Here is a 72,089-nt window from a genome sequence, read left to right on the forward strand (position 1 = left end):
ACCCTGCCTTCAAATTTACCTGGTCCATTTCCGACACCTCCCTCCCCTTTCTTGATCTTTCTGTCTCCATCTCTGGAGATGGCTTATCTACTGATATCTACTATAAGCCTACAGACTCTCACAGTTACCTGGACTATACCTCTTCCCACCCTGTCTCTTGCAAAAATGCTATCCCCTTCTCACAATTCCTCCGTCTCCGCGGCATCTGCTCTCAGGATGAGGCTTTTCATTCCAGGACAAAGGAGATGTCTTCCTCTTTTAAATAAAGGGGCTTCCCTTCTTCCACCATCAACTCTGCTCTCAAACGCATCTCTCCCATTTCCCACACATCTGCCCTCACCCCAGCCACCCGCCATCCCACTCGGGATAGGGTTCCCCTTGTCCTCACCTACCACCCCACCAGCCTCCAGGTCCAACGTATATTTCTCTGTAACTTCTGCCACCTCCAACGGGATCCCACTACCAAGCACATCTTTCTGCTTTCCGTAGGGATTGCTCCCTATGCAATTCCCTTTTCCATTCATCCCTCCCATCCCTTCCCACTGATCTCCCTCCTGGCACTTATCCTTGTAAGCAGAACAAGTGCTACACCTGCCCTTACGCTTCCTCCCTCACCACCATTCAGGGCCCCAGACAGTCCTTCCAGGTGAGGCAACACTTCACCTGTGAGTCGGCTGGTGTGGTATACTGCGTCCGGTGCTCCCAGTGTGGCCTTTTATATATTAGTGAGACCCGACGCAGACTGGGAGACCGTTTTGCTAAACACCTATGCTCGGTCCGCCAGAGAAAGCAGGATCTCCTAGTGGCCACACATTTTAATTCCACGTCCCATTCCCATTCTGATATGTCTATCCATGGCCTCCTCTACTGTCAAAATGAATCCAAACTCAGGTTGGAGGAACAACACCTTATATACCAGCTGGGTAGCCTCCAACCTGATGGCATGAACATTGACTTCTCTAACTTCTGTTAATGCCCCTCCTCCCCTTCTTACCCCATCCCTGACATATTTAGTTGTTTGTTTCTTTTCTCTCTCTCTGCCCATCACAATGCCTGTTCTCCATCTCCCTCTGGTGCTCCCCCCTCCCCCTTTCTTTCTCCTGAGGCCTCCCGTCCCATGATCCTTTCCCTTCTCCAGCTGTCTCACTTTCGCCAATCACCTTTCCAGCTCTTAGCTTCATCCCACCCCCTCCGATCTTCTCCTATCATTTCACATTTCCCCCTCCCTCCACTACTTTCAAATCTCTTACTATCTTTCCTTTCAGTTAGTCCTGATGAAGGGTCTCGGCCCGAAACGTCAACAGTGCTTCTCCTTGTAGATGCTGCCTAGCCTGCTGTGTTCCACCAGCACTTTGTGTGTGTTGTTTGAATTTCCAGCATCGCAGATTTCCTCGTGTTTGCTGATGACATGAACATCGATTTCTTGAACTTCTGGTAATGGCCTCCCTCATTACAATTGCCCATCCCCTTTTCCCTCATCTCATCACCTTCCTCCTCCAGCCCTGTATCTCTTTCACCAATCTACTTCCCAGCTCTTTACTTAATCCTTTCCCCTCCCAGTTTCACCTATTAATGTGTTTCTCTCTCCTCTCCACCCTTTAAATCTACTCCTCAACATTTTTCTACAGCCCAGCCAAAGGGTCTCGACTAGAAACATCGACTGCACTCTTTTCCATAGATGCTGTCTGGCCCCCTGAGTTCCTCCAGCGTTTTGTGAATGTTGCTTGGATTTCCAGCATCTGCAGATTTTCTCTTGTTTGTGACTAAGGCAAAGGTGATTGGTGTGAAAAGGGCCAAGGTAACCTTAAAGTGTAGGACAGATACAGTGAGATCCAGCATATTAGTAACCTGATATAATGCCTTAATGATGTATTCAGTTTTTTCCTCATCATTGATATGTTGCTAATAATTTACTTATATCAACCACCAACTTACAGAAATTAGTAATTTCAGAATTAATTTAGTCAATTATTTTATTAAAGCCTGTGATTTTGATAAATCAATGTCTTTGGGATGAAATCAAGTTTAAAGGACAATCAAACAAGATAATACAGTAAGTTTTGTATTTCTTCCTCAAAGAACGGTGTTTCCATACCTACATTATTGATGCTGCTCTCACCTACATCTCCTCCATTTCCAGAACACCCACATTCGCCCCATCTTTCTGCCGCCTTAACAGTGGAAGTTCCTTTTGTCCTTACCTAAAACCCTTAAGCCTCTGCATCCAACACATCACCTTCCACAACTTCTACCATCTCCAAAGGGATCCTACCACTTTATGTCCACTTCATTCCACTTTCCCCACGGATTGATCACTCCATGATTCCTTTGACAATTTATCCCTCCCCACTAATCTCCCCCCTGACATTTATCTCTGCAAGCGGCCTAAGTGCTACACCTGCCCATTCATCTGCCCCTCACACCTCCATTCAGGGTCCAAACAGTCCTTTTGAGTGAGGCAGCACTTCATCTGAGAATCTGCTAGGATCATCTATTGCGTCCCATGCTCCCAATGAGGTGTCCTCTACATTGCTGAGACTGTCATAAACTGGGGGACTGCTTCGCCAAAAACTGCACTTTGCCAGTGACCAAGCATTTTAATTCCAATTCCCATTCCCACTTCAATATGTCAATCCATGGACTCTCTTCTCACCTGCCTATCACTTCCCCCTGGGTCCCGTTCTCCTTCCTTTTCTCCTACGGTCCACTCTCCTCTCCTATCAGATTCCTCCTTTTGCAGCCTTTGAACCTTCCCATCCACCTGGCTTCACCTATCGCCTTCTAACTATCCTCCTTACCCTCCTCCCACCTTTTTATTCTGGCATCTTCCCTTTTCTTTTTCAGTCCTGAAGAAGGGTCTTGGCCCAAAATGTCAACTTATTATTCACTGCCATAGACATTGCCAGGTCTGCTAAGTTCCTCCAGCATTCTGTATGTGTTGTTTTGGATTTCTAGCATCTGCAGATCTTCTCATGTTTATGATTACTGTAAACATAATGTGTTGTGATCTGATAGATGTGAAGAACTTAACTATTTTCTGCACACCTGGTATCATCTTTAAAATAACCTCAACCATAACTGAAAACTATGCTAAAATAAAATGCTATAACACAAAATACCAGATACTTCTATGATTTACAATAAAGGCTATTAAGCTGAAGAGGCAATATTTCTGCGATTCACAATGGATGACTGCAGTTGCTGCTGGTTTTAAACTGTTTTGACAGAGACCTCAAACAATTTTGGCAAACTAATGACTTTAGATATACACCAGCTTGTTTTCGCACAAATTGTTTGGTTTTGACAAGAAAACATTTGATTCGGTGCATGCCTGTCCTGTTTAAAAACTTCTAGCTCTGAAAAGTATTGTCAACTTAAACCAAGGCTGTCTGAAACACTAATGCATCTGTACTAGATACTATCATGTTCAGGAGCAATTGACTGAACTTCAGAAAATCAAAGCATTTGAGATATTACCTCAAACAAAACAGAGTGAACATCTGTTTCCCATTTTCTTGTGGTGGAGATAAAAACTGAAGATGTGTTTCACTGACAATTTACAGGGGAACATCTTTACTGATTCTGAAACTTGGCATAATTTCCATGTTCTAATCACTGGTGAGCTGCAGTGTTCATGCTAGGTAAATTACCGGAAAATCAAAGTTCAAAGTAAATTTATTATCAAAGTACATATATATCACCAAATACAACCCTGAGATTCATTTTCTTATAAATAAATCCAACACCCATTGTAGAATCAATGAAAGACTGCATCCAACAGGGCGGACACCCAGTGTGCAAAAGTTAACAAACTATGCAAATACAAAAAAAATTATAATAAATACGCAATAAATATCAAGAACATGACATAAGAGTCCTTGAAAGTGAGTCCATAGGTTGTAGGAAAATTTCAGTGATGGGGCAAGTGAAGTTGAGTGAAGTTATCCTCTTTGGTTCAAGACCCTGATAGATGAGGAGTAAAAACTGTTCCTGAAGCTGGTGGTTTGTGTCCAGAGGCTCCTAAACCTTCTTCCTGATGGCAGTTGTGAGAAGAGAGCATGATCTGGGTGGTGGGGGTCCCTGATAATGGATGCTGCTTTCCTGCAACATTGCTCTTTGTGAATGTGCTTAGTAGTGTGGAGGGCTTTACAGTGATGGACTGGGCTGTATCTATGACTCTTTGTAGGATTTTCCATTCAAGGGCTGGTCAGTACTCTCTCCACCACACATCTATAGAAGTTTGTCAAAATTTTAAATGTCATGCTGAATTTTCAATAATTTCTAAGGAATTGCACTTATGTGCTGGGTCCAGGACAGGTCCTCAGAAATGATAACACTGAGGAATTTAAAGTTGCTAACCATCTCCACTTCTGATTCTCTGTTGAGCATTGGCTCGTGGACCTCTGGTTTCCTCCTCCTGAAGTCAATAATCATCTCCTTGGTCTTACTGACACTGAGTGAGAGATTGTTGTTGTGGCACCACTCCGCCAGATTTTCAGTCTTCTTCCTATACGCTGATTCGTCATCACCTTTGATTCGGCCAATGACAGTGGTGTTTTCAGCAAACCTAAGTATGGCATTGGAGCTGTGCTTAGCCACACAGCCGTAAGTGTATACATACTTCTGTCAGTCTTCAGTGAACCGAAACCCACTAAACAAACATATTGAAATTGCGGTGAAACTCTAGAACCTTGATTTTCTTAAACCACTCCATTATCTCAAAGTTCATGCCGTTAAAATTGAAGATGCAGCTTGAATAGGGAAACTCATCTATTGATACCAGCAGGTCTATATTTTTAAATACGTCATGGACATCTAAATGCTAGTACAATTAAACTGTTTTATAAACTTCAATAATTAATGCCATGCTTTTGTGTAATCCAGTACACAGGAGATGGGGGATGGAGGAACAGGCAATAGTAGAAAATGAGCTGGGAGATTTGTCAGAAAGCACAAGTTTGGGAACATATGAAGTGTTGAAAGAGATGTCAAGGTTATTTAGGAAAAAATTCTGTAGTGACGTAGTGGCTGCAGACTTCGTTAGGAGCAATTGTTTATCAACCAGAATCATATACCTATTGGATAAAGTATTAAAGGGACACTGCTGTGTATGTGTGTGGGTGAGAGGGAGGAATGGGGCTTGTCTGTCGCTGTTGTTTGGTTCCTTGTTGTTGCTGTTTTATTGTGTCCTGTGTTGCTCTGCCAACCATTATGGGTGTGCTTTGTTGGTGTGTGTTGGTTGGTAACACAAATTGCGTATTTCACTATGTTTCAATGTACATGTGATAAATAAACATGAATCTTGTGATCTTGTGAATCTTACCGAAAGAAGCAACTAAAGCCAAATCAAGAACTTCGAAGCTGATGCCTCCACAGAAAAAGCATCAATGAAACTCCACAACAATAGAGATAGTTACTATGTATGTAGGGAGTCTTGGAAGGAGACTGGATGTGAGATTTGGAGCACTGTCCAGACAAGATTAAGATTGTGCACTTGAGTTCAGTTTAGCGTAATGAACATAGAACATAGAAACCTACAGCACATTACAGGCTCTTCGGCCCACATTGTTGTGGCGATCATGTAACCTACTCTAGAAACTGCCTAGAATTTTCCTACTGCATATCCCTCTATCTTTCTAAGCTGCACACAGAGCTCACATACAATCTGGATCAATGTTACCTAGCATATGTCGAGGAACCACAAGACATTGCCTGGTAATACAGTATTTCCATCATTTACGCATTGAATGATTAAATAATGATTGAAATGTTTGTTCTCTCTGTGGAAAAAGAATATACACAAAGAAGCAATATACTAAATGATTAGCGTGCAAGGTATTGCTGTATAATATTTGCTTATTTTGGAAATGTCTGCACAGTGAGCAACTTCCAAAATCTTACTTCCAATCTTTTTCTGCACATATTTTTAGCATTAATCTTTTCTAATTTTGATCAAATGTTAATCAATGCTGCACTTTCTGTGCTTATTTATTGTCTAAAACCATGTGAGAAAATAAACCTGAAGAGACCATACACTGTAAAAGAAATCATCAGGAAATTAAAATGGAGAATTCAAAGGTGGATGGAAAGCTCCCTCCATCATCTGTGCTAAAAATGGAAAATTAAGATTATCTAATCTACTCTAAGGATTAGATCTTGTGTGGAAGTGAGTTAACTTTAATCTGAGTGAGATCTCAGCTGTTATGTAGCTTTACTCTTCTTGAAGGAAGGTATATTGGATAATTAGGGCTAAATGTATCAATAGAGTAAGAAGGAATGAAGCAAGGAGATACCTGAGGTTAAAGAAAAATATCAATGACCAAGATTTGGTGTGGAAATATTAATAGATCTCTTTTTATCTGCCAAGGTTTCCTCATTAATTATCAACTTGACAATAAATGTTGTGGGCAGTTGTTTGAGGTAGTTCTTCCATTTTCACTTCTGTGTTATGCATGTGTGAAATTGCTGCAATTTTCACCCTCATTCCCTGCTTAAAATGGGGCATTAGCTTGAATAACTTGGACAAGTTTACATTTGACATAACAATAGCATCTCCGTTTATTTTAATGGATCTAACTGCCAAGAGGGACTAAGGTAAGTTATCCAGTTTAATAACAACTGACGTGGAGGTTTACATTCAATTTCAATAATACCACTTGCAGCATAGGACTGTTTGAAGATAATTTAGTAAGTTTGAATTCTTGTCCAAATAGATTAGGTTAGATGATTTTATAGATTGGTCTTTGTAAGATTACTACCTTACCTAATTGTTTGATGATTGTTTCTATTTTGTTTCTTCTATTCAGCTCTAGTGTGTTATTTCTTTCCCTTCTTTAGCTTTGAGGTAGCGTTACTACCTCTGGGTCAAAAAGAAGTCAGAGTCCTGATGTGGAATTTTCTGTTATCCAAGATCAGTAACCTTATTGGCAGGCATATAAGAATATGGAAGCAGTCACGAATGGAGTACTCTTACAATGGATTGTCAAGTTGTTAATCAGTCTGTTAACTATCCTACCACTTTTAATTGTTCTGGAAGAGAAACCCACAAGTACTGCTTTTCCTTGTGTATTTGCATGGAGCATTTTTAGCCCAGCATTTCCAGCATCTGCATTTCAAGGAAAAAAAAACATTAGTCCCAACTAAATGGCAGTTCTCATTTGCAATTGACAAACTAATCCAAACTAAGCGTTTCATAACCACATTAAAATGGCCACCTGTTTTAATTCTACTTCCCATTTTCATTCCAACATGTCAGTCCGTGGTCTCCTCTACTGCCACAAAGAGGCCACTCTCAGGTTGGAGGAACGACACCTCATATTTCATCTGAAAAGCCTCCAACCTGTCAGACTGAACATTGATTTCTCTTACGGTAATTTCTACCCATTTCCCCTTCTCTCTTTTACTAGTCCCCATTCTATCTCCCTCTATCCCTTCTGTTCTCCTCAACTACCCATCATGTCTTTCTGGTGACCCTTGTCCTGTCTTTTCTCCCATCGTGCACTCCCATCTCCTTCCACCTATCACCTCCCAGCTACTTACTTATCTCCCCTCCGCAATCCACCCACCTTGCCCCTCACATGTTTCACTTATCCCCTGCCAGCTTATACACCTTACCCTCCCGCCAGCTTTCTGGTTTCTGCTCCCTTCCTTTTCCAGTTCTGATGAAGGGTCTCTGCCTGAAACATTGACAGTTTATTCCCCCTCATGGATGCCTGGCCTGCTGAGTTTCTCCAGCATTTTGAGTGTTTTGCTTAAGTGCTTCATTAAAACTACAAAACAGGTTAGGCCAGAAAGCCCAACCATACTTAGCAGTGATTTTTTTTCCTGGATTGTTTACTGAGCAAATCAAGCCAATAATGAAAATTTAGTGATGTAGACTGGAACTGATTTTGGTCAGAGGTTTGTGCCTTGGGATGGTCCCACAGCAGTAGATGACTACAGAAGAGATCACTAAAGAGCAGAGTCTGAGACACAGAATCCCAGAGAACACCTGGGAATAACGAGCATCCTGAACATGGGAGCTGTGGGAAGTTCCAAACACACTGGAACTGTTGGGAATGAGAAAATTTGTGGTACTGTATATTTAAACCTGTTATTTATGTATTCTCATATGTAAACATATTCACATATTGTACAATGAGTTTGTTTTTTTTAAAGCAATACAGTATATAAATAATACCTAAACATTATGTTCAACTGAAGTAACATAATATGTGCCATGCTTCAATCAGTTGGCAACTATAATGAAAAACATATTTCTTTCAAATTTCTTGATTAATTGAATTCTACGTGCTCCACAGAATGAGAACCCACAGTATGCAACAATGATGTTAAACTTGTGTATTTTGGAAAAATATGTTGTTTAATATTTTGGTTTTATTGAGAAAGATAAACATAGATGTTGGCAAGGAAATATCAAACTTCAGAATATTATAAATTAATCTATAAGCAAATGTAATGAACTTTGATAAAACAAAAATCCCTTACCGGAAAACATATATAAATATCAGCTAGTATTAAATACCCTCTCAGATCTAAAGTTGCAACATGAAAATTTGTTATATTTATTTTTCAGATTTTGATCAACCCTTTCAGAAAAGTAGGAATAAGCTTAAGAGCCAATTTATTGTACCAATGTTATATTTAGACTAAACACATTTTAAGGATGTCCAAGATTCAAGATTGCTTAATGTCATTTCCAGTACACAAGTGTAAAGGAGAACAAAATAATTGTTATTCCGAAACCGATGCAGCACATAAAACACACAAGATAAAGAACACTATAATAATAAAAACAGAATCAATATAAATATATAAGATAGCTTATATACATAGATTGATTGTATGTCCGTAAAGTGATGCTAGGCACAGGCGTGTCTGCACATAAGGTGAATGTCAGGAAATGATAAAGTAGCAGTGGTTAGGGCTGTGGAGGAGTGGGTTAATGGGTGGAGGTGTTGATCAGTCTTACTGCATGTGGAATGTAACAGTTTTTGAGTCTGGTGGTTCTGACATGGATGCTACGGAGCCTCCTCCCTGATGAGAGTGTGACACACATGAGCAGGGTGGGTGGGATTCTTCACTCTGTTACTGGCCCTTTTCTGGCACCTTTCTGCACATATGTCCTTGATGGAAGGTAGGCTGATGCTGGAGATGTGTTGGGCAGTTTTGACTGCCTGTTGTAGAGTTCTCCTGTCCACCACAGTACAGCTTCCATACCGTGCAGTGGTGCAGCTTGTTGGGGTGCTCTCTACTGCGCATCTATAGAGTACCATGAGTGTAGATGTGCAAAGTTCAGCCTCCTCAAATCAGAGTTTTCCTGATGGTGTAGAATGTGCCCTGGCAACTTGAGAGATCGGGAGATGCAACAGCTCTCAGGGAAGCAAGAACTGGGCTTTCCTGCTCCATCAGGAAGACGGAATGGGAGCATTCTCGGAGAATTTACAGCCACCTGCGATACCAGAGACACAAGATGCATGTGGCAGGGAATCCAGAGGGTTACAGACTGTAAGTCTACCTTGTGCATCAGTGACCAGGACGCTTCACCCTCTGAGAGGCTGAATGTTTTCTATGCCCGGTTTGTTGTGTAGAACAAAGTGCTGGTGAGGAAGGCACCCCTACCCCCTGGGGAAAAGACTCTCTGGCTGAAGCTGAGGTGAGTAAAACACTGGCCGGAGCCAACCCTTGCAAACTGCTGGCCTGATAATATACCAGGTCGGGTTCTGGAAGACTGCGCAGCCCAGCTGACGGGTGCTGATAGGTACAGTGGCATGAAGAAGTTTGGGCACCCCTGGTCAAAATTTCTGTTACTGTGAATAGTTAAGTGAGTAGAAGGTGAACTGATCTCCAAAAGTCATAAAGTTAAAGATGAAACGTTCTTTTCAACAGCTTAAGCGAGATTAGTGTATTATTTTTGTTTTGTATGATTTTAGAGTGAAAAAAAGGAAAGGAGCACGATGCAAAAGTTTGGGCACTCCAAGAGATTTGAGCTCTCGGATAACTTTTACCAAGGTCTCAGAGCTTAATTAGCTTGTTCACAGTCATCGTTAGGAAAGGCCAGGTGATGCAAATTTCAAAACTTTATAAATACACTGACTCCTCAAACCTTGTTCCAACAATCAGCAGCAAAGGGCTCCTCTAAGCAGCTGCCTAGCACTCTGAAAATTAAAATAAATGATGCCCACAAAGCAGGAGAAGGCTATAAGAAGATTTAAGCTATAAGCGTTTTCAGGCAGCCGTTTCCTCAGTTTGTAATCTAATTATGAAATGGCAGTTAGCAGGAATGGTGGAGGTCAAGTTGAGGTCTGGAAGACCAAGAAAACTTTCTGAGAGAACTGCTCGTAGGATTGCTAGAAAGGCAAATCAAAACCCCTGTTTGACTGCAAAAGACCTTCAGGAAGATTTAGCAGACTCTGGAGTGGTGGTGCACTGTTCTACTGTGCAGCGACACCTGCACAAATATAACTTTCATGGAAAAGTCATCAGAAGAAAACCTTTCCTGCATCCTCAGCACAAAATTCAGCATCGGAAGTTTGCAAAGGAACATCTAAACAAGCCTGATGCATTTTGGAAACAGGTCCTGTGGACTGATGAAGTTAAAATCAAACCTTTTGGCCGCAATGAGCAAAGGTATGTTTGGAGAAAAAAGGGTGCAGAATTTATGAAAACACCTCTCCAACTGTTAAGCACAGAGGTTGATCGATCATGCTTTGGGCTTGTGTTGCAGCCAGTGGCATGTGGAAAATTCCACTGGTAGAGGGAAGAATTAATTCAATTAAATACCAGCAAATTCTGGAAGCAAACATCACACCATCTGTAAAAAAGCTGAAGATGAAAAGAGGGTTCTACAACAGGATAATGATCCTAAACACACCTCAAAATCCACAATGGACTACCTCAAGAGGCGCAAGCTGAAGGTTTTGCCATGGCCCTCACAGTCCCCCGACCTAAACAACATTGAAAATCTGTGGGTAGACTTCAAAAGAACAGTGCATGCAAGACAGCCCAAGAATCTCACAGATTTAGAAGCCTTTTGCAAGGAAGAATGGGCAAAAATCCCCCCAAACAAGAATTGAAAGATCCTTAGCTGGCTACAGAAAGCATTTACAAGCTGTGATACTTGCCAAAGGGGGTGTTACTAAGTACTGATCATGCAGGGTGCCCAAACTTTTCCTTTGGGCTCTTTTCCTTTTTTGTTATTTTGAAACTGTAAAAGATGGAAATAAAAAAGTAATCTTGCTTAAATTATTAAAGAAATGTGTCATCTTTAACTTTATGCCTTTTAGAAATCAGGTCATCTTTTACTCACTTAGCTATTCACAGTAACAGAAATTTTGACCAGTGGTGCCTGAACTTTTCATTCCACTGTATATTCAACATCTCTCTGGAACAATCTATTATCCCGTCAGTTTTCAAGGAGGCAACCATCATTCCAGTGCTAAAGAGGGTGATGGTAACCTATCTAAATGACTATCATTATGAAATACTTTGAGCATCTGGTCATGGAGCACATTAAAGCCTTTCTCCTAGCTACATTGGACCCTTTCTAGTTTGCTTATCACTCAAGTTGATCCACTGATGATGCAATACATTCTGCCCTCCACTCTGCCCTGTCCCACCTGGAGTCTCCTATGCCAGACTGCCGTTTATAGACTGCTGTTCAGTGTTCACCACCATCATACCCCAGAAACTGGAATAGAAACTGTCCTCGCTGGGTCTCAACACCTCCCTCTGCAATTGGACACGAGACTACAGTCAGTCTCTGTCTTAAATACACCTAACGATCTTCCCTCCACAGCTGCCTATGGTAACAATTTCCACAAATTCACCACTCTCTGGCTAAAGAAATTTTTCCACATCTCTGTTTTAAATGGTTGCTTCTCTATCCTGAGGCTGCGCCCCCTTGTCCTAGACTCCCCCACCATGGGAAATATCCTTTCCACATCTACTCTGTCTAGACCTTTCAACATTTGAAAGGTTTCAATGAGATCCCCTCCCCAAACCTTCTAAATTCCAGTGAGTACAGGCCCAGAGCCAGCAAATGGTCTTCATATGATAACCCTTCCATTCCTGGAATCATTCTAGTGAGCCTCCTCTGAACCCTCTCCAATGCCAGCACATCTTCTCTTAGATAAGAAGGCCTAACCTTTTCACAATACTCAAAGTGAGGCCTCACCAGTACCTCACAGAGCCTCAGCATCACATCCCTGCTGTTACATTCTAGACCTCTTGAAATGAATGCTAACATTGCATTTGCCTCTTCACCACTGTCTCAACCTACAAGTTAATCTTTAGGATGTTCTGCACAAGGACTCTGAAGAGCAATACCATGCATTTTTCCAACATTGTATTTCATTTGCCACTTTCTTGCCCATTCTCCTAATCTGTCTAAGTCCTTCTGCAGCCTTCCTGTTTCCTCAACACTAACCCCTTCCACCAATTTTTGCAACAAAGCCATCTATTCCATCATCTAAATCATTGATATACAGCATAAAAAGAAGTGGTTCCAACACTGAACCTTGCGGAACACCATTAGTCACTGGCAGCCAACCAGAAAAGGATTCTTTCAGCCAATGCTCTACCCATGCCAGTAATTTTCCTGTAATACTATGAGCTCTTAACTTGGTAAGCAGCCTGATGTGTGGCTCCTGTCAAAGGCCTTCTGAAAGTCCAAATATACAACATCTACTGCATCCTCTTTATCTATCCTACTTGCAATCTCCTCAAAGAATTGCATCAAATTCATCAGGCAAGATTTTCCCTTAAAGAAATTATACAGACTTTGTCCTATCTTGTCCTGTGTCACCTGTGTCACTCCATCACCTCATCCGTAACAATTGACTCGAACATTTTCCCAACCACTGAGGTCCGGCTAACTGGTCTATAATTTATTTTCTGCGGCCTTCCTTCTTTCTTAAAGAGTGGAGTGACATTTGCAATTTTCCAGTCTTCTGGCACCATGTCTGAGTCCAATGATTTTTGAAGATCATTACTAATGCCTCCACAATCTCTACTGCTACCTCTTTAAGAACCGTAGAGTGCAGTTCATCTGGTGACTTATGCACATTTAGGTCTTTCAGTTTTTTGAGCACCTTCTGCATTGTAATAGTAACTATACTCATTTATCTTCCTTCACACTCTTCAACACCTAGCACACTGCCACAGTCTTCCACAAGATACTCATTTAGTTCATCTGCCACCTCCTTGTCCCTGTTATTATTCTTTAGCTTCATTTTCTAGTGGTCCTATATCCACTCTCATCTCTCTTATTTTACCATACTTGAAAAAGCTTTTTCTATACACCTTGATATTGTTTGCAAGCTTGCTTTCATATTTAATCTTTTTCCGCCTAATGATTCTTCTAGTTTCTTTCTGTAGGTTTTTAAATGCTTCCCAATCGTCAATCTTCCTGCTAATTTTTGCTTTGTTGTATGCCCCCTCTTTTGCTTTTACGTTAGTGTTGACTTCCCTTGTCACCCACAGTTGTACTATTTTACCATTTGAGTATTTCTTAGTTTTTGGAATACATCTTTCCTGAACTTTCCTCGTTTTTACCAGAAACTCCAGCTATTGCTGCTCTTCTGTCATCCCTGCCAGCATCTTCTTCCAATTTACTTTGGCCAAATCCTCTCCCATACCACTGTAATTTCCATTCCTCCACTGAAGTACTGCTATGGCAGACTTTACTTTCTCCCTATCAAATTTCAATTTGAAAATCATATTGTGATCACTACCTCATAAGGGTTCCTTTACTTTAAGCTCTCTAATTGCCTTCAGTTCATTACATAACACCCAATTCAGTATAACTGATCTCCTAGTAGGCACAATGACAAGTTGCTCTAAAAAGCTATCTCATAGGCATTCAACAAATTTACTCTCTTGCGATCCATTATCAGCCTGATTTTCCCAATCGACCTGCGTGTTGAAATCTCCCATGACTATCGTAACATTGCCCTTTTGACCCGCCTTTTCTATTTCCTGTTGTAATCTGTGGTCCACATCCCAGCTACTGTTGGGAGGCCTGTATATAACTGCCACCAGGGTCCTTTTACCCTTACAGTATCTTAACTCAACCCACAAGGATTCAACAACTTCTGATCCTATGTCACATCTTCCTACTGATTTGATGCCATTCTTTACCAGCAGAGCCAAGCCACTCCATTTGCCTACCGTCCTAATTTTGGACATTTCGCTCCCAACTACAACCATCCTTCAACTATGATTCAGTAATGGCCACAACATCATACTGGAGAATCTGTAAAACTGCAACAAGATTATCCACCTTATTTCTTATACTTTGTGCATTGAGATATAACACTTGGAATACTGCATTAGCTACCCTTTTTGATTCTGCATCTGTATTACACTGACACTCACACTGCTGGCTGCAATTTTGTTCTATCATTTGCCTGCCCTTCCTAACAGTTTGACAGCACTCTATCTTTGCTTTTTTACCATCTGTCCTATCCTGAGTCCCTTCACTCTGGCTTCCATCCCCCCACCAAATTAGTTTAAACCCTCCCCAACAGCTCTAACAAACCTGCCTGCAAGAATATTGGTCCCCGTCAGGTTCAGGTGCAAACCATCCCTTTTGTACAGGTCAACTACCCCCAGACCAGATCCCAATGATACAAGAACCTGAAGCCCTGCCCCCTGCACCAGCTTCTCAGCCATGTATTTATCTGCCAAATCATCCTGTTTCTACCCTCACTGGTGCGTGACACAGGAAGCCATCCAGAAATTACTACCCTGGAGGTCCTGCTTCTCAGCTTTCTAAATTCTCTCTTCAGGACCTCTTTGTTTTCCCTTCTTATGTCATTGTTACCAAAATGTACCAAGACATCTGGCTGTTTCCCCTCCCTCTCCAAAATGCTGCTGATGTGATCCGAGATGTTCCTGACCCTGGCACCAAGGAGGCAGTGTATCATCTGGATGTCCTGTTTACATCCACAGAATCTCCTGCCTGTTCTTCTGACTATTGAATCCCCTATCACTACCACTCCCCTCTTCTCCCTCTTTCCCTTCTGCTCCAAGGACCCAGGCTCAGCAACAGTAACCTGGTCTCTGTGACATTCTGCTGGGAGGTCATCCCCCACAACAGTATCCAAAACAATATATTTATTATTGAACAGAATGGCTACAGGGGTGCTCTATGCTAAATGGCTATTCACCATCCCATTTCCTCTCCTGTCAGTCACCCAGCTACCTGCCTCCTGCAACTTTGGGGTGACTACTTCCCTGTAACTGTGGTCGATGATCTCCTCACTCTACTGTATGAGTCGAAGGTCATCTAGCTGCAGCTCCAGATCCCCAGCATGGTCTTCAAGGAGCTGCAGCTAGATGAACTTCACACAGACACCGTTCCCTGGGTGACTCTGGGTCTCCCAGGACCCCAACATCCAGCATGCAGAACACACAATGGCCATTTAAACTAAACTAAGTAGTCCTGACACAGTAGGAAAAAAGGAAAACTTAAAGAAACTTACCCAGACAACTTACCCAGGGCCTCTTCTGAGCCAAAGCCTGACATGCCCCCTTGATGCACCATCAATAACTCTCCGAGACGTGAGGCGAGATATCGGCTTTTAATGGCTGGAAGAAAGAACAAGCAGCAATTGACCACCATACTACATCCTGGAGACTGAGGGCAGGGCCCAGGCCTCAATCGCCTTTATACCGGGGTCTGTGGGAGGAGCCACGGTCAGTGGGAGGAGCCACAGGAGCAGTCAGAGGGGGGGTGTGTCCAGACAGGTATATGTAGTTCACCACACCCCTCAAACCCCTGCCCCATTCCCAACAATGGCCACTCTGCTTGTCCTTTCTGTACTTTTATTTACTCCTCTCTGCGATTCTCCGGCTACTGACTGGGTTGCCAGAGTCACATCAAACACCCATAGACCTCTCTTTCTAAATGAGTGCTGCTGACCTGTGAGAAACCTCCTCTCTGTGCCAACCCCACCACCGATAGTGATACCAGATTGACTGTATTTTGTTTGTATTTACTATGAAGGACATTGATGCTAGGAATTTTCGAGGAGTCATGGAATTATGTGACTATAGTAAATATTAATTCAACTGAGAGCTAGTCCTCTTTATGTAAATTATAAGCAGTAATAAGTTAAGAGTTCAAAGAGCAGCTTTGCAAACAACCCGCGCTGTCTACAGAGCACAGGCCACTGTCCTACAGCAGGGGGCTGAATGGTAAGAGCTATGGTTTGCAAAGATGTTCAGGTCTTGACGAATCAGGGCACTGAACTCCAGTTGTTTGCATGATTTCTATTTTTCTGCACAATTTTTTGCTTGACACTCTTTTTAAATTGGTTCTGTTGGGCTTCTTTGTTTTTTGGCTGCCTGTAGGGAGATGAATCTCAAGGTTCTATATAATATGTACTTTGATAATAAATGTTCTTTGACTTTGAATTTGATGTGCATCAGCCAAGCATTAGACAATGGGGTTAGGTTAATTGGCATGCATCAAACCAAGCAACTACAGCTTAAGTTAGTTATAACCAAGTTCAAGGAAGCCTGCAGATCCGACTGATGTTGTCACTTAGAATATCAAACATAGTCACAGGTATAGCTGATCTATCAATAACTGGGGCAGTTGTGTACTCAGAGAGTCAGCCCTCATAATACCAATGTTGGGCATCTGGGTTCTCTGTCCTCAGTTTTTAGACCGTCTATGTGAATTAATTTGTCTCGGCAAAGGTGCTTGAACCTTAGAGGTGCCATTCTTCCACTGTAAATATGTACTTCAGAGGAACTATTTGTCAGATTCAAAAATCTCGTCGAGATGAAGCCACTCTCAGGTTGGAGGAACAACACCTTGTATTCCATCTGGATAGCCTCCAACCTGATAGCATGAACATTGATTCATTGATTTCTCTAACTTCCATTAATGCCCCTCCTCCCCTTCTTACCCTGTCCCTATTTATCTATCTATTCATCTATTTATTTTTATTATATATTTTTTTCCATTTTTTCTCTCTCTTTCCCTATCACAATAACTCCTTGCCTGTTCTCCATCTTCCTCTGGTGCTGCCCCCCTTTCTTTTTTCCAAGGCCTTCCGTCCTATGATACTTCCCCTTCTCTAGCCTTGTATCCTTTTTGCCAATCAACTTTCCAGCTCTTAGCCTCATCCCTCTCCCTCCTGTCTTCTCCTATCATTTTGGATCTCCCCCTCCCCCTCCCACTTTCAAATCTCTTACTATCTCTTCTTTCGGTTAGCCCTGACGAAGGGTCTCGGCCCGAAACGTCGACAGTGCTTCTCCCTATAGATGCTGCCTGGCCTGCTGTGTTCCACCAGCATTTTGTGTGTGTTGTTTGAATTTCCAGCATCTGCAGATTTCCTCGTGTTGACTGATTAGAATAGCAAGCATTGCGTTGTGCTGGAGGAACCCCTGGGTCAGGCAACAGCTGTCAGTGGGGGAGGGATGTGATGTCGGGGAAGAGGTGTTGGTGATGTTTCAGTTTGAGATCCTGCATCAGAACTAAGAGTGTAGAGGGGAGAGTGAATAAAGGGGAGAGGGGGCATGGTGAGCTGGGAATCTGGAGGACCGAGAAGGATTGAGGGACAGTGGGTAGAAGGAGCCAGGAGTGGGAGGGGGATGAGTGGATTTGAGAGTCAGAAGCAGATGGGGATCTGAAGAAGCAGACAAGGCCAAAAAAGGCAGGTGGATCCAGGTGTGGGAAGGGGTCGGTGGGTGACACAATTCATTACCATCCTCTTTATAGTGACTATCTTCCCTCTCCACTCTGTCCTGATACAGGGTTTTGACACAAAGTGCTGACAGTTCCCCAGCAAATGCTTCTTGACATTCAGAATTCCTCCTGAAGTTTGTGCTTTTGCTGCAAATTCGGGGATTTCTCTTATGAGGAAACACTATCTTATGTGCCCAGTCTGGAAGTCTGGTGCCTGATGCCTTTTGTTCTCACAAAAGGATTCCAAATAGCCTCACAGGATAGGCTATGGGTAACAAAGTTAATTTTTGTTAATGTGCTTTCCTCTACCACTATTTCTGGCAGTTCATTCTCAATAAGCACTTCCCTTTGCATGAAAAAAATGCCTTCCTTCAGTAAGGACCTGGTCTGTCACTTGATGACATAGACTGGACCTCAATGTATGATACCTGAAGTGCCATGATTTTTACACAGCACATTGGAATTTGCATGATCCGGGAATGTCCTTATTTGATCTTGTAATTACAGGCCAGGAAGATCAAGGCCGTTGTCAAGAGAGCTTTGTGATTGTCATGAAACTGCAGTTGTGATCATATAAATACTTGTTGAAGTTTCTTCACAATGATTTTTCTGAGTGCTTCTTTTTGAACTTGAGGATGAGTTCCCTTACTCATTGCCAGGGTTCTGGATACAAAAATGATTGTGTGTTCTATTGCTGATCATAAAAACTGTGAGATAACTGCCCCTATTCCAGGAATACATTACAAACAGAGGCATATCTGAATATAAGCCCCTGTCGTGTCTCTACTGCATTGTTGAAATGTCTCTTCACCCTTTGACCAACCCCATCTTGCTCATGACAAAGGTTACTTGTCCTGAAATCTTAACTGTGTTTTCTTTGCGCTAATTCTGCCTGACTTGCTGTGTATTTCCAGCATTTTCTGTTGTTATTTCAGATTTCCAACACGTGTAGTTTTTCCAGTTGTAATGCACAGGGATTTGCATTTTCTAATCGGGTCAATCCCGCCAATCTCACCATTGTAATAACATTACTGCAGTAATTCAGAGAGAACCTGATCTGTGTGCTGTGTTTATATGAGTCCAGCCATCTTAATTCCTTCTTCTTCCCCAGTCTGTCAATTTTCTCTGCTGGCAAATACTGGTAAATACTGGCAGGCAAACACATCAATTGTACAAAGTAAAATACTGAATTTATATTAGATGTCATTTAGATTCTGTTACACAAGCAATGCCTGGCTCATGCCTGATCCATTATGTAACATGTCATGAAATTTGTTAGCACTGTTTTTGTTCAACTCTTTGAAATACTTTGAAACAGCACATATGGTTCTAAGTTAGATTTAGCGATCTGCAGCTCATGCCTCAGTATTCATGTTTAAAAGATGACTTGATAGCGCGAGTTCCTGATTGCTCAAGTATTCCACCAACTTCCTCTTACTTCCGTCAGAAAACTGCTGGAGGTCTGATTATGATGGCGCTTGTAACTTATTGAGAGCACAGCGCATGGCACTGCGTTTGTCTTCACTTGAATTTCCACCCCTTCCTCTCTCACACTAGTCAACAGCAGGTTTAAAGTTCCATAATGTATCAGAATTCCTTCATTTCATCACCTTTCCTTACCTTAGGATTTCTTCCAGCCCGAAAGTACAATTTCCCAATTTCTCAGCCCTTCTCTGACTAAACATTCATTTCCTTTGACACATTGCCATTGGAACTGTCCACAAGCTCTTTGTAATTTTTGGGTCTCTAACAGGGTTTTACCAAACATTTCAGACATAGAAACATAGAACATAGAAAACCTACAGCACAATACAGGCCCTTTGGCCCACAAAGTTGTGTCGAACATGTCCCTACCTTAGAACTACCTAGGCTTTACCCATAGCCCTGTATTTTTCTAAGCTCCATGTAGTCATCCAGGAGGCTATCGCTAAAAGACCCTATCATTTCCACTTCCACCACTGCCACTGGCAGCCCATTCCACACACTCACCACTCTCTGCGTAAAAAAACTTACCCCTGACATCTCCTCTGTACCTACTTCCAAGCACCTTAAAACTATGCCCTCTCATGCTAGCCATTTCAGCCTTGGGGAAAAGTCTGTGACTATCCACACGATCAATGCCTCTCATTGTCTTATATACCGCTGTCGGGTCACCTCTCATCCTCCGTTGCTCCAAGGAGAAAAGGCTGAGTTCACTCAACCTATTCTCATAAGGCATGCTCCCCAATCCAGGCAACATCCTTGTAAATCTCTTCTGCACCCTTTCTACAGTTTCCACATCCTTCCTATAGTGAGGCAACCAGAAATGAGCACAGTACTCTAAGTGGGGTCTGACCAGGGTCCTATATAGCTGTAACATTATCTCTCGGCTCTTAAACTCAATCCCATGATTGATGAAGGCCAATGAAACGTTTGCCTTCTTAACCAGAGTCAACCTGCGTAGCAGCTTTGAGTGTCCTATAGACTCGGACCTCAAAATCCCTCTAATTCTACACACTGCCAAGAGTCTTACCATTAATACTATATTCTGCCATGTCCTTATGTTTTACTGTTATATTTGTGCTTGTCTTTGACCATTTGTGGAAAATATTGGCAGCAACCGGCAGTTAAATCATCCTTCTCCCTAATTCATGTTCCAAAGTTATGTCAGAAATGATAATGCAAAAATAGAAAATCTTTCCTGTTTCATCTTTAGGAAATCTAATTATTTATTACCAACAATGCAGCTGGCATGAATTAATGTGATTTTTTTTTGCAAATGATTTAATGCTCATTGAAACACTTTTTTTTACAGTTTCTGAAATCTTGGCATTAAAACACTAATATTCTTCAATTGATACACAAAAAGCTGGAGGGATTCAGAAGGCAAGACGTCATCCAGGGATTGAAATAAATGGCCAACATTTTGGGCCAGGACTCTTCATTTAGCCTCAATGCTGCCTGACTTGCTGAGTACCTCCGGCTGTTCCTTAGTGTGTTCCTTCAAATTTCAACACCTGCAGTCTCTTTTATCACCAATAATCTGCTATACTTGCTCAGAGGCCGATGTTAGGCTGTCTTTAAAAAAAGTGAACCCTCACAAGGTGGAAAGTCCCAATGGAGTACCTGGTAAGGCTCTGAAAACCTGTGCCAACCAACTGGCGGGAGTATTTAAGGACATTTTCAACCTCTCACTGCTAGGGGCAGAAGTTCCCACTTGCTTCAAAAAGGCAACAATTATACCAGTGCCTAAGAAGAATAATGTGAGCTGCCTTAATGACTGTCACATGGTAGCACTCACATCAACAGTGATTAAATGATTTGAGAGGTTGGTCATGACTGGACTGAACTCCTGCCTCAGCAAGGACCTGGACCCATTGCAATTTGCCTATCGCCACACAAGGTCAACAGCAGATGCAATCTCAATGGCTCTCCACATGGCTTTAGACCACCTGGACAACAAAAACACCCATGTTAGTATGCTGTTCATCGACTATAGCTCAGCATTTAATACCATCGTTCCACAATCCTGATTGAGAAGTTGCAGAACCTGGGCCTCTGTACCTCCCCCTGCAATTGGATCCTCAACTTCCTAAATGGAAGACCACAATCTGTGTGGATTGGTGATAACATCTCCTCCTCACTGACGATCAACACCGGTGCACCTTAGATGTGTGTGCTTAGCTCTCTCTATGCCATTCGGTCAGCTCCATTTTGGGTGCTAGTCTAGCCTATAAAGTACCCAGGACGTCCTCAGGGAGTGGTATCTCAGAAAGGCAGCATCCATTATTAAGGACGTCCAGCACCCAGGGCATGCCCTTTGCTCACTGTTACCATCAGGTAGGAGATACAGAAGCCAGAAGGCACACACTCAGCGATTCAGGAACAGCTTCTTCCTCTCTGCCATCCAATTCCTAAATGCACATTGAACCCTTGAACACTACCTCACTTTTTAAATATATATTATTTCTGTTTTTGCACAATTTTTAATCTATTCAATATATGTATACATTTATCTATTTATTCATTCATCCATTTATTTATCTATCTATTTATTATTTTTTTTCTTTCAAATTATGTATTGCATTGAATTGCTGCTGTTAAGTTAACAAATTTCACGTCATATGCTGGTGATAATAAACCTGATTCTGATTCTGAGCCTGGTCTTTCTCAGCTGGATGGGTGTAGAAAATGTCCTGTATAATTTCAAAGTACAGCAAGGAAGCTCTTCCCAGTAACCTGTCCAATCAACCAAAATCACTTAAACTCTGATCTGGTTATCTACATAATTGCTGTCTGTAGGATCCCATTTTACAGCGACTGCTCATTGCATATCCATCATTACAGCAGTGATTGATTTTTCAAAGGAATTGGGTGTGAAACACCTTTGGAATACATGAGGTCATGGAAACACTTATTGAATCTGGGTCTTCACTTTCCATTCCTTCTCCTTCCAAAAGAAGATATACATTTCCAGCAGCCATCTGAGAACTGCTGATGAAGGAAATCTCTCTCTTGGAAATTCTACACTCTCCCCCAGCTATGTGCCAAGAGAAGCATTTGTGTGTTGAAGTCGGTCAACCTCATTGTTGTCTTGAAGCAGTTAATTTTGTTTTGTGCATGGATCCTGCACCCTGTTCATCTTGTACCAGTAAAAGCAACCCACACTTTTCATATGCTGCCAACATTTCTGATTGCTTTCTTTGGTGTTTGGCTTTTGGGGATTGCCATTCAGAGGAACAAGGATGTTTTACCTCAAGCATCTACACTTGCCAGCAACAGCAACACCATCTGAAACTAATGTAGTGGAAAGAGTTCAGTTTCTTTCTCACATTCCTTAACAGAAATGCAGGCGCAAGTGACTGCAGATGCAGGAAAACAATACACTGAGCAGATTTGGCAAGATCTGTTGAAAAAGAAATAGAGTTAACTTCTCAGGTTAAAGACCCTTCATCAGGCCATTAACATTGGCACTACCTCTCAACATTATATTCGACTAATGGCTTCAGTACTTACATAATGAAATCATTTCTGCTTTGTGCCTACTTTAAATTAATAACAATTTTTGTGGGGGAAAACCTGATGCATGCATTTTAGTAAGCATCTATGCCAAGTGTGTTTAAGAATGAGTTGTCTAATACTGTGATTCAATCCTCTCTGCCAAACTGGGTCTAGTGAGTAAGTAACCGTATTGCATCATAAAGCAAAGATGATTTTCATTGCTAAATAATAGTTAAAGAGCTTTGTGTAAAATCAGCCTGTAGTGTCCTCTCATAGGTCAATGAAGAAATGGAATAAAATTCAGCTCACATAGAGAAACCATTGTACTGTGTAGCTCTGCAGAATAGCATTTTTTGCAATTATTTTTCATCCATAAGGGTTCAATTAAAAGATACCCTGAACTCAACTTTACTGTTGTATGATGGGATTTGAGAGCAAGTTGAAAATTGGGGGCAGAGGTGAATGGGGTGAGGGAATAAGGGAGGAGGAGAAGCAGGTGAAAAGGTGGGGGGGGGAGGGGAATCTGAGAATGGAAGGCTGCATTACTGAAAAAGAAAGATTTTAAAGCTGGAATATCAGATTGTCCAAAAGTACCCAAAACTATTATTCTCAAAGTAGGAAAAAAAATCTGAAAATTCAACTTGTGTGCCTGGCTTGTTAAAGTATCAGTTATTGGATAGAGGAGAGGAAAGGAAGGAAAAGAGGTGCACAGGTGGAGTGAGTAACTGAAGGAAAGTGCGATAGAAGGGGAAAGAAGGAAGAGGACAGAAGGTGCGAGGAAAGGGAATGAAGGGGAAGAAAATAGGGTGAGAGAGAAAACTGGAGAAGAAGTAGACTGGAACTACCTGGAGAGGTAGTAAGGAGGGAGCAGAAAAAAGGGATAAAGATGGAGGACAAGTAGAACAGAAGGAGAAAACAAAGGGAACAGGCAAATAAGAAGGAGATAGAGAAGAAAGGGGAGTTGAAGAGTAGGGTATGCATGAGAGGAGGTGGGCAATGAGATGGAGAGCGGGAACAAACATGGGGCATTTGAGAAAGCAGAATATATATTAAAAAAAAGTAAAGTTAGGACCACACAAAGACAATGGAGCTAGAGGAAATGGGAGAAATACTGATGTACTTTGACCCAGCATTCACCAAAGAGAAAGACATGGAGGATAGCAAGGTCAGCAAAGGGTATGCTGAATTTCTAGGGCATAATGATATCAGGAAGTAGGGTGTGTAGGGACCCTTAAAGAGCCTTAAGGAGGATATGTCCCTAGTGCCTGATGATATCTATCCCAGCATATTGAGGGAGGCAAGAGAGGAGATAACTGGGGCCATGATATCTCTGTATTCTCTTTAGTCACAGAAGGCTGTAGAATAGCCAGTGTCATTGCTCTGTTTAAGAAGGGCAGCAGAGAGAAACCAGGAGAGGATTTTTAGAAATAGGATCTTATCATATCTGGAGAAACACAATTTTTTTTAGGGATAGTCAAAGTTCGTGTGAGGGGGAGAGATTGAGTTTTTTGAGGAAGAGATGGAGGTGATTGAAGTGGAGTGGGTAGTGGATATAACATCTTTAGTTTAAGTTTTCATAAGAATTCCTCGTGGTAAACTGATCCAGAACATGACGACACATGGAATCCATAGAAATTTTGTAAGGTGGCTACAAAATTACGATGGCCAGGGGTTAGTGGAGGAATTGTGAACAGTGAAGAAGGTTGTCAGATGATTCAGCAGGATATACTTCAAATGGAAATGAAGCAAAACACTTTGAAAAGTCGTATTCTAGTAGGACATATCAAGATACCATGGAGTGCAAGTTCATAGCTCCATGGAAATGGAGATATATGTGGACAGGGCAGTGAAGAAGGCATTTAGCATGCTTGCCTTTATAGAACGAGTCACTGAGTTTAAGAGCTGGGCATCTTGTTGCAGTTGTTCAGAACATCGGTGGGACTGCATTTGGAGTATTGTAATGTAATTCTGGTCACATTACGGGAAAGAAATAGTAGTAACAGAGAGAGTGTAGAAGAGATTCACTAGGATGTTGCCTGTAATTGAGGTCTGAAGTTATAAGAGGAGATTGGATAAACTAGGTAACAGAGAGAGTGTAGAAGCGATTCACTAGGATGTTGCCTGTAATTGAGGTCTCAAGTTATAAGAGGAGATTGGATAAACTAGGTTTATTCTCACTGAAACATAGGGTTTCAGTGAAGGGCATAGATAGGAAGTATGGTAGGAGATTTTGTTAAGTTAGCATACTATGGGAAAGATAATCAGAATGCTTATTTCTAACCTCCAAATCTCCACCCACTCCCAAAATGAAAATTATTCCAATTTTACATTTTGGACAAAACAAACCATTTCCATTGATTTAGAAATGATCCACCACTGTATTTTATTCCTTACACATACCAAATAATATTATTCCTTTTAAGCAATTTTATCATTTTTTCATCCTTCTTTGGCACATTCTAACCACTTGCTGTGTAAAGAAAAACTTTTTAATTGCTCCTTTAAATGTACCCAATGTTATACTGTATGTGTCAGGAAGGATGAGTATAGCATCTGTGTTCCCACCACTAGTAAAAGGCTGAGTAAAGGGATTTTTAACCATAAATAGATCAGATTAAGCCTGGAATTTTCCTGATTTCCACATTCACTGAACAAAAAAGTTGGATAGCCAACACAGGAGACACAAGAAACTGTGGGTGTTGGAATCAGGAGCAATAGACAATCTGCCAGAAGAACCCTGGGCCAAGCAGCATCTGTAGAAAGCAAGAAATTGTCCACATTTGGTGAGGAGACTCCAAGATGATTGGTGAGGGGTGCAAGTTAACAGGGAGGTTGCAGCAGGTAGGGGAGGGGAGCAGGGTTGAAATTGGGGAGACTATGACAGATGAATGATAGGTGGTGGCAGTCGGTGGAAGAGAAAATAAATGGCAGATGCAGCAAGGTGTAGGGGTGGGGGGAATGTGAAGGCTGGAGACAGCTGCTGGAGAGAGATAAGGAAGAACACAGAGGGTTAACAGTATGGGACTGTGATAAAGATGTGATAATGGGAAATATAAGGGGAAATGGCAGATGGAATGAAAACCACACAGAGGAGAGGGGGTCGGTGGAGGGTGAGGAGTTTGTATTGGGGAGCCTGTGGGTGAACTGTGTGTTTAGTGAGGAATGGGACCAGGAGGGAGAAGAGGATGAAGATGAATGGGTCTGAGGGGAAGGAGGAAAAAATGGTTGGACTGGAGAAGGATGGGGAAATGGGGAAAGAGAAGAGGGTTAGCAAAAATTGGAAAGCTTAATGCTTAAATCATTGGATTACAGACTTCCCAGGCACAATATGTCAGTATGTCAGGTAGTAGAGCAGACTGACGATGACAGGTCAGTGGGAATGGGAAAGGGAATTGACATGATATGCTGCTGGCAGCTTTCAATGACCATGGTGAGCCATGCATAGCTACTTTGCCTGGTGTATGAACGGCCTCACCAATGTAGAAGACACTTCATTGGAAGCACTAAATGCAGAACGGTAGAGTGAAGCCCAACACAAACTACAGGCTATGCTGACTACAATTCCTTCCAACTGGCTTCCTATAAGGACTCATTCTAATCCCTCACCTTCCCTGATTTTGTAACACCCATTCTGTTGTTGCACCTCTCCATATCAGTGGTTCCATGATTTCTTTGTCTTTCCTCTATAGTGACTTCTCCTCCACCAAAGTTGAATGTTTTTGGTATGTAAAATTTCTGGCAAATTTCTACAGATGTACTGTGGCGAGCATTCTGACTGTTCGCATCACCGTACGGAGGGGCCACTGCGCAGGCTCAGAAAAAGCCGCAGAGGGTTGTAAACTCAGCTGGCTCCACCATAGACACTAGCCTCCCCACCTTCGAGTTCATCTTTAGAAGGGGATGCCTCGAAAAGGCGGCTTCCATCATCGAGGATGCTCACCACGCAGCACATGCCCTCTCCTCATTGTTACCATCAGAGAGGAGGTACTGGAGCCCAAAGACACACACTTAACAACTGAGTAACAGCTTCGTCCCCTCTGCCATCAGATTTCTGAACGGACAGTGAACATTACCTCACTACTTTTGCTCTCTTTTTTGCACTGATTCTTTTGGTATTTTATGTATTTCACTGTACTGATGCCACAAAACAACAAACTTCATCACATATGTCAGTGATAATAAACGTGACTCTTGATTCATATTCATCTCCTGCACCTAATAAAGTGGTTACTACGTGTATGTATGTGTCTTCTGCTGCTGTAGCCCATCCACTTCAAAGTTCGACATGTTGTGTATTGAGAGATTCTCTTCCGTTACTGTTGTAATGCATGGTTATTTGAGTTACTGTCACCTTCCACTTAGCTTGAACCAGTCTGGCCATTCTCCTCTGACCTCTCTCATTAGCAAGGGGCTTTTGCCTACTGAACTGCCACTCACTGGATTGTTTGTTTCTCGTAGCATTCTCTGTGAACTCGAGATACTGTTGTGCACGAAAAGCCCAGGAGACCAGCAGTTTCTGAGGTACTCTAACTGCCCATGTGGCAATAACAATCATTCAAGCGTCAAAAACATTTAGATCACATTTCTTCCCCATTCTGATGTTTGGTTGGAACCTCAACTGAACTTCCTGACCATGCCTGCATGCATTTATGCAATGAGTTGCTGCCACATGATTGGCTGACTAGATACTTGAATTAACGAGCAGGCCTCTGTGTATATGTTACTACGTTTAGTATTGAGGAGAAAAATCTTGTTAAATTCTATACCAAAAAGTATGAAGTTGAAGAAAACACAGCCAATTGTAGATGAATATTAATGGAGTAAAAGGAAAATTGTAAAGAGTCTTTTCTGCGGCAACATGTGGATCCAATCTGAACTTTGTAAGACTGAGGTACAGATTTAAAGACAGGTCAGATACTTTGAAGATTAAGTTGAGTAACTACCATAGAAATAGCAGATGCACTAAATTAATTTACCTACATTTGACATCATCAGTGATGTTTCTGGTTAAATTCAAGATGCAATGAAAATCGCCAAGGCATTCATCATGTTCATTGATAGTAGTGAACCATATGCTTTGGAAAATCGAAAAATCTTTACGTGCCTTAACTGGAATGATTGTACATAAGATTATCCGAGAAGTTTCAGAGGCTGAATACTATTTGTAGAAGCTGCTATAGATTGAATATCAGAGAGTTTGCCAGAAAAGTACAGCTATCCAAACACTCTGTTAATTAACAAATGAAAAATTGATGGTGGTGTAAAGGCCAAAGCTGACCATTCAATGGAATGTAGCCCATGTTCATGTCCGAATGAACAGGAATCAGTGCAAAACTTAGAAACCAAGAGCCTTATTGTGAGGATTGCTAGCAAATTCAAGTGCAGGAATCACAGAGACTTCGACAATTCAAACAAAAGTAATGATTTTCTACAGAAATTAACCTGAAACACTAACAAGAGCTCAGGGAAGCTGTACTGAATCTTGATGAACAGATATCACTGACGATGTACAGAAGAACGTGGTCTGAGTTTCACCTGACAAGGAACTGCGATGACCCAACAGAGAGCGGTTGGCATGCCCCCCTTAAAATACACCCTGGAGCACATGGGAATTCTGGACATTGACATTATACTGTGCTAATTAAATTATCCCAAATTGAATACAAGTGATCAAAACAAAGCATTTAACAATTCCTATACTCTGAGACACCTACAAACATAGTGAAAAACCAGAGTTAGCGCAATGAAAAGCAATTAGACATCAAAGGTAAACAATCCAAGGACAACGCATGCCCATGAGGAGACAATGAGAAAATACAGTCCATATACTAACTGACAGAACAAAACTTTAAAAAAAAACTATCTCTGGTTGTGACACATATGAAGTTCTGAGCACCTCAAATAATTCATAGACGTGACTGTTATATTACTGCAAGAGTGAAAGGGAAAGGTAGAATGTTATTTTAGGTGTGTGATTTTTTTCTTGTACTACATCCGATGATGCATTTCTTGGTAGTACATTGCATGTAGACTGGAAATAAAGTTGTCAAAATAAACCACGGATGTTGGTTTTTAAGTGTAAAGAGGAAACAGAGCTGTGGGACCAACAATATTGCCCAATTGATGTACTTGCGTTTTCAGCAAATATATGTCAAATTTCTAACACTGGAGAAATTTAAAGTTAGATTAGATTTCAATGTCAGTAATTAAAATGTTGGCTTGAAAAGATGTAGGTGAATATAAAGCTAAATAAGCAATTCCTTGTGTTTTTTTTTGGGGGGGGGTGATGCTTAGAAGAGGCTTGAACGAATCTCTTTAGGTTTTACATCTAGTTGCATGATTGGTATTCCAGTAATTTTACTAAATTTGTAGTGTCCATAGGCTTTCTTGTGTTGTAGCTTATTAAGGCATGTAGCAAGGATAGAACCACCAACAAACCATCCTTTAAATTGGTAAATTGATTTGTTATTTTCACGAACCGAGGTATGGTGAAAAACTTCAGTTTTCATCCCATCCGTACAGGTAATTTCCAGGTTTTCAGGCTGATGGGTGGGGGTAGGGGTTTGGAAGAGAAAATAACCAGGGTCCAGGGTAGGTGAAGTCCATGATTATTTGGCTGATTTACCTTGTTTTGCTGACTTGAGGGCAAGGCACCATCTCAATGAGTCCTCTATCTCTTTCCTGCACTCTGATTCAAAGTTATGTGAGATTCAGTCCATCACAGTGATGTCATTTACGAATTTGGAGATGGAGTTTGAGCAGAATCTGGCCCTGCAGTCAGGAATGTACAGGGAGCAGAATAGGGAGTTGTGTGGGGGCAGCCTGGTGGAATATCAGTACTGAGGAAAACTGTGGCGCGTTACGCTTGCTGATTGAGGCCTGTTGGTCAAGAAGTAAAAGATCCTGTTGCAAAGGAAGTTGTTGAGTCCCGGTTTAGGAGTTTGGAAGATCAGTTTATTGAAAGAAGTCAGAGAAATATCTGATGTATGAAAAGTTTTACACATGATACATACGCATCTGAATAGTACAAATTCATTTGTTCTAGGTTGTTGCAAATGTCAAGGTGTATCTTCATGTCACCAGTAACGGAGAAAAATTGCTAGTTTTATAAGAAAAGAATATGTGTAACAAGAAAATAAGTTCCAAATTATATTGACTGCATGGTAACTATTGTTATTTGGCAGTTGCCTTTGTACTAGAACTTTCCAAGAACGAACAGTTCTCTGTGCATCAATTGCAAATTGTTACTCAGAACAAATTGCTGATCCAAAAAGCGTTATAACAATGAAACTCCATCCTGGGGATAGGTGAAGAGAAGCCATTAACGGTGGAATGTTTCACAGATCTCTATGATATCCTTATAGTCAGAATATTATTAGGTCGAATGTAGCAAAACTAACGATGATAAACAGAATCAGAATCAGCTCATTATCTCTGATAATAAAATGAAATTTGCTGCTTTGTGCCAGCAGTACATTGCAAAACTTAGAGATGACTGTAAGTCATAGAAATAAATAAGTAGTGCAAAAGATGAATAGCAGAGTAGAATTCATGGGTTCATGGACTGTTCACAAACTGCTGAAGTTCAACCTTATTACTTAGAAAATTAACAGGAACCTGTTGGGTTGAGTCATGTCCAGAAATTGGCTGGAGCAGATAGGAAAGGTATAACAAAAATTGTACTGTGGGAACAGTGTTGCTTCTCAATAATTGGTATGAGTCTGATCATCAGGCATGAGGTGCTTTCAGTACTGCTATTCTTGGCACAGGTATGGCTCCTCTGCCTTAGAAATCACCTTGGTGATAGTCCGGTTTATCCAAAATGGAAGAAGTCCAATGGGCCACCATGCACATCCCAAGTGCCAGGAAAATAAGGGCAAAAGTACTCTCAACTTTACTTTCATTCTGATTGTCACCTTTATGTGTGGCCGCAACAGGCTGTGCCTGGGACCAAAGTGTGTGCTGAGGTTCTATCTGTTCCCAATGTTGTGAAAGATGGGTCTGATCCCAGTGTCACACAACGTCCCAGTAAGCTGGCCTACCAACCCTTTGTGGAAAAATTCTTCCACACCAGCACCTTTGACAACAAGTCCATCAGGCAGTGATTGGCATGGAACGTTCTGCAAATACTGTGGGGCAATGATTAACTATAATGTGGTTCAGTGAGCAGACATCATTGTGTATTGTATGAATGTGAATGAAGCTGCCTGAATATTTTTGAAAATTTATTTATTTTGATCTGGTTTCAAATGTAACTGACAAACAACATAATCTATTGCTAATAGTCATAGTTTACTATTGCCACATGTACTCAAGATACATTGAAAAGCTAATCTTTCATGCTGTTAATACAGATTAAATCATTACACGGTGCATCGAGCTAGAGTGAAGTAAAACAATAACAATTTTGCAGAGTAAAGTGCAAAAGTTACTGATAAAGTGCAGTGCAGGTAGATGATAAAGTGCAAGATCATAATGAGGTAGGCTGTGAGGCCCAGAGTTCATCTTGTCGTACAAGAGGACTGTTCGAGAGTCTGATAACAGCAGATTAGAAGCTGTCCTTGCACCTGGTGATGTTTGTTTTCAGCCTTATGTATCATACGTCTGATGGGAGAAAGGAGAAGAGAGAATGCCCATGGTAGGTTAGATCTTTGGCTGCTTGACTGATGCAGTGAGAAGTATAGACACAGTGCATGGAGGGGTGGCTGGTTCCTGTGATGTACCACATCCACAGGGAAACCCCATGCGTTGGTCCCACAGGGAAATAACTCTCACAAAACTTACTGAATTGGGCATTTACCGCCGGGATTCAAAGTGGTAAAACTTGCTCAGATGGTGGTGCCTTATTTAATAATAACAGTAATAGTAATACCTCTAATGGCAATAATAACTTATTTATAGAGCACTTTCATACAAACAATGGGATAAAGTGAAAACAGAAACAAAAGAAAAAATTATGTTAGTTAAGAGCAAAGTTACATAAATAGGTTTCAAAATGGCATTTAAAAGTATCTGTAAGACCATATGACATAGGAGCAGAATTAAGCCATTTGGTCCATTGTGTCTGCTTTACCAGTCCATCATGGCTTATTTATTATCTCTCTCAATCCCATTCTCCTGCCTTCTCTCCATAACCTTTGATGTCCTGACAACTCAAGAACCTATCAACCTCTGTTTTAAATATAATCAATGACTCAGCCTCCACAGCTGACAGTGGCAATGAGCTCCACAGATTCACTACACCTTGATAAAGATGTTTTGCTGCATCTCTGTTCTAAATAGACACCCCTCTATTCTGAGGCTCTGCCTTCTCATCCTGTACTCACAGGAAACATCCTTCCCACATCTGCTTTATCCAGACCTTTCAATATTCAATAGGTTTCAATGAGATTGCCCCCTCATTTTCTGAACTCCAGTGAGTACAGGCCCAGAGCCATCAGACACTCCCTATATGTTAAACTTTTCATTCCGGGAACCATTCTCGTGAATGTTCTCTGGACCCTCTCCAATGCCAGATCATACTTTCTTAGATAAGAGTCCCAAAACTGTTTACAATACTCCAAGTGTGGTCTGACCAATACTTTATAAAGACTCAGTCTTTCATCCTTCTAGTCCTTTTGAAATGAATTCTAATATTGTATTTGCCTTCCTTGCCACTGACTCAACTGCAAGTTATCCTTTAGGGAATCGTGCACAGGATTCCCTTTGTAGCTCTGATTTTTGAATGTTCTTCTTATTTAGAAAATAGTCTTTGCCTTTATTCATTCTACCAAAGTGCATGACCATACACATCCCTACACTACTGCCACTTCTTTGCCTATTCTGCTAATCTGTCTCAGTCCTTCTGCAGACTTCCTGCTTCCTCAAAGCTACCTGCCCCTCCTCTTTCCTTCATATCATCTGCAAACTTGGCTATAAAGCCATAAATTCTGTCATCCAAATCATTGACATATAACTTGAGAAGAAGTGGTCCCAATACCAACCACTGTGGAACACCACTAGTCACCGGTAGTCAACCAGAATAGGCCCCCTTTATTCATAACCTTCACCTCCTGCCAATCAGTCAACCTTCTATCCATTCAAGTATCTTTCCTGTAATTCCATGTGCTCTTACCTTGTTAACCAGCTGTGTGGCAGCTTATCCAAGGCCTTCTGAAAATGTAAGTAAACAACATCTACTGACTCCCTTGTCTATTCTGCCTGTTATTTCCTCAAAGAATTCTAATAGATTTGTCAGGCAAGATTTCCCCTTAGGGAAACCATGCTGACTTTGGCTTACATTATCATGCACCTCCAAGTACCTTGAAACCTCATCCTTAATAATGGACACCATCATCTTCCACACCTCTGAAGTCAGGCTAACTGGCCTAAAATTTCCTTTCTCCAGAACCATTCTAGAATCTAGTGATACTTGAAAGATCATTACTATTGCCCCCATGATCTCTTCAGATACCTCTTTCAAAAACCTGGAGTGTAGTCCATCTGGTCCAACTGATTTACCTACCTTCAGACCTTTCAGTTTCCCAAGCACCTTCTCCTTAGTAATACCAACAACATTCACTTCTGCCCCGTACAGGCTAGAATTTCTGGCATACTGCAAGTGTCTTCCACAATGAATACTGACACAAAATACTTACTAAGTTCATCTGCCATTTCTTTGTTCCCCTTTACTACCTCACCAGCATCATTTTCCAGCAGTCCAATATCCACCCTCGCCTCTCTTTTATTCTTTATATATCTGAAAAAGCTTTCTGTATCTTCCTTGCTATTTTGGCTAGCTTACCTTCATATTTCATCTTTTCTCTTTTTTTCATTGCCTTCTGTTGGCTTTGAAAGCTTCTCAATCCTCTAGCTTCTCATTAACTTTTGCCATATTATATGCACTCTCTTTAGCTTTCATATTGTCTTTGACTTCCATTGTCACCCACGGATGTATCATCCTTCCCTTAGACTGCTTTATCTTTGGGATGTATCTAACCTGCACTTTCCAACTTGTCCCCAGAAACTCCAGCCAACTGTTTTCATCCTTGCTACAGTTCCCTTCCAATCAACTTTGGTCAGCTCCTCTCTTGTGCCTCTGCTATTCCACTGTAATGCTTTTATAATGGACTCCAACTTCACTTTGTCTTCTCCCTCTCAAACTGCATGGTGAATTTCATCATATTATGGTCATTGGAATTTCTTTACCTTAAGTTCCCCAATCAAATCTGGTTCATCACACAACACCTAATCCAGAACTGCCTTTCCCCTAGTGGGCACAATCACAAGCTGTTATAAAAATCTATCTCCTAGGCATTCTACAAATTCCTTCTCTTGGGATTCAGCATCAACCTGACTTTCCCAATCTAACTGCACAATGAAATCCCCCATGCCCATTATAGCATTGCCCTCATTACATGCCTTTTCTATTTCCTGTTTACATTTATATCCCACGTCCCATCTACCATTTGGGGGCTCCCCCACTGTCTGCACCAGTGAACCGGACTTGCAGCATTCCATATTATCAATGCCTAACAAGGTCTTGCAAACACAAGAAAACTGACGAAGGCAATAACTTGCTGTCCGACTGAACACTGCCTTCACACACTGACTTTGATGCCTCTCTGTAGCAGGCAGCATCATGGTCCATGCCATGTCTAGCTCCCTCAGTTTCTCCACCAACGAGAAACTCACTGTTGGTAGAACTGCAGTTCTTTAAGTTCTTATTGTCCTAAAAGGTCTTGTGATCGTAAAAAAAATACATAAAAAAACAATGGCACCTTTGTTTGTCCCATAGAAACCACTGCATCTGAGTGTGCTGACATCTTACTGAAAATAATTAGTTAGGAAATTGCATGGATATAGAAAAATATGCCATTCATGTACCTTTACATGTAATCTACAATGTATTATGTAAACAACAAAGGATGTTTAATCAAGCAATATATTTACAAACAAGAGAAAATCTGCAGATGCTAGAAGTCCTAGCAATACACATAAAATGCTGGAGGAACTCAGAAGGCCAGGCAGCGCCTATGGAAAAAAGCACAGTTGACATTTCGGGCCAAAACCCTTTGGCAAGACTGAAGAAATATGTATTTACAATACTACTCAAATATTCAATACACTACACTCCTCCAAGCTTAGCTATAAACTCCAACTCAATATAGAATGCTTCTCAACTTTTATACATATAATATATATATGATATATAAAAATATAATACATAGTATATAAATTTTATATTGTCCCATTCAGGCTTAAAGATTCAATGACTGTTATCTTATGGGATAATGTCTTTCTGGACAGGGATTTGGTTGGTCACTCTGCTTGGCAGGTGAGACTTGTGGCTGTGAAGCAATCTCAGGTTTTGAGTCCTCCTCTGTGGTGGTTGTAGGAGTTGAATCTGAGACAGCAGAAGTAATTCTGACAGCTCTGGACACCCTTTTTTTTGAAGAATTAACTCTGCTCTTCTCAACAGATCAATGTGTCATCTCCATATGACATCAGATGCAATCTCCACTGTGCAGGACAGTGATCCAATTTTCCTTAATCTTGCCAAGTACCCACTTCTGATCATCTCTGTAGTCCTTTGCCAGGACCGCTTTGTCAGGAACGGGGGCAGGATTGGACCCAAATGCAGGATGCAGACACTGAAGTACTAGGGGTAGGACAGGATGGGGATGCCATGGCATGCAAGGGGTAAGACAGGCAGGGCTGGATCCCAGAGGTCAGGTGAGGCAGGAGGATCCCTCATGGCAGGCAGCATGGATCCCGGGCAGGGTCACCACCCAGGCAGCAACACGGAGGCCTGGGCAAGGCACAGACACCTGGGCAGGTGCAGGGCACAACCCTTAGGGAGCAATAGGTGGAAAGGGCAGAACCCCCGCCAGGCAGCAGCCGTCCAGCCAGACCTGCCCGACAGAGGCAAGGGATCAGAAGGAAGCTGGGTCCAGGGTGAGCAGCAGGACTACTGTGATACACCAGTACATTGGTAAAGGCAACCAACAGCACGGGCAAGGCAAATAAGGCGGAACAGCAGGACCAACACACAGGAGAGAAGCAGGGGAACAAGACCAACCAGATAGAGCATATACAGAACAGGCCAGCAACCAGGGCAGAGCAGGATTCTGAGCAGGGTAGCAACCAGGGCCGAACAGGATACAGAGCAGGGCAGCAACCAGGGCAGAACAGGATTCCGTGCAGGGCAGCAACCAGGGCAGAACAGGATACAGAGCAGGGCAGCAACCAGGGCAGAACAGGATACAGAGCAGGGCAGCAACCAGGGCAGAACAGGATACAGAGCAGGGCAGCAACCAGGGCAGAGCAGGATTCTGAGCAGGGCAGCAACCAGGGCAGAACAGGATTCTGAGCAGGGCAGCAACCAGGGCAGAACAGGATTCCGAGCAGGGTAGCAACCAGGGCAGAACAGGATTCCGAGCAGGGCAGCAACCAGGGCAGAACAGGATACAGAGCAGGGCGGCAACCAGAGCAGGGCAGAACAGGATACAGAGCAGGGTGGCAACCAGAGCAGAACAGGATACAGAGCAGGGCAGCAACCAGGGTAGGACCAGATCTGGAGCAGGCAAAACAGGTACAGACATGATTCAGAGCCAGCATTCCAGCTACAGAGCAAGTTAAACCAGCTTCAGAGCAGGACAACCCCACAACTAGGCTCAGTCCCCGAGCCCCTTATAAACACCTGCCCCCTAATAGGTGACAGGTGTACCTCCTTAAGCCAAGATGATCCACTGGCTCCGTGTGACAGGAGGGATGGCTGCAAGGCCCAGAGTCTGGAGTCCGCGGACCGGATCAAGACCCGGAAGGCGGGCTCCGGACCAGACCCCAACACGCTTGTCCAGGAGTGAAACACTGAACATCCTTGTTTGAGGAACAACACACACAAAATGCTGGAGGAACTCAGCAGGCCAGGCAGCATCTATGGAAAAGAGTACAGTCAATGTTTCATGCCGAAAACCTTCAGCAGGACACTTCGGCCTGAAGCGTTGACTGTGCTCTTTACCATAGATGCTACCAGGCCTGCTGAGTTCCTCCAGCATTTTGTGTGTTGCTTGGTTTTCCAGCACCTGCAGATTTCCTCCTGTTTGTCTCAGCTGTTTGTCCTGCATACTCCTTCTGAGATTGGGTTTGGGGAGATCCAAGAGTGGGCATGAGGGATGATCCAGGAACAGCATAACTGGTTGGTTGTGGAGTGTGCTGCATTGTGATATGCAAGGAGGAAATTGGTGAACTACTGAGTCAGTGTTAGAGTAGTGTGTTCTGCTGATGTTGCTCACAGTGCATTCTTGGAATCTGAATAAACCTTTCTGCCAAGCCATTTGTAGCCAGGTGGTAGAGTGCAGATGTAATATGTCTTATTACATTCATTTTCAGGAATGACTGAAATCATTCAGCAGCAAACTGTGGTCAATTGTCACTGACTAAGTGTTCTGGAACACCAGTTCCTGAGAAGAAGCTTTTCAACACATCAGCAGTGTGTGAGACTGTAGTGGAGCCTGTTGGAGACACTTCTGGCCACTTTGTAGCTGCATGCACTATTACCAAGAAATTTATGTCTATGAATGGTCCTGCAAAATCTACATGAATCTTCTGCCAGGGCAACTCAGGGATGGGGTCTCGAACAATGCATGGCAAGCTGCTCGATCTGCTGATGTACCCCTGACCACCGGTCAAAGCTTTGAACCAACACTTTCATTTTGACCAGGCCTTGATGGCCAGCATGTAGCTTCTCCAACATTTTATCTCTCAGCTTGGATGGTACAACAACTCTCAATCCCCACATAAGACAAGCACAGACAAGGACAAGTTCATCCCGGTGCTGGTGAAAATGGGAGAACTAGAGATTTTGCTGCATGTTCCAGCCATTTTGGGTGCCCATGTAGACCTGAGTGATCTTTTCTGCTTTCCCTTTGGATCGTTTCTGGCATAATAGGGCAACTTTTGATTTGCGTAGGGAGAATCTGTCCTCTTTTGTGAATTTTCAGGTATTTCCTTTTCCAAGTGTAAGCAGGACAATCCATCAGCATTTCCATGATTAGTCATCCTCTTGAATTTGATCTTGTAATTGTGTCCTCCAAGAAACAAAGCCCATCTCTGCATTTGTGTTGCTGCTGTTAGTGGAACACTGTTCCGTGGGCTGAAAATGGACGCCAGTGGTCGATGATCAGTACTGAGGGTAAACTCTCTCCCATGCAAGTACTGGTTGAAATGTTTTACACCCCAAACCCGACTCAAGTCCTCTCTATCAATCTGTCCATAAGTTTTCTCTGCAGCAGTAAGGAAACATGATGCAAAAGCTACGGGGCATTCACTTCTATCACTCATATAATGTAACTTGACTGCACCATAAGATTAGGCATCACAGCCAAACTTCATGTGGTGGTGTGGATCATAATCTGTCATTTCAGTGCCTGATGTTACCCCTTCCTTTTTCTTTTGGAAAGCCACCTCACACTGCTTTGTCCATTGCTATTTCTTCCCAATCTGTAGTAATGCGTTCACGGGATAGAGCACAGTAGCCAGGTTTGGCAGCAACCTGTTATAGTAGTTGACAGATCCTAAATAGAGCCACAACTGTGACACATCCTTTAGTCTTTGGGCATCCACCATTGCTTGAGTTGTCTCAGTCCATTTGTGTAATTCTTGTACATCGATGGTGTGACCGCAGTAATTGATGCTTGGTTTAAAGAATTTACGCTTGTTGCATTGTGCTCTGAGCCCATAATCTTCCATTCTTTTTAATTCTGTCTTGAGATTTTGGAGATGATCCTTGTCATTCTTATTGGTTACAATGTCATGCAGGGAACACTGCATGCCTGGAAAGCCTTGCAGCACTTGGTCCATAGTTTTCCGGTATAGTACAGGTGCAGATGCTACTTCAGAAATAAGCCTATTACATTGATAAAGCGCTTTGTGTGTGCTTACAGTGAGAAACAGTTTGGACTCTTGTTCTGTCTCCATCGGTAGGCAGGCCTCAGCTAAGGCCACTTTTTCTCCAGAAAGATTTGCAGAGATATCCTCTATCTGATTCTGTGTTCAATTCCATTTTAATTAAATTGCTGTTCACATCTGGTGTAAGCCATATTGCTTGTTTATTGTTAGTTTTCACATAATACATTTTAAGGCTACCCAGTCCTGTGTCACTCTCATCATTATCAGATTTTTCTGCATCAACATGCAGAGATTAGTGCTCATTTTGAAACTGCAACTTGACTTTTTATCTTTACCTCTTCCCTGTGTAATCCATTTATTTTGTCTACTCAACATGCTCTTTGTATATGTCCTATTTTGTTGTATTTTCTGTTAAGTTTCACCTTTAAACCTGTACTAGTCTGATGTACGTATGTGACCCCAGCCACAACAGTAAAAAAATTGTTTGCCAGGGCCAATTTCTGTTTAGACAAAACAGAGCATTTGCTCACGCTCACTTTATTCCTGACTGCAACTCAATTGCTTCTCTGTTTGCTGTTTCCATTGATGCAGCAATTTCAGCTGCTCTTTCAAATGTGAGCTGTGCTTTAGTTAGGAGTCATTTTGAATGCTTCCTTGTAAGATTCCACAAACTAATCAATCTCTCATTGTATTGTAAAGCCATCACTGAACTGACAATGCTCCGTCAATCTCTTCAATTCTGTCACATACTCTGAAATGGACTCTCCTTACTTTTGATTCTACTTATGAAACCTAAAGTATTCTGCAATCAACAAAGGTTTTGGTTCTAAATCTTCCTGCATTAGTTTCACAATATGAGCAAAGTTCATTTCTGCTGGTTTGTTTGGAGCAGTCAAGCTACTAAGGAAACTGTATGCTTCTCTGCCCAATGCACTCTGCAAAATAGGCATCTGGTTGTCATCAACTATTCCATTTGTGTTAATTTACTGCTCAATTCACTCAGTGTACAATATCCTGTTATCTCTTGTGCAATTGAACACATCTATCTTTCTGATGTAGCCAGCTATTACTGTTTCTTTTCAATTTAAAATTATTATCACCTGATGCTCACTGTTTATGAAAGCATAAATTTGTCCTTTTTTTTTAACTTGACGCCTTGCTCTCCCTTGCAAAGAAAAAAAACATGGATGTGAATGTCTTGCTGTGCTTCCACAGGTAGGTAGTCGTGTCATGATTGTTTAAAACTTCCTCGTCACCATGGTTATGCTTTGTAATTCCAAACCATAAAGCTAATTGAAAGGAAACACATAGCTGGGTATTCGTGTCTAGTTTCAAATTACTTTGGAGAGACACACATACATGATGTGGTGGCATGATAACGTATGCTATTCACGTACTTTTACATATAACCCACAATGCATTATGTAAACAGCAAAGAATGCTAGTGGTGGAGGCATCCGTTAGTTTCATGAGACCATGGATCTGCGCCTGGAAGGTTTATTCTCTCCAGGGTGCAGGTCTGGGCAGGGTTGTATGGAAGACCGGCAGTTGCCCATGCAGCAAGTCTCCCCTCTCCACGACACTGATGTTGACCAAGGGAAGGGCAAGGGCTGATACAGCTTGGCACCAGTGTCGAGGCAGGCATTGCCAGAACGAGGTTGAAGGCAACGTCGGACTGCCTTAGGGACTCCAGCTCCGGATTTGTCCTCAGGGTTTACTCCCGAAGCCTTTCCCATGAGTGGGAATGGCTACAAGGCAGCGGAGGTTTGAAATCAGAGTTTTCCCTCTCTTAGATGGACTGCCTTCCCAGGCTGACGAGCTCCATCTACCTGAAGCACTGGTTTTAAGGTGCCAGGACCCGCCTTTGCCCTTTCTCCTGTCGGTAGAAACGGTTCCGCCGAGCTTAGAGGCTAAGCCGCACGAGAAGGCCAGGAGTTGGACTTGGTTGTCAGAGGCTATTTGAGGCGCATGCCGTGAGGAGCACTTTTAGGTAGTGGGAGCTTGTCCCCACCACCACTCCTCGGCTTGACAACCTTGGAACCAAAGAATGCTTAATTAAACAATATATTTACAATAGTACTGAAAGATTGCTGAAATATTAAATAGACAACAGTTAGGACTTGAAGTATTTTTCTTTGTTTAACTGTGTTTTACAGCTACCTTGTATATGCTTATATATGCCTTGGGCTGTGTATGACTGTTGGTTCTATGTTTTGCACCTTGGCCCCGCAGTAATTCCCTTTCGTTTGGCTTTATTCATGTGTGTTCATGTATGGTTAAATGACATTTAAACTTAAACTTAGACTTAAGTCTACCCACAAGGATTCCACATTTCAGAATCAAAATCAGAATCAGGTGTGTTATCACTGGTATGTGTTGTGAAATTTGTTAATTTGCTACCTCTTGCTACCTCTTTCTCTATGTTACCTCTTTCTAAGTATTTGATTTCATTTTTTACCAACAGAACCACCCCAATGCCTCTCCCTACTTACCTGTCCTTTAAATACACTGTATATCATTGGATGTTAAGCTCTCAACTGTGATCTTCTTTCAGCCACATCTCAGTGATGTCCAGTACATCATATCTCTAACTGTGCTACAAGATAAACTGCCTTATTCCATATACAGTGTGAATTGGAATAGTTGGCAGCTTATCAAGAAGAAGGAAAACTCTGATCTGAACTTTCTACTGCCTTGCAGCTATACAAACTCATGGGGAATGCTTTGGGATGTAAACCCCGAGGGAAAAATCTGGAGCTGGAGTCTGTAGATGCTGACTGGCAACTCCCGAGATGCTGCTGGTCCCAAACTGTATCAGTCTCTGCTGCTCCTTTAGATTCATTAGATGCATGGAGAGTGGGAACTTGCTACATGGGCAACAGCTCGCTCTCCATATTGTACTGCCCTGGCTTGTGTATCTAGACAGCTAGGATGCAACATCCATGGTCGGCCCTGACTGATGGAGGCCTCACTCACTCACATCCAAATATAACACCTTCAGTCCTGTATTCATCACCCTTTATGATTTTGCCCCGATGCTACACTTCAGCTCATCCCACTGACTGTAATTTTGCCCTATTATCTGCCTGTCTATCCTCATAATCTCACTACTCACTGCATCAACTTGTATAACAACTACCCTAACCTCAGCCCTATCACTTTGGTTCTTTTCCTCCTGCCAACTTAGCTTAAACCTTCCCCAATAGCTCTAGCATATCTGTCCACAAGGATATTTCCCCCCTTGGGTTCAGGTGTAACCCTTCCTTCCCCACAAGAGATCAAGTCGTCAAGTCACTTTTTATTGTCATTTCGACCATAACTGCTGGTACAGTACACAGTAAAAATGAGACAACGTTTTTCAGGACCATGGTGTTACATGACACAGTACAAAAACTAGACTGAACTATGTAAAAAAAAACACAGTAAAAAACTACACTGGACTACAGACCTACCCAGGACTGCATAAAGTGCACAAAACAGTGCAGGCATTACAATAAATAATAAACAAGACAATAGGGCAGTAAGGTGTCAGTCCAGGCTCTGGGTATTGAGGAATCTGATAGCTTGGGGGAAGAAACTGTTACATAGTCTGGTCGTGAGAGTCTGAATGCTTCGGAGCCTTTTCCCAGACAGCAGGAGGGAGGAGAGATTGTGGGGCATAGGGTCCTTCATAACGCTGTTTGCTTTGTGGATGCAGCGTATAGTGTAAATGTCTGTGATGGCGGGAAGAGAGACCCCGATGATCTTCTCAGCTCACCTCACTATCCGCTGCAGGGTCTTGCGATCCGAGATGATGCAATTTCTGAACCAGGCAGTGATGCAGCTGCTCAGGATCCCAATAATCCAGAAATCTGAAACCTTTCCACCTGCACTACTTCCTTAGCAATTCATTCATCTGTACCATCATTCTATTCTTACCCTAACTAGCATGTAGCACTGGGAGTAATCTAGAGATTACTACCTTGGAGGTCCTGTACTTTGAAGTCCCAATAGGCCCCACTTGCTTTTAAAACTGGGATGAAGTCCAGGCAGAACTGTTTCCAACTCATTCCACAATCTCCTGCTCTGCAGACAAGTCCATTGAAAAAAAAATGTTAATTGATACCTTTATCAGTTCCTTTTACTTTTAAGTATTAAACTTCACAGTTTAGGAGTGTAGTAAAAAAAAGGATGACATTCCAACTTTCTTTTTAGGAGATTGTTTATATTTAAGAGACTGGCGGGAGAAGACTTGAGAGCTCGAGCAGAGCTTAAACAAAGTGGTTCTGTGATGTACTCCGGTTGCAGACTATTGAGAGCTTTAAAAACAAGTAAGAGAACTTTAAGATCAATTCTAAAAGATACAGGGAGGCAATGCAGAGTAGTGAGGTCAGGAGTGAATGTTCCCTTATCCTGGTTTTAGTTAAAAGTTGAGCAGCGGCATTCTGAATGAGTTGAAGTTCATCAATAGATTGCTTTGGAAGGCCAGTAAAAAGTGCTTGGCAGTAATCTTGTCCTTTCGATATAAAGCCATGAATTAGATTTTCAGCAACATTATGTGGCAGAAATGGACGTAGTTTTGGAATATTTCTTAAGTGTAGAAATGCTGCTCTGTTCATTTTCTTTATGTGGGACTTAAAGTTCAAATCTGATTCAAGGGTAACACCCTTTTTAATTCTGATTTGACATGAGCCAACTTTGCAAGTTTGGCTCGCATTAACTCAAGCCAGTAGAATGTGCTCTGGAAGCACTCCCGCCCCTGCAATGAAGCAAACTTCGTGTATTATTCAGATTCTCAAAATGGTTATTGACTCACACTCTTGCCTCACAAGATGCATTCCTTCTCAACTGGGTAAGCTCCGTTACTTTAAAAACAATGAAATAACTTCGCAGGAATTGAGGTTGTGATCCAGGAAAGTCCAAGCCAGCCCAACCTGCTGCTCTTTCAGCTATCTCCAGCACTAGTACTTAAGCAAGTGAAACATATTCTGCAGTTGATGCAATGGAATTTTCATCTAGCTATTGCTCTGATAGCCTGTAGATAATTCTATACCAAAAATGGGGCTCTGTTGCCTGGATTGGAGAACAATTCTTATGATGATAGGTTGAGTGAGTTAGGGCTTTTCTCTTTGGAGTGAAGGAGGATGAGAGTTGATTTGATAGAGGTGTATAAGATGATAAGAAGCATTGATCGAGTGGATAGCCAGAGGCTTTTTTCCCAGGGCGGAAATGGCTAACATAAGGGGATATAATTTTAAGGTGATTGGAGGAAAGTATAGGAGGGATGTCAGAAGTAAGTTTTTTTACACAGAATGGTGGGCATATGGAACGCTCTGCCGGGGGTTGTGCTGGAGGCAGATATATTGTATTAGAGACATTTAAGAGACTCTTAGATAGGTATATGAATAGTGAAAGGCTATGTGTGAGGGAAGGCTTCAATTGATAGTAGAGTAAGTGAAAAGGCCAGTATAACATTGTGTGGGTACCTCAGTAGCATAGTGGTTAGCATAATGCTATTACAGCTCGGGGCATTCCGGAGTTCGGAGTTCAATTCTGGTGCTGTTCAGTAAAGGGTCTCTGTACTTCCTCTCTGTGGAAAGCCTGAGTTTTCCCTGGGTCCTCTGGTTTCCTCCCACGGTCCAGACATACCAGTTAGGTTAATTGGTCATTGTAAATTGTCCCGCGTTTAGGCTAAGGTTCATTGGGTCTGTCAGGGGTTTGCTGAGACAGTGTGGCTCGAAGGACAGAAGGGTCTACTCTCTGCTGTATAAATAAACAGGCATCATGGGCTGAAGGGCCTGTACTGTGCGGTAATGTTCTATGCTAAATCTGACTGTGCACTGTCATTTCCTGCAGTGGTCTTTACCATTCGCAACATCCTGCTGCGTGTACGATCTACCCTTCATGAGAAATGAAACTCACAGAAGTACTCCTCTCAGCAACTGCCTGGTGAAATATTTTACCACTGTGGCTGTGTTACTTCAGAGGAAGGGGCTAATAAGTGATTATAAGGTTGCATCATGGAATAAATGTTCGAGACTTTCTTCCTACATGTGTTGGGACCTATTAATCGACTATCTCAAGTTATTAAATGTTTTATATTTTACACTTGAGTACAGACATTTATGATTTCTGACTAAAGCTAGAGATAGTAAAATTGAATGTGCATCAATATGTGTTATTTGAGAGATAAAAACTAACAATAAATCTGTAGATAAAGCAGTTGTGCTTATTGTAAACACAATGTACTTCTTGCGCCTATCTAGAAATTCACCCACTAACCGTAACAAGCAATGCACTATCTTGTTGCAACTTTTGAAGTCTAATACTTTGAAGGTAAGCAATGAGTATATACTGAATTACCAAATGGGGCTGAATTTTTAGATACATAACATGTTTTAAAATCAATATTAACCCATACAACTATATATTGCATCAGCAGTGGTAACTTCCAGTTGTCCTGTAGGTGGTGAATGGTAAGTTAATGCGCTTGTTTTTGCTGACGTTTTGGAAGAGAATCATCAGTGGTGTGCTTCTCACTCGTATTGTGGAGCACCTTGAGAAGGTGGCGATAAGCTCCTAATGGACCTACTCTGTCCTAACTAACAGGAACTCTACATCCTCTCCACCCTTCCCTGCCATAGAATCAACCTGGGTCCTCAGACTGGCCTTTATTGGGAAGTATAAATTAAAATAATTCCTTGTAAGACCATTTATAGAGCATGAAATTATAGGAGGGAAACAAGTACAGAATTAAGATAGAGGAAATGAGAGATTAAAATGCAGGAAAATATATATTTAGTTGTTTGAAATCTTCGACAATTAATACATTTTGAAAGACTGTTCATCTACACTGTGTAGTAAAACTTATAAAACCAATAAAAATTCACATCAGAATGCTTTAATTTTTTAATATCTGCCCAACTGTTAGAAGTTGCTTGTTCATGATATTACTATTATCAATGCTGATAAAGATAGTTTTATTTTTATTACAAATCGTAGACCTTCTTTTCAGAAGTCTTCTTCCAGAACCAGTGTTAGCAAATTCAGGTAACCAAGAACACTAACCATTCTGAAATTGTTTGTGTTTTCTGCCTTATTGCTTCTTATTTTATTCAGTTAAGCCGCTACAGCCATTGAATAGCATAACAGAGCTGTGGTGAAAATTACCCCAAGGCTGGAAAATTTATTTGGACTCTCTGGCTACAAGGGATTTCAGGGAACATACAATACAAATATTTGGAGTCAATGCAAAGACCATAAATTAATATGTATAGCACATCATTAGCCTTTTCTATTGAAGCATATCTCAGAAGTGAATAAGTTCTGTCTCCTTTTAGAGTTTGGAGACAACATTGGTTTGAAAGTTATATCTCCAGCCTGGAAACTGGCGTGCAGCCATTACTAGGAGTGAATTTCTGGTTTGTCACTTAGAGCCATAGAGTCATGGAGTTGGACAGCATGGAAAAAGGCCCTTTGGGCCACATGTGTCCGTGCTGGCCAACTTCTATATTCAGTGACTTGTCTGATGAAGGTCAGCATGCCAGAAGCCTTCTTCAATGCCCTGTCTCCTGTGACTCCACTTTAAGGGAATTTGCACCTGTATCCAGGGTCCCCTCTGTTCTGCAACAGTACCCGTGGCCCTTCCATTCAATTTAAAAGCCCTACCTTGATTTGTCCTTCCATAATACAACACTTCACATTTATCTGAATTAAATTCCATTTGCCATACCCCAACCGATCAAGATCTCACTGCAGTTCTCGATCCTCCTTTTCCCTGTCTATGACACAAACTCTATTTTAGTGTCATCTGCAAACTTACTAACTTTTCGTATAGTTTCATTCGAATTGTTATTACAGATGATAGATGATAAATGACAATGAGCTCTGCACTGACTCTTGCGTAACACCACTAGTCACAGATCTCCAATCTAAGAAACATCCTTCTAACATCGCCCTCTATTTTATGCAGATTTGTATTTACTTTGCTAGATATTTTTGGGTGCCATGCGATCTAACATTCTGTAGCAACCTACCATGCAATAACTTAACAAAAGTTGAAATCCATGTTTACATCTATTACCTACCCTTCGTCAACCTTCCTTGAAATTTCTTTTAAAAAATAAACTCAGTCAAATTCATTAGACAAAAACTCCCATGCATGAAGTTGTGCTGGTTACACCTAATCAACCCCTGGCTTTCCAAATACAAGAGAATCTTATCCCTCAGAATGATTTTCAATAACTCCAGTAATATGGATTTTAGGCTAACAGGTTTATAGTTATAGCCATCTTTATAGCCCTTCTTAAATGAAGGAACAATATTTGGCATTCTTCAGTCTTCTGGACCCTTGCTAGGGAATAGCAATGTTGCAAATACTGTATCTCAGTGTTTCTTCTCTATCTTCCCATAGTGTTCTTGGGTGTAAGAGTTGGGTATATTTAAAGCAGAGGTTGATATGACCTTGATTAGTAAGGGCATCAAAAATTACAGGGAGAGGGCAGGAGAATGGAGTACGGATGGAAAATAAATCAGCCGAGATGCACTAGGCTGAATGGCATCATTCTATTCTTGCGTTTTATGGTCTTGTACCTCATCTAGACGGGCAGATTTTCTACTTTCATACATCTTAACACATGTCATGCAATTTGTGCTTTATGGACTGCTTGAAAAACATCCCTAACAAGAGAAAATCTGCAGATGCTGGAAATCCAAGCAACACGCACAAAATGCTGGAGGAACTCAGCAGGCCAGGCAACATCTATGGAAAAGAGTAAACAGTTAACATTTCGGGCTGAGACCCTTCAGTAGGACATGTTGAACTCCTCCAGCATTTTGCGTTTGTTGCTTGGATTTCCAGCATCTGCAGATTTTTCTCGTGTTGGTGACCCTTTAATAATGTTGCCTCTAACTCCTGGCGTGACGTTCCCTTTAATCAAAAAAAATAAACAACTCCATCTCCTCACTTTCCTCCACCTCTATATTGCCCAAAGCACTGTATCCCAGAACATCAAGCTGTCACCCTTACCTTTCCCTTAACTATGTTTCTGGGATGGCTATAATATTCAATCCCATGTCCTAACTTTATTCTCCTTACCCATCAGACCTCTTGAATTGAAGTAAATGTAATACTATTGAGCTGCTTTCTAAGGAAATAAAAATGAAAGACATGAGCTTTGTTCCAATAAATTAATTCTTTTCCAATAAACCAAAAACCATTAGATGATCATTCTGGATATCCTATCTGTAGCTATCACCTCGCTTTATTGCCTAGCATCATGTAAAGGTGACTTTCACTTTAAATGAGCACAACTCCTTGAATTAAGTAAATCAGAATGAGAATTCTGGTAGATGTATAATGAGAACTGAAGAAAGGATTGTAAATATGGAGTTGATCAGAATCACAGAGAAGATCTGTGCCTTGACAGGAGATTGGACTGGAACGCACAATAAAAGATTGCAGCTGGGAGTTATTTGCAACAGGAGGATGAAGGGCAAGGTGAATGCAGACACGTGAAGGGAGTTGGAAAGTTGGAACAGCAAATGTGAAAGGTCAGGGGCTGAGTCGATAAAGATTGGAATGACACGTTGGGAGAGTCGGGATAGAGGAGACCAGACAGAGGCTGCAGAGAGAAAGGAATGGAAAAGAATGGAAGTGTTAATGAGGCTGGTGAAGATGGGAGTACAAATATGTGAATGCATTCCAAAAAGTGGGATGGATGTTAGAGTGGTGGGGTTGCTAGGGTCAAAAAGTCCAGGTTGGCAGGATTTCAACAGTGAAGGGAACATGTGGATTGAGAATGGTTAGCTCATTATGGGATAAATTGGGGAGTTTGGCAACATCAATTGCTGCTCTTGGCCCAATACTAGTGCTGGGATATCTCCTGATAGAACTAGCACTCCTAACATTCTCCATTGTTTGTTCAGCAATGAAGTTTCAGCCTCCCCACAAATTTTGTTTTGGTCTAACATACTAATTGTTCATTGATAGACTAAAACTTAATTATTTACAATAAGTAGTATTTGCATGGTCATAAGAAATACTTAATCACATGAACTTCCATTGCTAATGATCATTTCTAATGTTAGTAAAATATGAATAAAATTGTAAATTGCTTTATTATTGTCACATGTACCAGTGAAGAAAATTGTATTGCATTCCATCCCACTGTTAGCAGAATTTCAAAGGGCGATGAGAAGGCTTACAGGAGCAAGACAGAACGGCTGGTTGAGTTGTGTTGCAGCAACAACCCAGCACTCAGTGTTAGTAAGACCAAAGAATTGACTGTAAACTTCAGAAAGGGTAAGACAAGGGAACACACACCAGTCCTCATCGAGGCATCAGAAGTGGAAAGAGTGAGCAATTTCAAATTCCTGGCTGTCAACGTCTCAGAGGATCTATCCCGGGCCCAACGTTTCGACGCAGTTACAAAGAAGGCATGGCAGTGGCTAAATTTCATTAGGAGTTAGAGGAGATTTGGTATATCCCACAAAAGACCATGGAGAGCTTTCTGATTAGCTGCATCACCAGCTAGTACGATAGGGCGGGGGTGAGCACTGCACAGGATCGAAATTAGCTGTAGAAAATTGTAAACTCAGTCAACTCCATCATGGACACTAGCCTCCCCAGCATCCAGGGCATCTTCAAGGAGCAATCCCTCAACAAGGCTCCATCCATCATTAAGGACCCCATCACCCAGGACATGCCCACTTCTCATTGCTACCATCAGGAAGGAGGTACAAGAGACTGAAGACACACACACAACAATTCAGGAAAAGGTTCTTCCCCTCTGCCATCAGATTTCTGAATGGACATTGAGCCCATGAACTTACTACTTACTTAATCTAACTTTTTAATATATATATATACAGATTTCCTTTTTATGTATTGCAATGTACTGCTGCCACAGAACAACAAACTTCGTGACACACGCCAGTGATATTAAACCTGATTCTGACTCTGAACCTTACAGACCATTTCATCACGTCAGTGCGTTGAGGTAGTACAAAGGAAAACAAGATCATAATGTAGAATAAAGTGTTATGGTTACTGAAAAAAGCATAGTGCAGGCATACAATAAGGTACACGGTCATTATGAGGTAGATGGTGGGGCCAAGACTCCACTTTTATCATTGTAGGAGTACAATAGTCTCATAACAGTGGGATAGAATCTCTTCTTCATCTTGGTGTAGGTGCTTCAGGATTTTGTATCATATGCCCTATGTGAGGGGTGAGTGAGGTGTTTGACTATGCTGCTGGCTGCTTTACATAGGCAGCAAGTGCCCACGGAGGGGATGCAGGTGTCTGAGATGTGTTTAGCTGTGTCTGAAACTCCCTGTGTTTGTTTTGGTCTTTTCAGACAGAGCAGTTGCCCATACCAAGCTAAAAGGCATCTGGATGGGGTGCTTTTTATAAATATTGGTGAGAGTCAAAATGGACATGCCAGATCTGGCCCAGATGGGATACCTGGCCGTATTGAACATTTGTGTTGAGTAATTGGCTGGACTGTTCACTAATATCTTTAACCTCTTGCTTTGGCAGTCTGAAGTACCCACCTGCTTCAAGCAGGCTTCAATTATAATGGTGTTCAAGAAGAATGTGGATATCTGTCCAGGAGCACTTACATCCACTATGATCAAGTGCTTTGAGAGTCTGGTGATGAACGGTATTAATTCCTGCTTGAGGAGTGACTTGGATTCATTCCAATTTGCTTACTGTTACAACATGTCAACAGAAGATGCCATTTCATTGGCCCTTCACCCAATCCTGGATCTTGCAGACAGTGAAGATGCATACATCAGGATGCACTTTATTGACTACAGCTTAGCATTCAATACAAACCCCCCTCAAAACTAATCAATAAGGTCCAAGACCTCAATTCCTCCTTGTGCATCTGGATCATGAATTTTCTCACTTGCAGACCCCAGTCAGTTTCGACTGGCAACAATATCTCTTGCTCAATGGCCGTCACTACAGTTGCATCACAAGGCAGTGTGCTTTGCCTCCTTATCTACTCACTTTTTTACTGTGAGGCAAAGCACAGCTCCAGTGCCTAATTTAAGTTTGCTGCTGACACCGCTGTCATTGGCTGAATCAAAGATAGTGATGAATCTGCATGTAGGGGGAGCATTGAAACCCTGGCTCAGTCGTGCCAGATGACCTCATCTAGCACCACTCACTCGAGATCAGAAAGACCGAGGAACTGATTATTAACTACAGGAGGAGGACAGCTGAGGTTCTCATTGAGCCAGTCCTCATTGGGGAATCAGAGGTGGAGAGGGTCAGCAACTTTAAATTCTTCAGTGTTAGCATTTCAGAAGACCCATCATTGGCCCAGCACGCGTCATTACAAAGGAAACACAGCAGCATCTCTATTTTTTAGAAGTGTGCAAGGATTTGGTATATCATCTAAAGACAGAAACAGAGAAACATAGAAACACAGAAAACCTACAGCACAATACAGGCTCTTCAGCCCACAAAGTTATGTCGAACCTGTCCCTACCTTAGAACTACCTAGCCTTTACTCATAGCCCTCTATTTTTCTAAGCTCCATGTAGGCATCCAGGAGTCTCATAAAAGACCCTATTGTTTCCACCGGCAGCCCATTCCACGCACTCACCACTCTCCGTGTAAAAAAATTACCCGTCATCTCCTCTGTACCTACTTCCAAGCACCTTAAATCTATGCCCTCTCATGCTAGCCATTTCAGCCCTGGAGAATGCCTCTCATTATCTTGTACACCTCTATCTGGTCACCTCTCACCTCCGTCACTCCAAGGAGAAAAGGCCGAGTTCACTCAACCTATTCTCATAAGGCATGCTCCCCAATCCAGGCAACATCCTTGTAAATCTCCTCTGCACCCTTTCTTTGGCTTCTACATTCTTCCTGTAGTGAGGCGACCAGAATTGAGCACAGTACTCCAAGTAGGGTCTGACCAGGGTCCTATATAGCTGCAACATCACCTCTCGGCTCTTAAACTCAGTCCCACGATTGATGAAGGCCAATGCACCGTATGCCTTCTAACCACAGACAAATTTCTATAGAGGTGCACTGAAGAGTACACTGACGAGTTGCATCATGGCCCGGTATGGAAACATCAATGCCCTTGAAAAGAAAAAAAACTACAAAAAGTAGTGGATACAGCCCAGAACATCATCTGCAAGGCCCACCTCAGCAATTAACACATCTATAAAGAGCACTGTCATAGGAAAGCAACATCCATCATCAAGAAGCCCCACCATCCAGGTCCTGCTCACTTCTCACTGATTTTCCCATCATGAAGAAGGGAAAGGAGCCTCTGGACCCATACCATCAGGTTTAAGAACAGTTATTAGCCCTCAACCATCAGGAACCAGAGGGGAAAGCTTCACTCAACTTCACGCACCCCAACAGTCCCATAACCTTTGGACTCACTTTCAAGGACTCTTCATCTCATGTTGTTTGCCGTCTTTGTTTCTTCTATTATTCTCATTTATTCTATTATGTTTCTTGTATTTACTGTGAATGCCTGCAAAAATATGAATCCCAGAGTTGTATATGGTGACAGATATGTACTTTGATGATACACTTTGAACTTTGAACTTCCATTGGAAATTCGGTACCTATTGCAGAATATTTTATTTTCACACATTAGCAGGGCTACTATAGATTCGCTAGAATACTGCTAGATTTTTATGAGGGAAAATCAATAATACTAATTATTGTTTCCAGGAAATTCTTTACAAAGGGGTGGTACATGTTCAAAGAAAAAGATAAAAAATGTCAGATAACTTAGTCATACAGTGGGGAACCAGTTGATAACATAATAGCAGATAACATCAGTAAACACTTGGAAAGGTGCAATGTAATAAATGAAACTATGAATTTGTAAGAGTCACCTTCTTATCTAAAGTATGGAATTTACAGAAGAATTCACTGAGTGAATAAACCAATAGACTAGTCAATGTGATATTTTTGGACCTTGAAAAATATCCAATAACATCACTTTAAATGACTCATTAAATATTTAGCCCTTAGCATTAAAGGTAATGATGCAGAATGGACGAAGGGGTTGAATATGCCCCAATCTTTGGGATAGAATACAATAGACTGGAATGTATTTGAGGCCCAGCCTGATCATGGAGAAAACTTGCCTGTTCCTAATCAAGTAGAGCTTTTTGATTATGAGGGAAGCCTGAGCCATTCTCTGAGAACTGCTTTGTAGTGACAGTCTAAATGATGTGCCAAACTCTCGCAGAGTAGCGCTTGAATTCCGTAACCTTTGGAATCAGAATTGAGAATACTGCCAAGAATCACGATATAAAGAAATACCACAGGTCTCGCCATACCGCAGAAGTGATTAAATTTACTATAAAAGGTCTGAAACTTGCCAAAAACCAGAGTTTGAAGTTTCAATCCCACTAAGGAAAATAAGTTTCATTGGTAATAAGGCACAAATTGTCAATATCGTGGGGTATTTCAATATGCAGGTAGACTGGGAAAACCAAGTTGGTGCTGGATCCCAAGAGGGGAAATTTGTAGAATGTCTACGAGATGGCTTTTTAATTCAGCTCGTAGAAGAGCCCACTAGGGAATCAGCTTTTCTGGATTAGGTGTTACACAATAAACCAGAATTAATTAGAGAATTTAAGGTGAAGGAACCATTAGGGGAACAGTGGTCATAATATGATAGAATTCACCATGCGATTTGAGAAGGAGAAGCTAAAGTCAAATGCATCAGTATTGCAGTGGAGTAAAGGGAATTATGGAGGCATGAGAGAGAGGAGCTGGCCAAAATTGATCATAAAGGAACAGTAGCAGGAATGATGGCAGAGCAGCAATGGCTGCAAATTCTGGGAGCAACTCAGAAAGTGTGGGATATGTACATCCCAAAGAATAAGTATTTGTATCCAGAGATACCGGCCACGTGACAGATGCACTGCCACCTGGCTGGTTGGAGGACTCACCACATGCCAATCAATATTTGGTCCCTCTCAACTAATCAATGCACACCTAAATTATTGGTCACCTTAATTGGATTATCTCGCCCAGCCCCATGCTTTAAAAGGTGAGACTTGGCCTTGGCTAGCCCTCTCTTACAGACCACCACATTGGAGGTAAGTGCATTGATTTATGCTTGGGAAGGTCTATCGTTTGTCCTGGTAAGGGAGCCGCAGCTATCCAAGGTCAAGGGGGATAGCTGTTGTAGTGCTTTTCCCTTGTTCTTTGTTTGTGTAACCGTACCCTGTCCCCACACTGCATCCTGTGTATTGTAGTTGCTTGTGTTGACCTGACTTCCCCTTGTAAATAAATTCCTTATTATTAAAACTGTGTGTGTCCAGGCCTCTACTGTTGAGACTCAAAGAACCAGTTATTTTCCATCACAACATTTGGCGCTGCAGAGCAGGGTCTCAGGTTTTGGCTGGACACAAGCACGGGATAATGTTCTGGAATAAGCGGAAGAAAGCCAGTGCAGGCACCCAGGATAAGATCCCCGGGTGGGCTGATGAAAGGGAGGGATTTGAGAGTCTGGCCAGCATGCTGGCAGACCACGGAAAATCAGTGGACTGGTCTGAGCAGTTAGAGCCCCGTGGAGAGAAGCTGGGCCATCATGTGATCTCTCTCCTGAAGGAATCAGGGTTCCCCAAAGCCAAGGGGAGTCCAAGGGGTGCCTTCTGGTTGTTTGCATCCCTGCTGAGACGCCAGGTTAAAATTACTGATCACCTGCAGCACTTGTGTGGTCAGAAGGACAGGGAAATTGAAGACCTCAGTCAGCGTTGTTGCACGCTGAAGGAAGCAGCACAGGCTGCCCAGGCCCAAGCCAATGACCTTGAAGTTAGGGGAACTGAACTTGCCTGTCGCCTCAAAACTTCAGCAGGCCAGGGCAGCCCGTCGGTCTGGCTGGCAGCTGGACCCATTAAAGATTCGAGCCTTAGTCAGTGTGGCGACAAGCTGGACGCATGGCTGGGGGATGGGGACATCTGGCTGGATAGTGACGACGAGGGAGTGCCCGAGGAGCCAAGGTCCCACAACCACCCTTCCCCCTTCTCACCCGAGTTCCAACATGCCCGACCCGTCACCACGCGGTCCCAGGTTCACCGCAGGGAGGAAGGGAACGAGGGGGAGTCGGCCGGACCTTCCCCTAGTCACTCCGAGACCACGGAGACCCGGGACTTCTCCCCCAAGGAGCTGACCCAACTGGCGGATCGCTACTGCCAACGACCAGGCGAGCACCTCACAGCCTGGCTGCTCCGGCTGTGGGACGAGGGGGGTCCCAACCTCAGCCTCTCCCATCGGGAGGCAAGCGCCCTGGGAAGCCTCTCTGACCAGCAGAGCATAAACAATGCACTGCAGGTGCCACAAGCAGAAATCCGCGACAGCACAACCCTGTGGGATCGGGTAGTGACCACGGTACGAGCTCGCTATCCCACACTTCTGGAGTGGGATCTACACGTGCACCCGCAATGGGGTACGGTCAGTGAGGGCACCCGGGTTATCAGGGAATGGGCACTGGTCAACGGCATCTATCAAGGTCCCTGCGACCGTAACTTCCTTGAAAACACACGAGTGACCGGTGCCCTAGCGGGATACTTGGTCACTACCGCATGCCCCGATCTGAAGTCGGTAATCCTGCCCCTCATGGCACCAGCCAGCGGTAGGACCGTACGGGATGTCATCACCCTCCTGGAGGGATTAGAATATATGCAGAGGGGGGCACCTACGCAGGTCCGGAAGACCGAGACAAGGGCCCTAGACATTGTCCCTCTCAGATATACATGCAGGCAGCTGTACACGGACCTGCTGCGTGCAGGGGTGGATCGTAACCAGATAGATGCCATCCCCACCCCCAACCTATATGCCCTGTGGAAGGAGCATTGCAGGGGGAAGGCTACTTACAAAAAGACCACCCACACCGAGCCACCCTCCGAGCCTCCTTGCCTGAAACTGTCTCGAAGGCCCTCGAAGCAGAACTCAGACAGCTCGTCAGGCAGGAAATGTCCCACCTCCACCAGCAAAGTGCCTCACCCTCGGCCTGGCAGCCCTCTTCCCCCCTCCCATAGGATGAAGGCCAGGGCCCCTGGCGCATATGCTCTCTCGCCCTTTCCCGCCTGGGGGATCCGAGGCCACATATACCCGTCACAGTACATTGGAGAAAGGGAAACACACAGAGGTGGATGGCGCTTGTCGACACAGGTGCCCAGCACATGACTATCCCAGGCAATCCTGCCTTATGGAGGGGTACGGACATGCAGATAGACGGATTGGGGGGATTAGCTGTTACCAGCTAAGGAGGTCACCCTTCGCCAAGCCATAGGCAACCATTCCCCCAGACGTGTACAAGTCCTTATTGCCTCCTCCCCGGAATGTATCCTCGGGATCAATGTTTTAAAGGGACAATCACTTGAAACAAACAGGAGCAAGTTCACCTTCGGCATTGCGCGAGCCACTATTGTCGTCCGGGGAGGCTAAGAGGGAGCCAATTGTTATTCCCCCTCCCTCCAAGATCATCTGTAACAGTCAATACAGAGTGCCGGGGGGGCGCCAAGAAATCGCAGACTCCATTCAAGCCCTGTTACGGGAGGGAATTATTAGAACCGCTGCCTCGCCTTTCAATAGCCCCATTTGGCCCGTCCGTAAGAGGAATGGCTCCTGGCGGATGACCGTTGATTATAGGCAATTGAACAAGGCTGCACCCCCCCTCGCCGCCGCTGTACCTGACATTGTCACCCTTATTGAAGACATCGCAGGTCATCCCCATAAACCCTGGTACGCTGTTGTCGATTTAGCGAATGCATTTTTCTCGATTCCCCTGCACTCAGATAGCCAAGACCAGTTTGCCTTTACTTGGGATAGCAGACAATACACATTTAATCGCCTGCCCCAAGGCTATATTCACAGCCCCAGTATCTGCCATGGCCTTGTCTCCCGCGATTTACACAACATCCAATTCCCACCGGAGATTTCGATTGCCCATTATATAGACAATATTCTTCTCCAAGGTCCTTCTGAGACCATTGTGTCAAAGGCCCTTCACATGCTAATCGAATCCCTCAGGGGATGGGGCTGGGCCATTAATATTGAAAAAATACAGGGCCCCAGCCAGGGTGTCATTTTCCTCGGAGTACAATGGAACTCCGGGCACAGAAGCATACCCGATACCGCCAAAAATAAAATTTTAAATTTTGCCGTCCCCTCGAATAAAACTGACACACAGAGATTCGTGGGGCTCCTGGGCTATTGGCAGCAGCATATACCCCACTTGACCACGCTTCTCCGGCCACTCTATAGGATCTCCAGGAAAAAATCCACAGTTCTTTGGGGGCCTGCGGAACAGGCTGCCTTTGATACGGCGAAACTAGCGGTGGAACAAGCCATGCCACTTTCTTCCCGCCAGGCGGGTCTGCCTTTTGAGTTACAGGTCTCAGCGAGCGAGATGGTCGCCGAGTGGAGCCTCTGGCAGAAGACCCCAGGGCGTAGAGTCCCCCTCGGTTTCTGGACTAAGTCCCTACCTGAAGCGGCAGTGCGCTACAGCCCCTTCGAGCGCCAGCTGCCAGCCTGCTACCTGGCGCTCCTCACCACAGAACACCAAACAGGCACCGACCCTGTCGTCCTTCGCCCCCATCTCCCCATAATGCGATGGGTCAAGTCCCCCGATTCTACCCACAAGGAGGGCCGTGCCCAGAGGTCCTCCATTGTCAAGTGGAAGTGCTACATTGCAGACCGGGCTGAGCCTGGTCCTGAAGGGGGTCAGCCGCCTCCATGAACAAGTCATGGCTTTCCCCCAGTCCCAGAACCCTGCCCCAGACATCCCCGAGGTACAACCCTCCCCAGCATGTTGGGGTCAACCCTTCGATTCCCTCGACCCCGGCAGCAAACTGCGCGCCTGGTTCACAGACGGCTCCAGCCGCTGGAAAGGGGGTAAACAATTTTGGAAAGCGGCAGTACTTCATCCCGCCACGGGTAGAATTTTAACCACCAAGGGGGACGGGGGTTCCAGTCAACTTGCCGAGCTGGTAGCAGTAGCCCTCACCCTCCAAAACACCACCGGACCAGTCCACATCTATACTGACTCCTGGGCAGTAGCTAACGGCATTGCGGTGTGGATGGCCCGGTGGCAAGACATGGGGTGGGAAATACACGGACGTCCCCTCTGGAGACAGCACCACTGGCGTTTCATTTGGGACCAGGCTACCCACAGAAAACTTTCTGTCCACCATGTGGATGCCCATACCCGGAAAGTTAATGAAGAGGCAACGTTTAACGCTGCTGTGGACCAGGCTGCCCAAATATCATCTTCCACCACTTCCACCCCTGACACAGACCCCAGTGCACTAGCTGCGTGGGCACACCGACCCCAGTGCACTAGCTGCGTGGGCACACCGACCCCAGTGCACGAGCTGCGTGGGCACACCGACCCCAGGGCACGAGCTGCGTGGGCACACCGACCCCAGGGCACGAGCTGCGTGGGCACACAGACCCCAGGGCACGAGCTGCGTGGGCACACAGACCCCAGGGCACGAGCTGTGTGGGCACACCGCAAAGGTGGCCACTTAGGGGCAGATGGCACGCGGCGCTGGGCTGAACAATTCGGTGTCGCCTTGACACTCAACCAATGCAAAACCTCTGTAGATAACTGCCCCATCTGCCAGCTAGTCAAGCCGCGGGACTGGCGGATAGGGCCACCGGGCCACATTCGTCGCGGCACGGGAGCGGGTCAGGTATGGCAAATTGACTATATCGGACCGCTCCCGCGACAGAATAAGAAGCAGTATGTCCTCACGATGGTGGACACATACCGGGGTGTCCTGGTGGCGGTGCCCTGTGAGAGGGCCGACCAGAACGGCACCATCAGAGGATTACAGCACCTCTCCTCTCTCTATGGGGTCCCTTGGGAGGTACAATCCGATCAGGGCTCACACTTTGCTGGGGTCAAAGCCCAGACCTGGGCGGCTGAGGCAGGGATCTCGTGGCTTTTCCATATACCCCCCCCCCCCACCCCCCCCCCCCCCAGGCATCGGGCTTATTTGAAAGAACGAACGGCCTGCTCAAGGAAAAAATCCGCACTCTGACACCCTCTCGCACGCTGCAGGGGTGGCTAAGTGTCCTTCAGCAGGCCGTCGACCAGTTAAACACACGGCCCACTAGCCAAGGGGGATCCCCACTGGCCCGCCACCTGGCACAGTCCCCACCTCCCGACTGGGAATCCACCGAACCCCCCGAGACCGAGGACTCGGGCAGAGTATGGATCCGACAGCCGCACAGCCTCCCCAGAAAGGGAGAAATTGTCGCGCGCGGTCCAGGGGACACCCGCTGGGTTGCCATTCCAGGAAAATCTGATTTGTCCTGTATACATACCCAGCATTTAACCAGACGGGAATGAGTTTCCTCCTACACCCCCCCCCCCCCGCCTCCCTCTACAGGACAATGGTGCGACTCCAGTCATCCCTCCTGGTCGCTGCGATGCTCGGCTCCGTGACAGCTGCCAACACCTTCCTCAGGGTCGCTTACGAGTTTGCCAGCAACACCAACAGATCGGACTGCTGGATCTGCTTGCGGGCCCCAGCACACGCTGATGATGCGCTGCCACTCACGCCGATCCCGCTGGATGACATCGAGATGAACTGTTTACACAGACTGTTTGCTCCTGCTGGTTTTGGTATATCTGTTTGGGGGGGGGCCCTGCTGGCAGTCCCCCACCACTCTCCTCCCCCACTACACAACATCTCTTCCCTTGACCCCCGATGGGGTGGGTGCTTCAGGAACTGGTATTTCCCTCCCTACAATTTGATCTCCACCCGAGTCCCCACCCTCAGAGTTATTCCACAGCCACTAACGAATGCTGGTGCAGACTCCGCAATGCCCACACTTCTAACTTTTCCGTTGGTCACAGCAATTGTCAGTGAAACTGGTACCCGGGTGCCCCAGTGACCACTGCCGACGATGCCGCTAAGCTGGGAGCTCCCTGGACCCTGAACGGGACCCACTGGATCTGCGGCCACCGCGCCTACCCGTGGCTCCCCACGAGCTGGTACGGCTGCTGCTTTCCAGCATATGTGGTGCCCTTCATCCACCCCCTGAATGACCTTGGGGAGAACCCGGCGTACAGCGGCCACCGGGACAAGAGGGCCATTACAGAGGCAGAGAGGTTCTGGATGATAGCCTTTCCCAGTTGTGGTACGGTCCGGCTGTCCCGGGAGGTGATCCAGATGACCAGTGTGCTCGAGAGCCTGGCCAACGAGACGGCAGTGGCACTGCAACACACGGAGGATGCCCTCACCCGAACGGCGGCAGAACTGACAGCTGTCAGGATGGTCACCCTGCAGAACCGAATGGCACTGGACTACCTACTCGCTGCTGATGGTGGAACGTGTGCAGTGGTTGGTGAGGAATGCTGTACCTTTATCCCTGATGAGTCCAGCAACATCACTCACTTGGCCGCTCACATTCGGGACTCGGTGGCTAAAATTCAAAAATCAAGGGACCAGCTACTCCAGCACAACACCTCATGGAGCATTTGGTGGCCGTTTGGGTCCCTAGGGGGGTGGTGGGCAACTGTCATTCACTGGTCCATCACACTCATTCTTGTACTCATAGCCATTTCTATACTATGTTGCGCATGCCAGCTGATTAAGAGTGTCTCTGCATTTACTTAGCTGCTCAAAATTGGTTATTTCTGGTATATGCGATTTTGTTCCACCCTCTTATGTGTGTTGGCTATGTGGTGCGTCTTCCGAGGGGTGGAGTGTATCCAGAGATACCGGCCACGTGACAGATGCACTGCCACCTGGCTGGTCGGAGGACACACCACATGCCAATCAATATTTGGTCCCTCCCAACTAATCAATGCACACCTAAATTATTGGTCACCTTAATTGGATTATCTCGCCCAGCCCCATGCTTTAAAAGGTGAGACTTGCCCTTGGCTAGCCCTCTCTTACAGACCACCACATTGAAGGTAAGTGCATTGATTTATGTTTGGGAAGGTCTATCGTTTGTCCTGGTAAGGGAGCCGCAGCTATCCAAGGTCAAGGGGGATAGCTGTTGTAGTGCTTTTCCCTTGTTCTTTGTTTGTGTAACCATACTCTGTCCCCACACTGCTTCCTGTGTATTGTAGTTGCTTGTGTTGACCCGACTTCCCCTTTAATAATAAATTCCTTATGATTAAAACTGTGTGTGTCCAGGCCTCTACTGTTGAGACTCAAAGAACCAGTTATTTCCATCACAACAGTATTCTAAAGGCAACATAAAAACCAAAGAGAGGGCATATAATAGAACAAAAGTAGTGGGAAGTTATAGGATTGGGAAGCTTTTAAAAGCGCAACAGAAGGCAACTTAAAAAGTAATAAAGAAGGAAAAGATGGAACATGAAGGTAAACTAGCCAATAATATTAAAGTGGATACCTAATTTCTTCAGATTTATAAAGTGTAAAAGAGAGGCGAGACTAGATATTGGACTGTTGGAAAATGATACTAGAGATGTAGTAAAGGGAGACAAGGAAATGGCGGACAAAGTGAGTAAGTATTTTGCAGTAGCAGAATGCCGGAAATTCAAGAGTGTTGGGGCAGAAGTGTATGAAGTTGCCATTACTAGGGAGAAGGTGCTTTGGAAACTGAAAGGTCTGAAAGGAGTGGCTGAAGAGATTGTGGAGGCAAAAAGGGAAAATCTTGCCTGACAAGTCTGTTGGAATTCTTTGAAGAAATAGCAAGCAGGATAGTGGCCAGTGAGTGAGTGGGCCAGTGAAGGAGTGGAGATTTGAGGCTTTGACTCGAGAGGCTTCGACGAGAAGAGGTGGAGGACGAGTTTGTTCCCAGTTAGTATTACCTTCATGTTCCATCTTTTCCTTTATTACTTTTAAAGTTGCCTTCTGTGCCTCTCCTGTGAGATGTGGCAGTCTTGGGGGAACTCCCCTCTCTGGCAGAGTCACATCTGCCAGAAGTGCTTGCGGCTGGGCGATCTGGAAGACCGTGTGAGGAATCTGGAGCAGCAGCTGGATGACCTTTGACTCATAAGGGAGAATGAGGCAGTCATAGATGAGAGCTACAGGGGGGTAGTCACACCTAGGCTGCCGGAAGCAGGTCGTTGAGTGACCGTCGGGGGGGGGGGGGGGGGGGGGAAGCAAAGGTGAGTAGACAGGTAGTGCAGAGCACCCTGTAGCCATTCCCCTGAATAATAAGTTTACCGTCCTAGATACTGCTGACGAGGACGACGGACCAGGTGTGAGCCACAGTGGCAGGGCCTCTGGCACTGAGTCTAACCCTGTGGTGCAGAAGGATGGGACGGAAAAGAGGAGAGCTGTCGTCATTGGAGACTCTATAGTCAGGGGAGCAGACAGAAGATTTTGTGGACGTGAGAAGGAAACCTGCATGGTTTGTTGCCTCCTGGGTGCCAAGGTCTGGGATGTCTCTGACCGGGTGCATGACATCCTGGTATGAGAGGGAAAGCAACCAGAAGTCATGATACATGTTGGTATTAATGACATAGGCAGGAAGAGGGATGAGGTCCTGAAGTGTGAGTTTTGGGAACTAGGCAGAAGGCTGAAGAACAGGACCTCGCGGGTGGCGTTCTCAGGATTGCTGCCAGTGCTACGTGATAGTGATGGTAAGAATTGGAGGAGATGGCAGTTGAATGCATGGCTGAGGAGTTTGTGCAGGGGGCAGGGTTTTAGATTTTTGGATCATTGGGATCTCTTCTGGGGAAGGTGGGACCTGTACAGATTGGATGGGTTGCACCTGAACTCAAGGGGGAGCAATATCCTTCCAGGTAGATTTGCTAGCATAGTTCGGGAGGGTTTAAACTAATTTGCAAGGGGAATGTGACCTGGAGCGACAGAGCAGTGAAAGAAGTGCATGGAGTAAAGCCATATCTAACATATAGAGAGGCTTTGAGGAAAGAGAAGCAGAATAAAGGGTGTAAAGGTAGTAAGGTAGAAGGGCTAAAGTGTGTGTACTTCAATGCAAGAAGCATCAGGAACAAAGGTGATGAACTGAGAGCTTGGATACATACATGGAATTATGATGTAGTGGCCATTACAGAGACTTGGCTGGCACCAGGGCAGGAATGGATTCTCAATATTCCTGGATTTCAGTGCTTTAAAAGGGATAGAGAGGGGTGAAAAGGGGGAGGAGGGTGGCATACTGGTCAGGGATACTATTACAGCTACAGAAAGGGTGGGTAATGTAGCAGGATCCTCTTTTGAGTCAGTATGGGTGGAAGTCAGGAACAGGAAGGGAGCAGTTACTCTACTGGGGGTATTCTATAGGCCCCCTGGTAGCAGCAGAGATACCGAGAAGCAGATTGGGAGGCAAATTTTGGAAAGGTGCAAAAATAACAGGGTTGTTATCATGGGTGACTTTAACTTCCCTAATATCAATTGGCACTTGATTAGTTTCAAGGGTTTAGATGGGGCAGAGTTTGTTAAGTGTGTCCAGGATGGATTCCTGTCACAGTATGTTGACAGGCCGACTAGGGGGAATGCCATACTAGATCTAGTATTAGGTAACAAACTGGGTCAGGTCACAGATCTGTCAGTGGGTGAGCATCTGGGGGACAGTGATCACTGCTCCCTGACCTTTAGCATTATCATGGAAAAGGATAGAATCAGAGAGGACGGGAAAATTTTTAATTGAGGAAGGGCAAATTATGAGGCTATAAGGCTAGAACTTGCGGGTGTGAATTGGGATGATGTTTTTACAGGGAAATGTACTATGGACATATGGTAGATGTTGAAGGATCTCTTGCAGGATGTTAGGGATAAATTTGTCCCGGTGAGGAAGATAAAGAATGGTAGGGTGAAGAACCATGGGTGACAAATGAAGTGGAAAATCTAGTCAGGTGGAAGGAGGCAGCATACATGAGGTTTAGGAAGCAAGGATCAGATGGGTCCATTGAGGAATATAGGGTAGCAAGAAAGGAGCTTAAGAAGGGGCTGAGAAGAGCAAGAAGGGGGCATGAGAAGGCTTTGGCAAGTAGGGTAAAGGAAAACCCCAAGGCATTCTTCAATTATGTGAAGAACAAAAGGATGACAGGAGTGAAGGTAGGACCGATTAGAGATAAAAGTGGGAAGATGTGCCTGGAGGCTCTGGAAGGGCGTAAGGTCCTCAATGAATACTTCTCTTCAGTATTCACCAATGAGAGGGAACTTGATGACGGTGAGGACAATATGAGTGAGGTTGATGTTCTGGAGCATGTTGATATTAAGGGAGAGGAGGTGTTGGAGTTGTTAAAATACATTAGGATGGATAAGTCCCTGGGGCCTGTCGGAATATTCCCCAGGCTGCTCCATAAGGCGAGGGAAGAGATTGCTGAGCCTCTGGCTAGGATCTTTATGTCCTTGTTGTCCATGGGAATGGTGCCGGAGGATTGGAGGGAGGCGAATGTTGTCCCCTTGTTCAAAAAAGGTAGTAGGGATAGTCCAGGTAATTATAGACCAGTGAGCCTTATGTCTTACGTGGGAAAGCTGTTGGAAAAGATTCTTAGAGATAGGATCTATGGGCATTTCGAGAATCATGGTCTGATCAGGGACAGTCAGCATGGCTTTGTGAAGGGCAGATCGTGTCTAACAAGTCTGAAAGAGTTCTTTGAGAAGGTGACCAGGCATATAGAGGAGGATAGTGCAGTGGATGTGATCTACATGGATTTTAGTAAGGCATTTGACAAGGTTCCACACGATACGCTTATTCAGAAAGTCAGAAGGCATGGGATCCAGGGAAGTTTGACCAGGTGGATTCAGAATTGGCTTGCCTGCAGAAGGCAGAGGGTTGTGGTGGAGGGAGTACATACAGATTGGAGGGTTGTGACTAGTGGTGTCCCACAAGGATCTGTTCTGGGACCTCTACTTTTTGTGATTTTTATTAACAACCTGGATGCGGGGGTAGAAGGGTGGGTTGGCAAGTTTGCAGACGACACAAAGGTTGGTGGTGTTGTAGATAGTGTAGAGGATTGTTGAAGATTGTAGAGAGACATTGATAGGATGCAGAAGTGGGCTGAGAAGTAGCAGATGGAGTTCAACCTGGAGAAGTGTGAGGTGGTACACTTTGGAAGGACAAACACCAAGGCAGAGTACAAAGTAAATGGCAGGATACTTGGTAGTGGGGAGGAGCAGAGGGATCTGGCGGTACATGTCCACAGATCCCTGAAAGTTGCCTCACACGTAGATAGGGTAGTTAAGAAAGCTTATGGAGTGTTAGCTTTTATAAGTCGAGGGATAGAGTTTAAGAGACGCTATGTAATGATGCAGCTCTATAAAAGTCTGGTTAGGCCACACTTGGAGTACTGTGTCCAGTTCTGGTCGCCTCACTATAGGAAGGATGTGGAAGCATTGGAAAGGGTACAGAGGAGATTTACCAGGATGCTGCCTGGTTTAGAGAGTATGGATTATAATCAGAGATTAAGGGAGCTAGGGCTTTACTCTTTGGAGAGAAGGAGGATGAGAGGAGACATGATAGAGTTGTACAAGATATTAAGAGGAATAGACAGAGTGGATAGCCAGCGCCTCTTCCCCAGGGCACCACAGCTCAGTACAAGAGGACATGGCTTTAAGGTAAGGGGAGGGAAGTTCAAGGGGGATATTAGAGGAAGGTTTTTCACTCAGAGTGGTTGGTGCGTGGAATGCACTGCCTGAGTCAATGGTGAAGGCAGATACACTAGTGAAGTTTAAGAGACTACTAGACAGGTATATGGAGGAATTTAAGGTGGGGGGGGGGGTAGGTTATATGGGAGGCAGGGTTTGAGGGTCAGCACAACATTGTGGGCTGAAGGGCCTGTAATGTACTGTACTATGTTCTATGTTTTATAGACAAAGGAGAATCGGTGGATGTTGTGCACTTGGATTTTCATAAGGCCTTTGTCAAGATGCCAGACTTGAGGCTGCTTAAGATCCCCTAGAATTACAGGAAAGATACTAACATGAATAGAGCATTGGCTGATGGCAGAATGCAAAGGGTGTGAATAAAAGGGAGCTTTTTTCTGGTTGGCTGCTGGTGACTAGAGATGTTCCACAAGGTTCTGTGTTGAGACTGATTCTTTTTACACTATATGTCAATGATTTGGATGATGGAATTGAAGGCTTTGTTGCAAAGTTTACAGATGATACAAAGTTAAGTGGAGGGGCAGGTAGTTTTGAGGAAGTAGATAGACTACAGAAGGACTTAGATTCAGAGAATCTAAAAGCAAAGACATAATATTGAGATTTCATGAAGCATTGGTTAGGCCTCACTTGAAGAATTGTGAACAGTTTTTGGCCCCTTATCTTCGAAAGGATGACTGACACTGGGGAGGGTTCAAAGGAGGCTCACGACAATGATTCCAGGATTGAATGGTTTGTCATATAAGGAGCATTTGATGGCTCTGGGCCTCTACTTACTGGAATACAGAAGAATGAAGGAGACCTCATTGAAACCTATTGAATATAAAAAGGCCACGACAGAGTGGATGTTGAGAGAATGTTTCCTATGGTGGGTCTAAGACCAGAGGACACAGCCTCAGAATTGAGTGATGTCCTTTTAGAACAGAGATGAGGTTGAATTTCTTTAGCCAGAGAGTGGTGAATCTGTTGTACCCTTAGCCACAAGCGACTGTTGAGGCCAAGTCATTGGTTATATTAAAGAAAGATGTTGATAGATTCTTGATTGATCAGGGCATGAAGGGATGCAGGGAGAAGTCAGGAGATTGGGACTGAGAGGGAAAATTGGATTAGCCATGATGAAATGGCAGAGCAGACCTGATGGTCTAAATGGCCCAATTCTGCTCCTATATCTTATGGTCTTATTGAATTAGTTTTGCCATGTCCACTCCACTGAATTCAATAATGAATTGCAGTATGTTTATCTGTTTATTGGGCCTAATTTTGATTAAAAAGTCTGATTGATGCTGATTGTTATCTTGGTGCATATCAGCCAGTAGCTTTTATTTAAGAAGAGATTACCTCAACTTGTCACAGACTGTGACAGCCACTTTAACATTGGCTTCTGGAAAAGAGCAACTTGCCTCATGACTCCGATCAATTTGACACTTATGCACAGTAACTATATTTTAAGCATGTTATAGAAAGTTGTCTGGTAATTATCAATCCATGTAAATTTTTACATCATAATTATTGATAACCACAAACTGATGCATCTTGCATCTTAAATGTGATACAAGTGTTACTTCTGGAAATTTTGAAGATTACTGTTTTGTTTACTTTTTCCCCTTGATTTATTTCTTTTTTTTTCTCTGTCTATTTCTTTCCATATCTAATGTCCCATTGAATTTACAGATGGCTATCTCTCCTTCTCTAAGACATCTTGTTTATTCTCAGTGTTTCAGGAACAGCTTCTTCCCCTTCATCATCAGATTTCTGAATGGACAATGAACCCATGTACACTAGCTCACTATTTTTTGCTCTCTGGGCTATGTACTTAATTTATTTTTATTGTATTTCTTATTGTAATTTATAGTGTTTATTATTATGTATTGCAACGTACTGCTGCCACAAAATAACAAGTGCTGATGCCACTACACCACCATAACCCTCCATTTTTCTTTCATCCATGTACCCATCCAAGAGTCTCTTAAATTTCACTAATGTATTGAATTAGCCTCAGCTACCATCCCCAGCAGTGCATACCAGGCATTTACCGCTCTCTGTAAAAGACCTACCTCTGACATCTCCCCTAAACTTTCCTCCACTTAATTTAAAAGTTTGACCTCTGGTATTAGTCATAGACACCCCTGGAAAAAAGCTCGTCCATTGTATCAATGCTTCCTATAATACTGTACACCTCTATCAAGTTACCTCATTCTCCTTTGCTCCAGAGAGAAGAACCTAGCGAGCTCAATGTTTCCGCATAAGACATAAATTCCATTGGAAAATGTGCTACCACTTAACAGAATCAGAAAAAGAATGGGGGAAAATGAGTAAGGCAAATAGAAATGTGAGCCTACCAGCCATCAATCACCATCTTCTATCTCTTCTGCAAGTGCAGTAATCGTCACATAAACTTTAAGCATAAAAGACATCCACATTTGAGATTATATGATTAAATTTTATCAGAGATATTTGCTGAGCAACACAGGCTTTTGCTGGAGGAACTCAACAGGCCAGGAAAAGAATAAACAGTCAGAATTTTGGGCCGAGACACCTTTGTTTGCTGGGCTGCCTTTCTCTATCAATCCAGACTAGTAACTAGTAGCATTACAGACTTGTCTTTAAGACCTCATGTGATTTCAATAATAGATGGCATCCAGTAAAATCTGCCAAGCAATTTTCCTGAAACTGATATCAGGCAAACTGGTGGAAATTCCCAAAACATTTCATACTTTTTCCAGATATTAGGATAATGAATGCACTTGTCCAAGACTCAGCAATGTTTAAGAAAGAAACAAACTATCCTACCACTAAATGTATCTTTACCTCCACTCCACTCCACTTTCTGCTGGGATCACTTCCTCCACGACTTCCTTGTCCATTTGTCCCACCCCACGAATCTTCTTCCTGGTTCTTTATCCCTTCAAGCGGCCCGAGTTCTTCACCTCCCCTTTCACCTCCATTCAGGACTCCAATCATCTTTCCAGGCAGCACTTCAGCTGCGAATCTGCAGCGTTTTCTATTGTGTCTGGTGCTTCCGATGCAGATAACCCTACATTGGCGAGACCATCGTAAATTGGGGGACCGCTTCATCGAGCACCTCCGCTCCATCCACTAAAAGTGGAACTTCTTGGTGGCCAAACGTTTTAAGTCCGATTCCCTTCCCATTCCGACATGTTGGTCCATGGCCTCCTCTTGTGCCAAGTTGAAGCCACCCTCAGAGTGGAGGAGTAACGCCTTTTATCTGGGTAGCCTCCAATCTGATGGCATGAATAGCAATTTTCTCCTTCTGATAAAAAAAAATGATTCTCCTCCCCTCTTCCCTTGTTCTACTCCCCACCATGGCCATTTATCTCTTCTCACTGCCTATCACTTCCCCCTGGGTCCCCCCCCCTTCCCTTTCTCCTATGGTCAACTCCCCTCCTTCTCCAGCCCTTGACCTTTCCCGCCCACCTGCTTCACCTATTTCCTTACAGCTGACCTCTTTTCCCTCGCCCCATTTTTTTTATTCTGACATTTCTCCACTTCCTTCTCAGTCCTGAAGAAGGGTCACGGCCTGCAACGTCGACTGTTTATTCATTTCCATAGATGCTGCCTAACCTGCTGAATTCCTCCAGCATTTTGTGTGCGCTGCTTTGGATTTCCAGCACCTCTGACTTCCTCGTGTTTAGAAATGCAGCAATTGTTAAGTTGACTTTAAATCGGTTAGTTAGCTGTTCAAAGTTACTCACCTTGGTCATCTGAAGTGTTTCAGTGGAAGCTCATCTTCCAAGCTCAAGCTGTAGGGGTTCATAAACTTAGGTAAACAATCACAGACAATGATACAAAGGCATGACACTGCAGGTGCTGGAATCTGCAGAAACACACGTGCTGGAACCAAAATATCAAATGTCTGTTCTCCTACACTGAATTCCTCCAGCATCTTAAACACAAGAGATTCTGGAGATCTGGAAATCGTAAGCAACGCACAAAAAATACTCGGAAGTCAAAGTAAATTTATTATCATATATGTCATTATATAATACTCTGAGATTTGATTTCTTACAGGTAAATAAGAAATACAATAGAATTTATTAAAACTGTACATAAGCAAAGACTGACAAACAACCAATGTGCAAAAGAAGACAAACAGTTCAAATAAAAAAGTAAATAATATTGAGAATATGTGTTGTAGAGTCTTTGAAAGTGAGTCTGTACGCTGAAAGTGTGCCTGGAGGAACTCTGAATGTCAGAGATATCTATGGAGGGGAATAAACAGTTGACATTTGGGCCAAGACCCTTCAGCAGGACTGGAGAACCTCTGAGTTAAAAAGAAGGGATGGCATTAGGGAGTCCGCAATAACAACCTGCAAATATATGACCAGCAGAAAATCTGCAGACGCTGGAAATCCGAGCAACACACACAAAATACTGAAGGAACTCAGCCGGCCAGGCAGCATCTGTGGAAAAAAGTGCAGTCAGTGTTTTGGGCGGAGACTCTTCGGCAGGTTTTACATAACAGCGCTAAGGTGAGGCGTTAAGCATGCTTCACAAATTTATAATCAGATAAGGCATACATGGAACCAATCAACAGCCCAAGGACAGCCATGCAGGCCAATCAGCAGTCAGAAAACTAATGTGAAGACTGGAGTTAAAGGAGCATCTTGTTCTCTCTTCAAACCTCAAGTCAAATATCAAGTATCAATATCATTATGTTTTACGGACTTGTTTTTAATATCTGAAAGTACATTGGCCTTGAGCATTTTGCTATGTGGATTTACCACAAGCATTTCTGAGTTCCAAGGATCAAATTACAAGGAACAATAACACAAATATATATTGTATTCCTGGAACTTAAGTTATTTGATAATTTACTTGACTTTCCAATGCACTAAGTGGGGCTGACAAAATAGATCATGAGAAATGTCCATATTGTGAGGAATCGGATAATATAAAACCAGGCCTTTCAGAGGCGATAAGGAAACCATTCTACTTCTGGTAAGATGGCGGCACATTCAATTGCAGCGGCTTCTACTGGGCCAACTAAAGGTATTATTGTCCTTTTTAAACATATATTTTATGATTGCAAGACCCTGCTTGACATTAAGAACTTAAATACTACAGGTCTATTCCATCAGCAAGCTGATTGTTGGCGGAGAAACTGAAGGAGCTGGGCTCCTTCACCACTGGGATTGTGAACCGAGCCCAGCAGAGATTGCACTTTCTGAGGAAGCTTAAACAAGCATCACTCCCCACTAACATCTTAACTACATTCTACAGAGGCGTGGTTGAGAGTGTGCTGACCTTTTGCATCACAACCTGGCACTCCAGCTGCAGTGCTGCCGACAAAAAAGCCTTGCAGAGGGTGGTTAGGGGAGCAGAGAAGGTTATTGGGGTCTCCCTACCTTCTGTCCAAGACCTCTTTCAGAGTTGATGCACCATCAATAACTCTCCGAGACGTGAGGCGTGATATTGGCTTTTATTAACTGGAAGAAAGAACAAGCAGTAATTGACCACCATACTACATCCTGGAGACAGAGAGGCCGGGCTCAGGCCTCAATCGCCTTTATACCGGGGTCTGTGGGAGGAGCCACAGGAACAGTCAGCGGGGGGCGTGTCCAGACAGGTATATGTAGTTCACCACAAGAGTCGATGTCTCCAGAAGACACGGTACATCATTAAAGACCCCTCACACCCTCTCCATGAACTGTTTGTTCTTCTGCCATCAGGTAAACGTTACAGGAGCATCAAAACAAAAACCACAAGGCTACTGAACAGCTTCCTCCCACAGGCAGTCAGACTGCTAAATAGCTGCTCTACCTGACTCTGCTTTGGACACTTTTAACTTGCACTGGACACTTATAACTTGTTTTTAACTGACACGTGGCTGTTGTGTTTTACTACTTATTGTTATGTTTATTATTTAGTGTTGTGTATGTTATGTTATGATTGCACTGCTCCTGGGAAACGCTGTCTCATTCTGCCCTGCAGAGCTGATGTACGGTTAGAATGACAATAAAGTTTTTGAATCTTGAATCTTAATCTGCCTGATCAGAGAGGCAGTGGAGACATCAGTGCATGAAGGAGGGATGCCGTCTAAAAGTGTGTGATCGTAAGACCCTTTCAGACATTGTTAATGTGGAATGCTGTAACTCTGATTCACTGATTTATTGGAGGACGGCAAGGGCGGAAGCCGGAGGAGCTCTGTGGCTTTGATTGTAACGAGGACTAGGCCTTAAGCTGTGGTGCCGGCTGTTTACAGCTGCCCAGGAGAGAGGCATCCAAGTAGGTGCACTCCACTGGAAGTGGTGCAGTTTCCAAGCTGGTGTCAGTGTTGGCCCCTAGTATTCGCTCGGCAGAAGACGAGTCGTGTTGTGTTCGACTGCAGATTTCTTCAATATTCATTGACTTGAGGTCTTGGGCTATATTTTTTGTGTGAAATATGTTATATGTGCTTGCTTTGTGCTGCGTGTGACAGTTGGTACTGTGTATAGCAGCTTGGCCCCAGGATAACATTTTGTTTGCTGTATTCATGTATAGTTGAATGGCAATTAAACTTGAGCCGTACTGAACTCAACTATGAAAAGCTTGGTACAGATCTGAAACACAAATGACTATGATGTTGGTTTAGATGAAGTTGATAGATTTTTGCTAACGCAATATATTATGGGAGATAGGGAAAGCAGGTACATGAAACAAGATCAAAAGTCAGCCATGATCTCAGTGAATTGTGTAGCAGGCTCGAAGAGCTTAGTGGTTTACACACCACCATCCCGTAAAATGCTGCCAAGCAATCTCCCTGAAACTGATACCAGACATACTGGAGAAAATCGCCAAGTCACATATCACACCTTTTCAGATATCAAGATAATGATTGCATTCAAAGTCCTTGGCTCTGCCTTTGCTTTTCAAAAACAAAAAAGTCTCTGCTAGATTTCTACGCTTGAATCCAGTTAGATCTCCTTCCCCATCATAATATCAAAACAATTCTGAATCACTGCCTTGTTATAGA

The sequence above is a fragment of the Hemitrygon akajei genome, chromosome 4 (genome assembly GCF_048418815.1).
Source record: "Hemitrygon akajei chromosome 4, sHemAka1.3, whole genome shotgun sequence".
Lineage (NCBI taxonomy): Eukaryota > Metazoa > Chordata > Chondrichthyes > Myliobatiformes > Dasyatidae > Hemitrygon > Hemitrygon akajei.